Consider the following 59,358-nt stretch of genomic DNA (forward strand, 5'->3'; position numbering starts at 1 on the left):
AAGTTTAAAAAACTCAGTATTGTCGTTAATAATCTACCTTTATATCTCAAGTACTGCTGGGTATTCTTGTTATTCTAGTAGCATCAGTAGCTAAATATAACTGCTTGATGTTTAACTGAAGCACAACCTGAAAAAACTAGAATATGAATCACATTATTAACAAAAAACTCACTTTAAAGTGTTATATAAATTCAAAAAATGACATAACGTTGCTAATCTAGGGTGACTTGTTGGTACTTTCTGTTAGTTACATGACTGTTGGGGGATTTCAGAATATGTGTTTAACAAAGTAAGAAGGGAAAAAAAAAAAAAAAAATCAACGGTTCTGAAAAACCTTTAACATCTTGTGTGAAATTCATTCCTCGTAGTAGTGTCTTGTTTCTGGTGATTCAGGATGTGCTCACCCTAACTAACTGGGATCTAAATGGAAATAAATCAGCACATTTTTCAACAATCGAACTGGTAGCTTAGCATGATGATGCTAAGCTAAGTTCTAATGAAACCTTGAAAACATAAAAAACAAAACCTTTTTGTGTTTGCTAAAAACAACAACAAGAAAGTCGAAAAATGAAGATAGTAATTTAAAGTTTTGGATTAGCATGATGATGCTAAGCTAGTGGCTATTTTAAATATTGAAAACACAAAAAAACACAACCTTTTTATGAGTTCTAAAGACAACAATGTCGAAAAATGAAGATAGTAATGAAAAGCCTTAGCTTAGCATGATGATGCTAAGCTAGCTGCTATTTTAAATATTGAAAACATAAAAAACAAAACCTTTTTTTAGTTGCTAAAAACAACAACAACAAAGTCAAAAAATGAAGATAGTAATTGAAACTGTTAGCTTAGCATGATGATGCTAAGCTAGCTGCTATTTTAAACATTGAAAACATTAAAAATAAAACCTTTTTGTGTTTGCTAAAAACATCAACTATAAAGTCGAAAATGAAGATAGAATTTAAACTGTTAGCTTAGCATGATGATGACAAGCTAGCTGCTATTTTAAACATTGAAAACATTAAAAACAAAACCTTTTAGTATTAGCTAAAAACAACAACACAATGTCGAACAATGAAGATAGTAATTTACAGCCTTAGCTTAGCATGATGATGTTAAGCTAGCTGCAATTTTAAATATTGAAAACATAAAAAACAAAACATTTTTGTATTTGCTAAAAACAACAACAAGAAAGTATAAAAATAAAGACAGTAATTCAAACCAGTAGTTTAGCATGATGATGCTAAGATAATTTCCATTTGAAATCATAAAAAAAACGAATTTCTTCTTTAATTGTATTTGCTTAAAAAACAACAACAAAAGTATAAAAGTTAAGAAAGTAATTCTAACTGGTAGCTTAGCATGATGATGCTAAGTGAGCTGCTATTCTAAAGCTTGAAAACATTATTATTATTGTTATTACAAATGATGTAATGTTGCAATAACATCAACAACAAAAGTCTAAAATGAAGATAGTCAATCGATTTGTAGTAAATACATTTACAGTATTTTTCTACACAATTGATTTATAAGCAGGGTTTTCCGTCCTGTTCAAGTAAATCCAAGCCATGACTTGAAGAATCAGGAGATCAAAGCATCACAAATCAATTTTTTTATCTCTCAAGATTACACAATCCTGATCCTTTCGTAAGTCACTGACTGTACTTTTAGAACTGTGTTCGTCTCGACACCAGAGCTGCAGCGTCTGCATTATTACGTTCCCAGACGGAGCCTCAGATTAAAACGCAAAATCCCGAATTGCATGACAAAAAAAACAAAAAACTAGTGCTTGAAAAATACTGAATCAACAGAAGCCCTGGAGCTAATTTACAAGCTTATTGTTCGACCAAAACAAAAGTCTAGACGTGTTAAGGATCACATGTTATATGACTTTAAAGGAAATGTTGTTTCCACCGAGTAATAATCGATACGTCATGTCTTTATTAAAAGTCTTTTTGTTTTTGTGCGACAGTTTTTTTTTTTACCTCTTATTACAAATTTTCCTCTCAACTACCCCCCAAACTAATTGTATATTTATATGTATAAATATTATTTAAAAAAATGACAATGATTTATGATGAAAATGGAAAGAAATCCACCGATTTCACTAAATAAATGTATATACAGTGCCTTGCGAAAGTATTCGGCCCCTTGAACCTTTCAACATTTCGCCACATTTCAGGCTTCAAACATAAAGATATAAAATTTTAATTTTTTGTCATGAATCAACAACAAGTGGGACACAATCGTGAAGTGGAACGAAATTTATTGGATAATTTAAACTTTTTTAACAAATAAAAAACTGAAAAGTGGGGCGTGCAATATTATTCGGCCCCCTTGCGCTAATACTTTGTAGCGCCACCTTTTGCTGCAATTACAGCTGCAAGTCGCTTGGGGTATGTCTCTATCAGTTTTGCACATCGAGAGACTGGAATTCTTGCCCATTCTTCCTTGCAAAACAGCTCGAGCTCAGTGAGGTTGGATGGAGAGCGTTTGTGAACAGCAGTCTTCAGCTCTTTCCACAGATTCTCGATTGGATTCAGGTCTGGACTTTGACTTGGCCATTCTAACACCTGGATACGTCTATTTGTGAACCATTCCATTGTAGATTTGGCTTTATGTTTGTGATCATTGTCCTGTTGGAAGATAAATCTCCGTCCCAGTCTCAGGTCTTTTGCAGACTCCAACAGGTTTTCTTCCAGAATGGTCCTGTATTTGGCTCCATCCATCTTCTCATCAATTTTAGCCATCTTCCCTGTCCCTGCTGAAGAAAAGCAGGCCCAAACCATGATGCTGCCACCACCATGTTTGACAGTGGGGATGGTGTGTTCAGGGTGATGAGCTGTGTTGCTTTTACGCCAAACATATCGTTTTGCATTGTGGCCAAAAAGTTTGATTTTGGTTTCATCTGACCAGAGCACCTTCTTCCACATGTTTGGTGTGTCTCCCAGGTGGCTTGTGGCAAACTTTAAACAAGACTTTTTATGGATATCTTTGAGAAATGGCTTTCTTCTTGCCACTCTTCCATAAAGGCCAGATTTGTGCAGTGCACGACTGATTGTTGTCCTATGGACAGACTCTCCCACCTCAGCTGTAGTTATCTGCAGTTCATCCAGAGTGATCATGGGCCTCTTGGCTGCATCTCTGATCAGTCTTCTCCTTGTTTGAGATGAAAGTTTGGAGGGACGGCAGGTCTTGGTAGATTTGCAGTGGTCTGATACTCCTTCCATTTCAATAGAATTGCTTGCACAGTGCTCCTTGAGATGTTTAAAGCTTGGGAAATCTTTTTGTATCCAAATCCGGCTTTAAACTTCTCCACAACAGTATCTCGGACCTGCCTGGTGTGTTCCTTTGACTTCATCTGCGCTTTAAACAGAACCCTGAGACTATCAAAGAGCAGGTGCATTTATACGGAGACTTGATTACACACAGGTTCATTCTATTTATCATCATCAGTCATTTAGGACAACATTGGATCATTCAAAGATCCTCACTGAACTTCTGGAGTGAGTTTGCTGCACTGAAAGTAAAGGGGCCGAATAATATTACACGCCCCACTTTTCAGTTTTTTATCTATCTATCTATCTATCTATCTATCTATCTATCTATCTATCTATCTATCTATCTATCTATCTATCTATCTATCTATCTATCTATCTATCTATCTATCTATCTATCTATCTATCTATCTATCTATCTATCTATCTATCTATCTATCTATCTATCTATCTCTATCTCTCTCTCTCTCTCTCTCTCTCTCTCTCTCTCTCTCTCTCTCTCTCTCTCTCTCTCTCTCTCTCTCTCTCTCTCTCTCTCTCTCTCTCTCTCTCTCTCTCTCTCTCTCTCTCTCTCTATCTATGTCCTGTCTGTCTGTCTGTCTATAATATATATATATATATATATATATATCATCACTGACGACGCGTCTTAGGAGCAGATACTGATGTAAATATCTCGAGAAAACACTCATTTAACCACAAAAAAACACAATAATAACACAATGAAACACAACTTAATGACTTTTTTATATTTTTGAAAAGTGTTGTCAAGTGTCGATGATAGTGTTTCAACGACTGGTTACAATCAGCCTTAAAAAGTAGTAGAAGAAGAAGCTGTTGAGTCATTTCCTGTGAGTAAGTGTGTAGCAGCAGAGTTTGATTTGAGACAGAACTACACTGTCAAAATTTGCTTACTGCGCAATAAAGTGCGCAGTAAGCAATAAAGCAGTGCACTTACAGAAGTGAGCCATTTGAGACACAGCCATACTCAATGGGTGACGTGCCCGGTAAGTAGGCCTGGTGAGTACACCAGTTGAGTGTGCACTACATTTTCGCACACTGCTCATCGGGACACACTCAAAATATTAAGCGTAAGTGCAGAAGTGTGCGATTTGGGACACACACCTAGATTTAGACGGATTTGTGAACAAAATTTTAGAGAAATGGTTATTTTGTGTACGTAGAAAATGTTTTAAATCTTTGAGTTCATCTCACAAAAAAAAGTGAGAGCTTCTTACGAAGAAATTATTTAACCAGGTTTAAAAGATGAAATCAAACCCACGGGCTGACCTCATGGTCCCTGAAGGCACCGTGGTACTTCAGGGCCACACATTACATAAGGAGGGTGAAAAAACAACAACTAAACCATTTTATTAACATATTCTTTTATCAGCTGAGATTGAAATCTTTACTGAGAAATGACAATCATGCTCACCACAAGAAGATCTTTGGAGTATTCTAAAATTAAACAACACGTGTCTCCTTGAGGTTTTTTTTATTCAAAAGTATTTGTAGCATTTTTAGAGACACAAAGAACAATCAATCTGTTAGGAAAGACCTTTCTTAGCACCAATGTCACTGCAATACTCCTTATAAAACATTAGTATACACAATGATGATAAACTACACAACGTTACTCTACATCAAAGTATACACAATGATGAAAAAACTACACAACGTTACTCTATACATTGTAATAAACCATACACAAAATGAACGTATACACAACAAAATTGAACTATACGCAGCTACATTAAAGTATTTGAAATGATGATAACTACACAGCGTTACAAGAAACATGATATTAAACAATACACAAAATTAAAGTATACACAACAACATTGAACTATACACAGCTACATCCAAGTATACACAATGATGATAACTACACAGCGTTACACGAAACATGACATTAAACCATACACAAAATTAAAGTATACACAACAACATTGAACTATACACAGCTACATCCAAGTATACACAATGATGATAACTACACAACGTTACACGAAACATGACATTAAACCAAACACAAAATTAAAGTATACACAACAACATTGAACTATACACAGCTACATCCAAGTATACACAATGATGATAAACTACACAATGTTACTCTACATCAAAGTATACACAATGATGAAAAAACTACACAACGTTACTCTATAAATTGTAATAAACCATACACAAAATGAACGTATACACAACAAAATTGAACTATACACAGCTACATCCAAGTATACACAATGATGATAAACTACACAACGTTACTCTACAGCAAAGTATACACAATGATGAAAAAACTACACAACGTTACTCTATACATTGTAATAAACCATACACAAAATGAACGTATACACAACAAAATTGAACTACACGCAGCTACATTAAAGTATTCGAAATGATGATAACTACACACCGTTACAAGAAACATGATATTAAACCATACACAAAATTAAAGTATACACAACAACATCAAAGCATACACAACACCGCTGCTATATACACGCAACATTACACTTTACATGACACTACACCATCAAAAATTAAAGTATACACAAAAACATTGAACAATACACAGCAACATTAAAGTATACACAATGATAATAATATATACACAGAACATTACACTATACATGCCATTAAACCATACACAACAATATTGAAGGATACACAACATTGTTAAACAGTACACAACTGCATCAAAGCATACACAAAAACACTACTATATACACAGAACATTACACTATACATGCCATTAAACCATACTCAACAATATTGAAGGATACACAACATTGTTAAACAGTACACAACTGCATCAAAGCATGCACAAAAACACTACTATATACACAGAACATTACACTATACATGCCATTAAACCATAGTTAACAATATTGAAGGATACACAACATTGTTAAACACTACACAACTGCATCAAAGCATACACAAAAACACTACTATATACACAGAACATTACACTATACATGCCATTAAACCATACACAACAATATTGAAGGATACACAACATTGTTAAACAGTACACAACTGCATCAAAGCATACACAAAAACACTACTATATACACAGAACATTACACTATACATGCCATTAAACCATGCTCAACAATATTGAAGGATACACAACATTGTTAAACAGTACACAACTGCATCAAAGCATGCACAAAAACACTACTATATACACAGAACATTACACTATACATGCCATTAAACCATACACAACAATAGTGAAGGATACACAACATTGTTAAACAGTACACAACTGCATCAAAGCATACACAAAAACACTACTATATACACAGAACATTACACTATACATGCCATTAAACCATACTCAACAATATTGAAGGATACACAACATTGTTAAACAGTACACAACTGCATCAAAGCATGCACAAAAACACTACTATATACACAGAACATTACACTATACATGCCATTAAACCATAGTTAACAATATTGAAGGATACACAACATTGTTAAACACTACACAACTGCATCAAAGCATACACAAAAACACTACTATATACACAGAACATTACACTATACATGCCATTAAACCATACACAACAATATTGAAGGATACACAACATTGTTAAACAGTACACAACTGCATCAAAGCATACACAAAAACACTACTATATACACAGAACATTACACTATACATGCCATTAAACCATGCTCAACAATATTGAAGGATACACAACATTGTTAAACAGTACACAACTGCATCAAAGCATGCACAAAAACACTACTATATACACAGAACATTACACTATACATGCCATTAAACCATACACAACAATAGTGAAGGATACACAACATTGTTAAACAGTACACAACTGCATCAAAGCATACACAAAAACACTACTATATACACAGAACATTACACTATACATGCCATTAAACCATACACAACAATATTGAACGATACACAACATTGTTAAACAGTACACAACTGCATCAAAGCATGCACACAAACACTACTATATACACAGAACATTACACTATACATGCCATTAAACCATAGTTAACAATATTGAAGGATACACAACATTGTTAAACAGTACACAACTGCATCAACGCATACACAAAAACACTACTATATACACAGAACATTATACTATGTATGACATTAAACCATACACAACAATATTGAAGGATACACAACATTGTTAAACAGTACACAACTGCATCAAAGCATGCACAAAAACACTACTATATACACAGAACATTATACTATGTATGACATTAAACCATACACAACAATATTGAAGGATACACAACATTGTTAAACAGTACACAACTGCATCAAAGCATGCACAAAAACACTACTATATACACAGAACATTACACTATACATGCCATTAAACCATACACAACAATATTGAAGGATACACAACATTGTTAAACAGTACACAACTACAACAATGTAAAGTCAACCACATAGAGGTGATGACAACTTTATACAACTTTATTTATTCCTGGTCACTGTTACAGTATCTTTAATAATCCAATAAAAACAGTCTCAATAGTCGTCTCTGTTGATCGACACACTCGCAGAGGTGGGCGTGTGCGTCCGAAAATAAAGACATGGCGTAACGTCCGCGAGAGATTAGACAGAAGACATTGAACCTTCGCCGCCGTCTGTCACCATCTCCAGTGTTTGCAGTGAGCCGAGGTCATGACCTCTTGTGGTGAAACTCTGGTCAACCCGACGACCCCTCGTGAGTCGAGGGTCGAGTCCACGATAATCTGTCGGCTTCGAAATAGGGCGACTTTTCTCGACGATACCGAACTTTTTTGACCCGAACCTACAGACGTGACCGTTGGTCTATCGACGGACGATCTGGTTTATAGTCACCGTGGGTGAGGAGGAGGCGCAATAAACTCTGTTGTTTTTTTTTTTGCCAAGGTCGTTGCTGTTCTTACAAACACTGTAATCTACGGTGACACGAGTCCACCTGCTTTATCGCCCGCTGAGACAATCTGACCCACATTCGCTCTCAAGAGAATGTTTAGATCATAAAAAAATGTGTTTTTCAAACATCTACCTCAACTTCCTGTTCTTCAGGTGTCTTCTGGAGTGAGTAGAGTTGAATTTCTGCAGCATTGACTTGCTCTTGAGTCCAGTTTTTGCAAGGTTTCTGCCTTAAATTGCAGCCATGGTTGTAAAAAACTGTACTGTATGAATTCACTCTACATGCCTCCGTCTCTCTGCTCTCCCTTCGAAGCCTGAGTCTGGTTCTGCTCGAGGTTTCTGCCGATTCAAAGATCCGCAAACTTTCGTTCATCGTGATTGGATGGGACACGTTTTTTCTTCTCCGATGAAGTGCAGTTTATCAAAGTATAAACAATAATGATAAACCATACACTACTACATCAAAGGGTACACAACAACGCTACTATATACACGCAACTTTACAATGTACACAATGAAGTTAAACCGTACACAATGGCATTAAAGTATACATTACTACATCAGTGTAAACAAAATGACAATAAACAGTACACAACGTTAAACCGTACACAACTACATCAAAGTGTACACAACAATGTTACTATACACACGCAACTTTACAACGTACACAACAAAGTTAAAACGTACACAATGGTATTAAAGTATACATTACTATATCAGTGTAAACACAATGACAATAAACGGTACACAACAACGTTAAACCGTTCACAACTACATCAAAGTGCACATAGTGACGATGAACAACACACGACACTATTTAAGTATATACTGTACAACTACATCAAAGTATACACCACAATGTAAAAGCGTACACAACTAAATCAATGGATATACAATAAAGATAAACTGTGCACAACGACGTTAAACTATACACAACTACAGCAAAGTACACACAACCACATCAAACTATACACATCTACAGTATATTAAAGTATACACAACGACGATAAACCACACCCAACAACGTTAACATTAAATAAACACAACAGCATTAAAGTATTCATTACCACATCGGTGTAAACACAATGACAATAAACGGTTTAAAAGTATACACACTGAGGTTAAACCATACATTTAAACATTAAAGTATACACAACAACGTTATACTATACACAACTACATCAAAGTAAAGACAACTACATAAAAAGTATAGCATATTAAGATAAACTATAAACAATTACATCAAAGTATACACACTGAGGTTAAACCATACATTAAAAAATTAAAGTATACACAACTACATCATAGTCGACTCAACTAAATGAAAATATAAACAACAACACTACACTTTAAACAACTGGATCAAAGTAAAGACAACAAGTTTGTGAGTCTGTAAAACGACACACACTCTCAGAGAACAACACTAAGAAAAAGTGTGTTGTCAAATATCAGCAGCTTTCCTTGAATGCATGTCTGCAGACACTGGTTTGGTTCAGTGGAAAATTCCACAGCGAGCGATGATTACACACACACACGCACACACACACAAACACACACACACACACACATTGATTACACACATTTAATTGCTGAGTCTTGTTCCACGAAGTAAACTTTGTCCTCCAGGATCAGACGCTTCTGTCTGAAGGTACGAGTCTCAAACTGTCGATGGAGCTTTGACTCCTGATAAGATAGAGGCTCGGAGATCAATCGATCAATAGTGACATCACGTTATACACAAATACACAAATACACAAATATATAAAACCACGTCTTCATCTTCTTCTTCGACTCAAACCTGCATCTTTGACTCACGGTTCCTCGCGGCAACAGAAGGAACGTTTACAGTTTAAAGAACTGTGAAGGTTCTAGATTAAAAAGGACTAATAAAGTTGTTGGTTCAATCCCTCGCCAGGACTGTCTTGCCTGACACACACCTCCATGACACACAAACACACACAAACACACAACTGTGAAGAAACGACTTTTTCTGGAGAGTCTATGAAATATAATCGACATAATTGATTCTACGACTGCTTTAAATCTCAATGAATGAGTGCTTGTCTCACATGTGAACACACTTTAATACACAACATATACATAATTGTTGTGTATATTTTGTGTATTATGTATTATGTATTATTTTCAACAACAATGAAGTATCAACAACTATGTTAAAGTATACACAACAACTTTAAGTTATACAAAACATTAATATACACAACATTTCTAAAGTATAAACAACTACATTACAGTATCTACAAATATCATGAAGTATTTTCAACTACAATGAAATATACACAACATTTCTAAAGTATAAACAACTACATTACAGTATCTACAAATATAATAAAGTATTTTCAACTACAATGAAATATACACAACTATGTTAAAGCATACGCAACAACGTTAAGTAATACACAACATTAAACTGTACACAACATCATTAAAGTATACACAACAACATTAAAGTTTAGACAAGGATCGTACATTTAACTATACACAACTACGTTATGGTATACACAACAACACCAATGTATACACAACTACATAAACTATACACAACTATGTTAAAGTCTACACAACTACATTAGTTAACACATTTAAATTAAAGTATACACAACCACGTTAAGTTATACACACTATTACACTTTGCACAACAACACTAACATATACACAACAACCTTTACGTATACACAATGACATTAAGTATACACCACATTGTTATTGTTTACACAACTATAGCAATGTATACAGAACTACATGGAATATACATAAGTAGATTAAAGTCTACATAACTACATTAAAGTATCTACTACTACAGTAGGTACAAACAACATTATTGAAGTAGACACAACTGCATCATTGTTTACAGAACTACAATTAGGTTTACACAACTCCATTAAAGTATACACAAATATGTTAAAGTATACACCAAACATTAAATATTACATAATATTACACTTTTCACAACAACACTTATTTATACACAACTACATTTACCAACCACTAGATGGCAGCAGTCATTACGTCCTCCGCAGCTAAAAGAACGATGCAATCCAACAAGATCCTGGAGGCGACTGAGGACAAGAGGATACAGTAGACTCCAGATGTTTGGACATATTTTGGTTTGAAAACAAATAAAAGCAGTTACGACTTCATCAAGAGTCATGTGGTCTGTAAATACTACAACACCAGAGTCAAGTACTGGACAATACTACACATATATCCTTGTTACTACACATCACAATATATCATATCGTTGACCCTGTATACGTATCATATCACTAGATTCTTGCAGATACACAAGGTTATATAAAACATAGTTTACTTTCACTTTCATCTTTCTTTGTCTCCAACAAAAGTAGTTCCCGTTCCATGAGGTACTTTTTACATACAGAGATAAAATCATTTACATCATTTCTCTTCTGTTGATTATTAATGTCTGAAAGGTGTTTTATTTTGAAAAATAATGGGATTTTCTCTAACGTTAGATTAGTCTTTCACTCTTGACGTCTGAAGACGGTCAAGTTTAAACAAAATACCTGTAAACTAGTAAAAATGTGTGAATATATATATATATATATATATATATATATTATAAAATTAATAATTGGACCCACAGGATCTTTGCGGGTATTTGTTTTACATTTTTGTAATGCCTTTATATCAATTTATTTAATTTAATTAATATATAAAATAAAATATTAAAACAATTCTTTTATGGAATAAAAATACTTTTTTTTGTGCATTTGATGTATTTATTTTATATTACAAAATATACAAAACCTTTCCGGATCATAGATATTATTGAATTCAATGCATTTCATAATATTTTCAATTAATTATTTATATCCCTTTTATTTCTTGTACTTTATTGATCTCATTTGATTTGATTTTCCATTATTGTATTTTGTAATATCATCACAAATGTATGATAATATAACATGTAGACGTTTTTATTTGTTCAGGCTTTTCCTTGATTTTCTGGAACTCCTGTGTTGTTCTCAGTTTTATCTTGACCTTTAAAATATATACTTTATTGAATATTGTTTTGATTGTTTAAGCGCTTTGTGACCCTGGTCTGGAAAAGCGCTATATAAATACAAATGACTTACTTACTATGTTTTCTTATTTACATTTATTTAATCCAACTATATACAATCAAATAAGGACTTAAACATAACATTTATTTAGGTTTTCCATCATTATTTCATTATTTATTTGTCTATTCAACCTTTTCTCATTTTAATGTTTTTTTTTTCATTTTTTGATATGGATTTTGACATTAAACTGGTTTAAAAAAGAACAAAAAAACTATGAAAAACATGACAAGACATGGTTGGAATCTTCACCTAAAGTCTAAAAGGGTTCGTAACGGATCCATCAGCAGCTCTTTCTTTGTCAGAATCGGACTTAAACAAACAGCCTCGTCCAGATTCCAGGTCACACACACACACACACACACACACACACACACACACACACACACACACACACACACACACACACACACACACACACACACACACACACACACACACACACACACACGCCCATAAACCTTCTGCTCCCAGTTACCTGATCCACTGACTCATTACATCATTCCCTCCAGACACAAAACATTCTCTCCTCAAACTTCTTTCTTTTCCTAAGGAAGGAAGAAGGAAAAAAAAAAAAATCAACTCTGGACGAAGCAAGAGAGGTTTTCTTGTCGTGCAACAACCTCTGGAGAAGCGACGAGTCGGTTATCACTGTCCAGCTGTTACCCAATAGAGGAGCGGCCCGGGTCGGGTCGGGGGGGGGGGGAAGAAAAGTGGGCCGGACCGCCCCCCCCACCTCCAGCCAGAGCTTTATAAAATTCCCTCAAACATCCGCCTTCTGCTACACGTTGTAAACAAGGGTTTTCTGTCAGTGCAACAGTTGTTTTTTTCAGGTTCTAAACCAAACATAAAAGAACTTCTTTTTTTGTGGACTTTGGGTCGTGAGAGCCAGGAACACAGGAACCATCTCCAGGTGAAACCACTCAGGTGAGTCTCTGGTTTTTTTGGTTGCTTCTCAAGTTAAAGTGGGATCTTTTTTTCTTTTTTTTTACAACTAAATTGTGTCACTCAAAAGTGTAGAAATTGAAAGAGGAACTCGTGGATCCTTATCACAACCACTTTCTACTACAAAACAAGATTTAAAAAACTGAAAAGTTTCTTAGCGTTCACGTTCTTTTGGTGCCGAAAATCCTCTTTTGTTGACATGGAGGGCAGATGATGCGTCCAGATGCTAACAGTGTATTATTTTCAAAAAAAGCCCCTCCTCCACTGTACGACTTGTCGTGTTCCGACCATAGACACCCACTTTTTTTTTTTTTTTTTTGGACAATCTGAAAATGTAGGTCTGTGAGAGCTTAGCCGCCCAGTCCCTGCTGCTGCTGCTGCTGCTGCTCCGCTGATTTTTTTTTTTTTTTTTTTTTCGGAACCAGGGATTTGACAGATTAAGCGAGTTCCTAAAGATTAAGGAAGCAATCATTGTTCCTGCAGATGGATGCTTCTGGATTTAAAGATAAATAAATAAATAAAAAACAAGAGTATAAAGATGCAGCAGCCAGTTCTGGCTTCACAGGAACTTCCTCTGGGATGAAAAACAAGTCTCGGTTCTGCAGGATAAACGGAGAGAAGAGAATAAACGAAGAGAATATAAAAACACAGCTGAGAGAAAGATCTAGTCATCGTCACTTCATGTCCTCCAACTGTTTCCTGTTGATGGTTGCGTAACACTCTCACTTCTGCCAGAGACTCCTGCACTCCGACGTTCCTCCCTCGCAAATGGGAAACACACACACACACACACACACACACGCACACGCACACACACACACACACACACAGAGAAAAAAAAGAAGCATATAATTCAAAAGAGAACATGCGTGTAGCAACTGGTTTTCAAACACACAATGCACGCCTGTTGCCAACAAAACCTGGACCGGTCTGGAGAAGAGCCAGTCAGATGTCACACACACAACCCCCCCCCCCCCCCCCCAACACACACACACACACACACACACACACATACACAAAATCTGTGTGAGAAACAAACACACAGCAGTTTTTGATCTTAACGACAACAAATATCAATAGATTCTCTCACAGGATGTTGTTAAGAAACACAACAATAGACTCAACATTGTGTAACAATATTCTAACTCGGCAGTTTTTGTGTTGTTTTTTGTGTCTAGTCGAGTGTTTTCTACGCACTTCGGCCTCATTTAAACGCATGTCTTTTATTCCTGATAGAGGCTCGAGGAGTCGATCAATAGTGAGAGCAGATAAAGTTATATACACAATTGAAGTACGTTAAAGTATACACAACAACGTTAAGTAAAGAACAACATTAAATTGTACACAACATCACTACATCACACAGTGCATAACAACACCAAAGTCTACACCACTATATTAAACTGTACACAACTACGTTATGGTTTACAAAACTACACCAATGTATACACAATTACATTAAAGTGTACACAACCACATAAAAGTATACACAATTAAATTGAAGTATACACAATTTCATTCTAAATCCGCATTTTTTGTGTTGTTTTTCTGTGTCTAGGCGAGTCAGAGCAGATAAAGTTATATACACAATTGAAGTATACCCAAATACGTTAAAGTATACACAACGACGTTAAAGTATACACAACGACGTTAAGTAATAAACAGCATTAAACTGAACACAACATCACAACATCACACTGCATTACAACACTAAACTCTACACCACTATATTAAACTATACACAACTACTTTATGTTTTACAAAACTACACCAATGTATACACAATTACCATAAAGTGTACGCAACTACATGAAAGTATACACAACTAAATTTAAGAATACACAATTTCATTTTAAATCCGCGTTTTTTGTGTTGTTTCTTTGTGTCTAGCCGAGTGGATAGATAAAGTTATATACACAATGAAGTATACAGAACTACGTTAAAGTATACACAACAACGTTAAGTAAAGAACAACATTAAATTGTACACAACATCACTAAATCAAACTGTGCATAACAACACTAAAGTCTACACCACTATATCAAACTATACAAAACTGAGTTATGGTATACAAAACTACACCAATGTGTACACAATTACATCAAAGTGTACACAACTACATGAAAGTATACACAACTAAATTTAAGTATACACAATTTCATTCTAAATCTTGTTTTCTTGTGTCTAGTCGAGGGAGAGCAGATCAAGTTATATACACAATGAAGTATCAGTTAAAGAGAACGTATTGTCACCTTAGCTTACTGTATGTTAGCATTGCAGCTAAAATATCTTGCACTTTGGGTAAAACTTATTTATGAGCTAGTTTCCTCATCTTCCAGTTATAAACATGAAATTATTAGTATTTGTTTTGCAATATGTTTGTTCTTTATTGATTGATCAGTAAAGTTTGACCATAGATATCCTCGCGACTATCTTAGCACACATGCTACGTTAGCATCTACACTGTACTAAGCATGTCTTATTGTCAATTAACTGGAATTTGAAGAATTTACTCTTCAATTTTAGTTTGTATGTTAGTATGTATTATAATTGCACAATTAAACTTTGCTAATGCAGTTTTGTAGTTTTAAAACTTTCCTGTGACACATAAACATAACTAAAGTGGGTTAAAGTATATATTTCAGTGAGTATTGTTTTGATTGTTTAAGCGCTTTGTGACCCTGGTCTGGAAAACATTATATAAATACAAATTACTTACTTACTTACAAATACATAATTCTTCTTTTCTCTCTTACAAATATTTGTTTGTTAGCATCCCTTACTTTTAATCAGATGTTAACCTGATTACCACTATGTTCAATATTCTTAATAATATTTTTGTTATTATTGTAAAGAACCCAGTCGTCAACCGTACAAAAACAAACAAAGCTAATCAAATGCTCACGCGGTTAGCACTAAAAAAAAGCTTGCTAGGTGTGTGTTGGCATTATTATCGAAAACATTCTATATTCCTAAATAATTTAAAATATAACACGTCAACAAAAGCACTAATGGCTACATAGCGTTAGCAACTTCATCGCTCTGTTCCGCTGAGTCATGTTTTTCCTGCTTTATTACTTTCGTTATCCTGCCGAAGATTTATTCCCTGATTATTTGTCTCTTCGCATTAATCTGCTCAGATAAGGAACAACGATATCTGGTTAAACATTGTCTCGACACAGTTACGCCTGGAGAGTCAACAGCAGGTCGACCCAGTTCTTCGTTCGGCTCCTGGGACCAGATCTGGTGGTTCAGCACTTCTGGACTTCAGATTAGAACAGGGGTCCGACAGGGGTCTGGGTAAATCACCACCTGCTAGTCGGTCCAGGCCCGACGGATCAGTGTTAAACTTACTGTCTCAGGTATTTTACTCATGTTCTTAGAAAGCAAGTTTAAATATGGTTAATTCAGTTAATTGTATATAATAATAATTATATAATACTACTTAAGCTCTCATCTCTTTGTCACCCAGATTAAATTGTTACTGTAAAAAAAAGTTAATTGAATTACAAACAAACTGTCATTTTAATGTGTACTATTTATTTTTGTGTATATTTATTTTAAATGAAAGTTATAAAAGAATTAAGAAAAATACTTTTGCTGTATAGAATAACTTCTACATAATGAGTTTAATATTCTCAAAATCAATTGAAGTAAAAAATAAAAATCATGCTTTAGTAAATAAATATTGATTTACTGCTTAATTAAATCAAACAAACAATATTTATTAGAATCCAATAAAGATTATTTTTATTTATTTTTCTCCCACAGTCATTGGTTTTAAACAGTAAAAAATAGCAAATTCATATACAAACAAACTGTTGTTTTCATAAATACTATTTAATTCAGTTTGTATTTGATAGAACAATTGTGTTTTCTCTGGGTCAAGGTGACCCGAATGCGGAAAAACAAAGCGTTTACATGTGTTCTTCTGGACGCCACATTTGTTTTCAGGCCTTTGGGTCACCTTGACCCAGAGCTAACGCAAGGATTAAACACATTTTATAACAATAAATGTAAATATTTAACATAGTTTTTCAAGGGACAAAAAACAACAAAAAAACACAACAAAAATGATTATAAAACTGGGATCAAAACAATACACAACAGTAACTGTCAGAATTAGTTCTACATAATCAGTTTTATAGAAAATAAATACAAAAAAAAATGGTTCTTGAATGATTTATATTGAAAAATACACACTTTTACGTATTTTTTGTATGTGATACTACTCAAGATAATATCTGTGTGTGTACTACAGTAGGTAGTTAAAAACTATTTAAAAAATCAAAATGAACTACAATCAAGGTTCTGATCCGAGCGAACTCTCGTAACCTCGGCTACATGTCTCTCGGCCTTCATCAAGATCCAGAACAGTCTGTGGTTCTGGACTATCATGGTCTCTGTGTCACGTCAGTGGAATCTCAGCGAGACCCGATCCCTCGTACAAAGGTCCCGCAGTGTCAAGACGACCCACCATTCCACGGAAAAATGAACTTCTTGTTCCTTTCTTTCTTTCTTTTTTTTTTCTTCCTCGCCTTTTGTGCTATTGTGGGACGAGGCTGGATGCTGGCTCTGTTCTGTTGTGTGGTCCGACGGGTCGGTCGCTGTGTTCCGGACACACAATCGCTCAAACGTTCGGACAGAACCGCTTTTGTTGAACGAGAAAAAATCCGCTGCCGGGTTTTAGTTTATATCACAGCGAACAATCACAAGATCGTCAATAGAAGCTTGACTTCGACATCGATGATGGCGCGACTATTAAAAGATCGGCAGGAATCATTTTTGACATTTCTCTCAACTTCCTGTCGGGGCGGCGGGGTCACTCGGGTGACCCCCGCATGTTAAGACAAAGAGCCGTTTGAAAACCAGAGCGATCCGGTCCAAAACACTCGCCCGTCCTGATGACCGGAACCATCTCCCGCCTGGCGTCTCTCTCGCCAGCGCACTCACGCCTTTTCATTCCACTTCCTGTTTGGACGCCATCGCCGACTCGATGTTTGGCATTTTTAAAGTCGAAGACTTGAAGTTTAAAGGGAGTCTGGTCAACTTTGACTCAATTAAAGTCTTGGTTCTGATAAAACTGCACTATAATGCAATTTAAAACAATTATTAGCGATACTAAACTCAAGGCTACACTGTAAACACATTCATCAGTGCAGTCACAGGACCGACTCTAAAGTACATTTAATGCATTTGTTACACAAATGTTTGTTTCGTCTTAGTGTGTTATTTTTAGATGGGTTTTCTGAACGAGCTGTGGAAGCGAGTGATCTTGGGAATATGAGACGCCAAGAAAAAAAAAGTTTTCTTAACTTAACTAAAGATTATATTAAAAACTTCTCAAGTACTGGTGTTTTTTTTTACTTTTTTGTGCAGTATTTATGACAATCTATGGAGGCTCTCAGTGGACAAAAATGAAGGATCTCCATTGGTTATTTTGCTAATGAGAAATGGACTTCTCCAGATCTTTTTTTTTTTAAAACTTCTCCAGATCTTTTTTTTATCTTCTCCAGATCTTTTTTTTTTTAAAACTTCTCCAGATCTTTTTTTTATCTTCTCCAGATCTTTTTTTTTGTTTTACTTCTCAAGAATTTTTGGAACTTTTCCAGATCTTTTATTTTTTTAACTTCTTCATATATTTGAAAAACGACTTCACATCTTTTTGAACTACTCAATTAGTTAAGTTAAGGTAAGGTAAGGTAAAACTTTATTGATCCCTCAGGAGGTCTCCTTCGTGAAATTGTTTAAATGCTTAAAGGTTTAAAGGTTCTAGATCTTTCTTTAACTTTTTCACCCCTTTTTTAACTTCTCAAGAACCATTTTCTTCTCCTTCCATGTCAACCTAGGGTCACCGTGACAACAAGCTTTTTAATAAAACATTTTTAACAGCATTTAACTTAAGACAGAAATCTTTCTGCAGAGAATTCCAATGTATGGAAATTAAAATAACAACTGTGGCTGAAACTAAACAGATGATACGCATGAAATTGAGTATTTAGTTTCACGTTCAATCATGTGAACGAACTTTGCTGTGTCATTGTACAGAATAACTGTAGACCAGGGTTGACTTTCCTTCAGGGGCCACGATATGCAGCAAGGGGCCGTCAAAAAGAAAGAAAAGAGTTTAAAAATGTGCTTTAAGTGTCGGAGTAAAGACTTTGGTTTAAAAAAAGGGGGAAAAATAGGCAAATATCTTTAGAAGGCTTTTTAAAACTGAACTTTATTTTAATGTACAGAGTTACCTGCCATACAACAAAACAGCAAACTCCCACAATGCATTTCAACATGATGCTGACGGCTGATTGGTCGCTACAACGCTGTATTTTCAATTCTACGTCTGTGTTGCTACGTCAAGAGTGGCCGACGGCTGTCATTGGTTGGCTGGGCGGCAAAGCATTACAGAAGCTTTTTCAGGTCACTTTTACTTGGAGGGTCGTTATATATATATATATATATATATATATATATATATATATATATATATATATATATATATATATATATATATATATATATATATATATATATATATATATATATTTAACTCTTTCAGATATTTGAATAACTACTTCACATCTTTTTTTTTTAACTTCTCAACAACCTTTATTTTTTGTTTTACCTTTTCTAGATTTTTTTTTAACTTCTCCACTTCTTTTTTAAGTAAGTATACATTTAATTCAACTTAAAACCCTTTTTAAATGGTTTAAATGTTAATATAATATTAAAGCTAAAAGAAAACAATTGAATTTTATTTCATTTATTTCCATTTTAAGTGAAAAGAACCAAACAAAAAAGTGTGATCGCTGAAGAATTCAATGAGATCTGAATAATACATAGTTAGTACACATAAATGTACTCATTATTTATTTTCAGGGTGATCTCACACACTTCCAGCGTAGAGTGACTCACTGGTGTGTGAAAGTTTACCAGAGAAGTGGCAGGTATCAGATGCAGAGATAAGATCTCCACCTCTGCTGAGATGTTGCGTCACAGGTCGTGACTCTTGCTCTGAATCATGTCGAAAATAAGAAAAAAAAAACTTGTTTACGAAGAATGAGAAAAGATCAGTTTCTGTCGAGAGACTAAAAAAGTCTCGTGACCCGACGACTCCTCGTCTCCCTCGACCTGTTCTTCCACTCAGACGTGTCATGAACATTTTTGTGTGTTTACCCGTGTGGGAGGCTGCAGGTGTGGTCTGCATGTCACTGCAGGTCACGAGCTGTGTCTGCACCACCACCAGTGTGTGAGTGTGTGAGTGTGTGTGTGTGTGTGTGTGTGTGTGTGGACGTGCTCACGCTCAGGTTCACAGCAGATAGGAAAAACACACCCACATCCAAAGAACAGCTAATAACTCTTTTTAAGAAAATATTCAATCAACAAAACACACCCATTTTTTTCCCGTCATCCGTCTAAAGGTTGGAAAACAAAAAGTGTGAATGTTAGAAAAAGTTGTCAAACAGGTTTAAAAGTTAAATACGATCATTTTAAAACAAGATAATTGAGTTGATTTTCTTTTTCCAACACAAATGTGAATTATTTTCCAGGTTGTGTTTGTCACTTACTTTAAGATGTTTTATTTGTATTTTTTTATTTTTTGTATTTTTTTAAAACAATTTAAATTAATCGTTATATATATTCAATAGGCTGATTTTTTTAATTGATTAATTAATTGAATATTCAATTTATTGAATTCGTTATTATTGAATAATTAAAGGTAACAAAATTGTTCTATTGACATGTTTGTAATTAATTCTTTTTAAAATTAAAATAAAAACTTTTTAAATGGATGATTTTTTTTACATATATAGTTTGATATTCAAATTCCAATCATTAAAAAAATAATTAATCAAAATAAATTGAATTAATATTTATTTGTAGCCTTTTTTATTTGATACAGAAATGATTGTAAAAATTGTACGTGGGATCAAGGAGACTAAATACGTCGTTACTACAAAGAGGCTGTTTTTCCTTCATCTGAGGGATGTGATGATCGACAATATTCCTTTTTTCTTCTCAGACGCAGCTGCTCACAGAAATGGACGACATCCAAGTTGAGACCAAACACCTCCTGGTGGACCGTGAGCTGCCGGTTTGTACATTAACTCACAATATATTCTACTTCATGCGTGCTCAGCCCTCTAGCAGAGTATCACTGTGGCCAGAGGGTCTCACAGGGACTCTTAGAACCATGTTTTTTTTACAAAATAACTTCCACTGACAGAGAAACAGATGTAAACATGACTCCTACGCGACGAAAATACATCACATTTATTTATATTCAGATGATTTAATGTTATAAGGCATTACTTGTTTGAATCTTAAATCACTTTTTTGTTTAACGCTTCCTATTTACACACTTTGTCAGTAAAAGCAAACACTGTTATACACACATTAGTCATATACAATATTCTCACTCACATATATGCAAAAATAGAGTGTAAAAATAATCAGAAAAATGTGTGTCGCTGCTTTTAAGTTAAATTAAATAAAAATAAATTAAGAAAATGTGCAAGATAATTGAAATGTGAATATCTTCTATTTCTGATATAAAATATTTAATATACTTTTATATTTAGAAGTTTTTGTTCTAATAAACTAATTTAATAATAAACTATTAATCATTTATGAGCTGTTTTTAACTTGAAATAAATACTTCCTTCATCCCTTTAAAAGCCAAACACTGGACTCGATGAACCAAGAGTGTGTTCCTCTGCTGAAATAAAGCACTGTGTCGTAGTTTATCTGCTGCTGAGAATCAAAAGCTTCGTCCTTCCATGACTTCTGTCCTGAATATGCTGCACATCAGAACATGCACGAGGGGAAAATCTGTTTCAACAACAGCAGCGAATTAAATGAGTCACAATAATCCAGGGAGAGGATGTAACTGTCGGTAAATTAGGTTGAAGTGTACGTGCGCGCACGCATGTGTGTGTGTGTGTGTGTGTGTGTGTGTGATTGCATTAGTGGATAATGTGTGTCTTTTTCTTTCTTTCAGGGCTTGAGAGAAGCCGTGCAGCAGCTCGCTACCATGGTGAGTGGACACGCAACCTGATATTTTTTATTTGAAAACGAAACAAAAAAACTATTGATGCTTGAGCAGCTTTTGTCAAACTCAAGTAAAACTGCAATCAGTTTAGTGAATGAGAAACAACACAGAGAAAATTAGGATAAATTGAGCTTCAAAAAGAATGACTATATCAAAATCATACTTCCTGTTTTGTAAACATGCTTTTTTTTTTTACTTTTTTGCCCCAGTTTTAGATTTTTTTAGTTTTCACACCTTTTGGTTAAAGGGTTTTCAAATCAAAATAATACAAGTTCAACTGAAAACATGTTGAAAAAAAGGTTTATTTTGGGTTTAATATTAACTGTAACTTCACAGGAAAAATGTCCCCAAAAATGTACCAAAAATATGTGTTTCCCATATTTACACCTAATTTTAAGTGGTTTAAAATACTAGGATGGAAAAGAAGAAATCAGTTGAAATACATATATATATATATATATATATATATATATATATATATATAAAAAACAATAGTCCAACAAGTGTATATGATTTTAAAGTACAAAATTATATTAACATTTCTGATTGCTAAATTCTAGGATTGTACTTTTAAGATGAATTCCAAAAAATAAAATTCTGACTCAAAGTTTACGATTGTTTAATAACTCAAAAAAAAAATAAACTCCTGAAAAAAAGAAGTAAATGACAAGAAGAAGAAAAGAAAGATGAAAAAAATATTTGGACAGTAATGTATTCATTTTACCAGTTACTGTAGCTGAACTACAGCTTCATTTATTTTCAACATTTTGGACCATGAATCAACATCTTAGTAAAATGCTTACGTCGACACCCCAGTTCATATATGTATTTACTGAAAATATGAGTGTGTATTGGTATGATACGATAAGCTGTAGTTACAAGGATATATTAGTAGTATTGTCCAGTACTTGACTCTGGTGTTGTAGTATTTACAGACCACATGACTCTTGACGAAGTCGTAACTGATTTCATTTGTTTTCAAACCAAAATATGTCCAAACATCAGCTTTAAAAGCTGCTGGACTCACTGTATCCTCTCGTCCTCAGTCATCTCTGGAATCGCGAAGGATTTAATTACTCCTCATGTAATGGCCGCTGCCATCTAGCTTTATACAACTATAAACCATGAAAGAACAGTGATTAAAATAGAATATGATGTGAAAGCAAAATTAAATAAATTAAAAATAAAATAAATGGGGAAAACAAATAGAAAAAATACAGTATGGTAAAGATATTGAGACATATCTGTGTATTGATTTATTTAAAAAAATAAAGCAGTTCTTTTGAATAAAAGGACAACTTCAACCTGCAGTGACTTTGTTTACTTCAGTGATTGGTCAGGATTTATGAATGAACACGACACTCTTACGGGATTATCTCACCAGCGCAGTCCAGGGTGTCCACCCGGGTGGTGAGGTGGGCGGAGCCAGGGGTGTACGTGCACATTACGACCACTAAATAGGTCAAGAGCTTGTTTGGATCCGCGACTGATCTCGGGCGGTCCAAACTGGTTTGAGGAGAACCTCGTCCATCTTGTGCATTCCATAACTAATAAACAGATACTTCAACACATAACGATAATAAATATTACTGCACGTGTGGATGTTTGTACGTACGTAATATAAACAAAATATTTTGAATAGTTGTCGTCCAGTCAACACCTCCCACCGTCTGACCAATTGAGTGATCCAATTTAAGGATCTCTTCCTCTTGAATTAGCTTGTTTTGACCAGCTCGCAAGGCACCATGGGAGGTTGGGAGGCTTAGGCCGACCGGTCAGCAGCGTGGGTATAAAGCCCCGCGGGTCCAGCTTTGCTGGTATTTGTATCTATAGCTCGACCAGACGCCGCAGCTTTTATTTTTGGGAAAGTTTGATATTGTTGCAAACATGGTTCTGGAGGACTCTGAAATGGAGATTATTGTGCCTGAAATTGAATCAAATGTGAGTACGAAACATAGATTTGAGTTTTAGCTGGTTCCTTAAAACTCCTGTTTATCTTTAAAAAACATTTTATTTTTAATTTTCTTTACTTTTGACCATTAGCTAATTATTAAATCATTCTGTGATTGAGTTATTCGATAAAAACCCGTCGAGCCATCATGACGTGTCAGTCATTAACCATCAAGTTTGATATTAATCATGAGCAGGAAAAAAAACAAGCTGTGGTTCCTCAGGGGTCAATGCTTGGACCACTGTTGTTTTGACTATACTACCTAGTATTTTTCCACTATGTCCATCAGCTTCTTGGCCAAATTCTATCAATCTAAGTGAATGGGCGTTTGATTTATCATTCTATTTGTTGGAATATTTTATTAACTCATTCAGTTTCCATTAATAATTATTATTAATATTTTAAAAACTATTTTCAAACGTCTAACTGTCCGGGTTGTATCAGTATTTGTTTACTACTGTAAAACCTGTGTAGATCTATTCATGATGACTTTTGTGTGGTTCCTTTCTCTATAATAATAACTTAATAGAACCAAGCAATTTAAAGTACAAGTAAAGATAAATGTTTTTATTAAAAATAAGGTTTAGCAACATTTTTTAATTTTTTTATTGCGATTTTTGCATTAACTTGATGATGTATCACGATAAATCTGATTGTATACGCAACATCCAAAATAATTTAAAAGTTTTCTTAAGTGCACTTTTATTTCAATGTTCTGTTTGTGCCGACACTTTCAAGTTATTTAACATATTTAGCAAAATGTGAATTAAAAAAAAGAATAAATCAAAGCCTATTGCAACAGCAAAGGGTATTAACCAGAATCAGATTTTTTAAATTTAAATTATCAGTGAAGGGTTCCACCAATTAGGAATGTGCTTTGATAGAGTTTTGCAACATTAAACATGAAATAAAATCCTAACCATTAAAAATATACATATGTCTATTTAATCCGTAAAAATTAAAATAAAATAAAACTTCATAAACGTATTATTTTATTATTAATTTACTTTAAAATCTATTTAAAATACAATTTTAATATAATTATTTTCATTAAAGATAATTTATTTAGCATATACACTGCGATTAATCGTGATTTATCATTGAAATCATGCAATTAATTGCGATTAAGATTGTAATAAAGAAAGAAAAAAAACAACAATGGATGAAAGTTGAAAAAAAACAAAGAGTTTAACCTATAAAAGTATGCATGAAAGACGAACAAGTATAAAAAGAAATTAATATAAGTAGCAATGGAGATAAAACATAAGTAATTAACTTGAAATATACGTATATTTTTGAAGGTATTGTTCTATATGTTGGTTTCTAAACACGCTCAGTAAGTCCTGCTCGTGTCTGCAGGAGCACGACGTGGAGACTCCGTACGGACGAATCCACTGCACGATGAAGGGCGTTCCCAAGGGCGAGCGTCCGGTCATCCTGACCTTCCATGACATCGGACTGAACCGTAAGTCTGTCCTCAGAGCCTCGAAGACTTGAACCAGATCTGATTCCTCTGTGGTCCTCAGACAAGACCTGCTGGAACACGCTCTTCAGCCACGAGGACATGTCGGAGATCATGCATCACTTCGCCGTGTGTCACGTCGACGCCCCCGGGCAGCACGAGGGCGCCAACTCCTTCTCCACCGGGTGAGTGAACACACTTGCACTGACGGTCAGTCTGTGACTCTTGACCTTTGACCTGAGCGGGTAGATCAGTGCGGATGTTCTCCTACGACGACCTTTCGTCTAATCTCTGCTGTAAACACCGAAGTACTCCGTTTAAAACTGTACTATTCGACAAGACTCTCTCAAATAAACAGATTGTACTTGAGATTTTTTATGACAAAACTCCATTAGTCAAATAAAAACAACACTTATTATTATAATACTTATGATTGTCTTTGTTTATAATATTTAAATGTCTACTGTGTTTCTTTATATAAGTAAGTAAGTAAGTAAGTAATATTTATTTATATAGCGCTTTTCGAGACCAGGGTCACAAAGCGCTTAGACAATCAAAACAATACTCAAAAAAGTACATACTTTAAAGATCAAGATAATACTGAGAACAACACAGGAGTTCGAGAAAATGTGTGTTTCGGTATTTAAAGTGGGAAGAATAAAGGTAAATATATAAATCAATTAATCGCAGTAAAAAGCTCGCGAAATGCTAATGAATCCCCCCCCAAAAAAAATTTGAAATATTTTTTTCTGTCTTTCTGGGAGTGAGTTCTCTTTTTTATTATTGATGAGCTGATTGAATAGAAGCTTTTATTTTGAAAGTCTGAATGAGATAATTCTTGTTATGATGTCACTTATTCTCAATTCATCCAATTCTTCCCTCCATAATTTTTTTTTATATATATAGTTGCACTTTGTCATCCCTTGAACTTTGTTCCTTTATTTGCACGTTGTCATCTATTGCACTTTGTTCTTTATATTTGCACTTTGTCATCCCTTGAACTTTGTTCATTTATTTGCACTTGACCTTGTTTTTATGAAACTATCATCATCTCCAGAGGGATAAATAAAGTCAATCTAACCCTTTTGTTCTCTCTGGGTCAAGGTGACTCGAAGGCTTGAAAACAAATGTGTTTGTGGTATCCCTTGTGTTGTTTCTGGGTCAAGGTGAACGACCTCCCTGGCTTCCATAAATACATATGAAGTAGTGGAGGTTGTTTACCTTGTCCTAAAGACAACACAGGGGTACCACAAACACATTTTTTTCCCAGGCCATCGGGTCACCTTGACCCCGAGATAAAATAACGATCTAAAGTACTATATAATAATAATCTAAAGTAAGTGTGCGTACGATCTAATCCGGTGCCTCCGGGGTCCTCACAGGTACGAGTACCCGTCCATGGACCAGGTGTCCGAGACCCTCCCTCTGATCCTGAAGCACTTTGGGTACGTGGAGCGCCGACCTCACCGCCCGACTCTTGCCTCCTCCCTCCAGGAAGCCTTTCTATCCGGTTGTTCTAACAGTTTCCTCGTCTTAGGCTGAAGAGCGTCATCGGGATGGGCTTCGGCGCCGGAGCCTACATCCTCAGCAGATTCGCCGTGAGTCAACTTTTAATCAATCTGGGATTATTGGCACCTGCGGGTCTTGCTTTTTCACTTTCTGATGATTTTGGCAACGTGGCTTATTCCTTGATCCCGCTGAGCCAGGAAAGCTGCAGGAATTCCTGAGGATCAGATCAAGACTAACATTGAGCTCAGCTGGAAGTCTCACTTGTTGCTCTGAACCTGGAGCAAATATACGCTTTTATTTTCCACCTGATTTCACTTTCTCAAGGGGCCACAGTTTGTCTGGAGTGAAGGGCCTGAAAAAAGACTTGACAAAGAAAAGAAGAGTTTCAATCTGGAGAAAAATTTAATGAAAAAAGCAGGAAAAATCGCTATAAGGCTGTTATTACAATACTTGTGTAATTGTGACATAGATTTCAATTCAATTAAAAAATATATAATAATAATACATTTGTAACAAATAAATAATATAATTAATATAAATATAATATAAAAACAATTTAATTGTTTTGCACGTAAATACACTTTTGTTACATTTTTTTTATTTAAAATTTTTATTTGACTTAACTTTCTTTTATTATTTTTGCTAGTTTTAATATTAACTAAAAATAATTTATTTTTACAAAAGGAAAAAAAATGATGAGAATGATCATCCCCTAAACAACAACAACAACTAAAAAAATAGTTTAGCTATTAACTCTTGTGTTGCCTCTGGGTCAAGGTGACCCGAAGGCCTGAAAAAAAAGTGTTTGTAGTATCCCTTGTGTTGTCCCTGGGTCAATCTTTATATCCTTTTCTTCGCACTATTTCCTTCGATTCTATGTTCTCTATATTTGCACTTTGTCATGCCTTGCACGTTGTTCTTTTATGTGCACTTTGTTCGTGTTCTTGTCTTTATGAAACTATCGTCTGTTGTGAACTGGAAACCAAATTTCCAGAGGATCTCCAGAGGGATTAATAAAGTCTGTCCAACCCTTCTCTCTGGGTCAAGATGACCCGAAGGCCTTAAAAAACAAATGTGTTTGTGGTATCCCTTGTGTTGTCTCTGGGTCAAGTGGACTACCTCCCTGGCTTTCATGAATAAATATGCTGAGGTGGAGGTCGTTCCCCACAACACAAGGGATACTAAAAACACATTTGTTTTCAGGCCTTTGGGTCACTATGACTATGTTAAGTCATATTGAGAGTTGAATGAGTGATGAATTAGAATCAGGATCAATTCTCCATGATTTCATAGCAAGACCTTATGAAGGCCACAGTAAAAACAGACTCATTTTTCCTTCCATTATTTTTAATTTCTTGAGCTTATTGTAAATGTTGTGTTTTCAGCTGGACTATCCCAATATGGTGGAAGGTCTGATGCTGATCAACATCAACCCGTGCGCTGAAGGATGGATGAACTGGGCGGCACACAAGGTACCTTCCGAGGCAAACTATATATTTAAAACAAAAGGCTAGAAAATGAAAATGTACATTTAAACAATTCAACATTCGGACTGGTGACTTTAAGAAAATAAAATACTTTAGTTTAGGTTGAATTTCATAAGGTGAGTTGGAAGTGCAATCAATCCATTTACAAACTCTGAAACAAATTGACACATTCTTGAACAAAATTGACAAATTCTTATAACAAATTGACAAACTCTTGACAAACCAATTTAACTATTGTAAATGTTTACAAACCTCGAAACAAATTATAATTGAAACGAAAGTACAAACTCTTGAAACACATTCACAAAAATCTTAAAGCAAATGTAACAAATTTACAAACCATGAATCAAAATGATAATTTTCTCAATCAAATGTACTAAATATTGAACCCTTTAAACTTAAAATTTATTTTAAAAAACTATTGAAACTAATTTACAAACTTTAAAAAAAATGTTACTATGGAAACAAATTTACAAACCTTTAAACAAAATGATAATTTCCTGAATCAAAATAAACTAGATTTTGAAACACATTAACAAACTCTTTAAACAAAATAACAACCCTTTGACACAAATTTTGAAAAAAAAAATCTTACTTTTGAAAACAAATGTACAAAGTCTTGAAACAAATTTAAACATATTAAAAACAAATTTGCAAACTTTTGAACATAAAATCACAAACTCTTGAAACAAATTTAAAAAGAAATTCAAATAAATGTATAAACTTTTGATTTTTTTTTCACAAACTCTAAAAAACAAAATCCCAAACTCTTTTTTTTACAAGTTTACAAACTCTTTGTACATTTATTTCAGGTTATTGTCATTTTTCTCAGCGGTTTTATATGTTTTTGACTTCACAGCCTTTATAATTTCAAGATATGTTGTTTTAAACTATTAATTCAAAAATATTTTCAGCAAAGTTGAGAAAACCTTGATCATAGAAACGTATGATTGTTTAGTTTTAGTCAAAAAGTCAAACATTTCTGGCGTCTCTCAGATCAGCGGCTGGACTCACGCCGAGCCCGACATTATCATCTCCCACCTCTTCGGAAAGGTAACGACAAAACTCTCCGGGCCAAAAGTTTCCACGTTTTTTTTCCGGGTCACGCTGACCTCTTGGACCATTTCCTCACAGGAGGAGATCCACAACAACCAGGACCTGATCGGGACTTACCGGCACCACATCGTCAACGACATGAACCCGTACAACCTGCATCTGTTCGTCAAGGCCTACGAAAGGTAAACAGAGATCAGTCGTGAACAGAGAACCTCATGATAAAAAAAACTTGTTGAAAAACTATAAAAAGAGATTTAAATTGTGAAAAAGTTGAATAAAAAAACACAATGAAAGGAAGTTAATTAATGGTGTGACATGTGTGCAGCCGGAGGGACCTGGAGATCGAGAGACCGGCCCCTGGATGCAACAACCGAACCCTGAAGTGAGTTATTTTCTTTTAAAATAAACCGTTTTTAATTCAACTTTAATCAAACATCTGGTCTCGTCCAGGTGTCCTTCTCTGCTGGTGGTGGGCGACAGTTCTCCTGCCGTGGAGGCCGTGGTGAGTTCTTGCTATTGATCGGAATAATTCGACTTCCTGCTCACGTGTCCCGGATGTTTTTTCTTGAAGACGTGATCCCGACCTTAGGAGCCCTCGGACACAATGATTAAAAAAATGTCCCGGTGGTTTAAGTTTTAATCTCTCGGAGTCAAAGATTGACTGTATTTGTCGAGTCAAGGGTTGGTTTCTGGACTGTTGAGTCAACATGATACTTGACAGTTTAACTGATGAAACAACTGGACGAGTTAATTTTTTATAAATGATAAACAACAATGTGTTCTATGATGATAGTGTTGTTTTAAATCTATCATATTCTTATAAATATACTGTAAATACCTGTTTTGAATAAGCATCCAAATATGTTGCAACAGCCGGGATCAAAGAAAATATAAAAGCAATAAAAACGAATATAATAAAAAATGTAAATATAATGAAATTAAGAAAATATTATCAAATTAAATAGATAAGTAAGTAAGTAATTTGTAATAAAATTAAGAAAATATTATGAAATGTTGAAAATCTAATACAATTAAAAAAATATAATAAAATTAAGAAAATATTATAAAATTAAGAAAATTAATGAAATTAAGAAAATATAATGAAATTAAGAAAATATTATAAAATTGTGAAAATATAATAAAATTAAGAAAATATAATGAAATTAAGTAAATATAATGAAATTAAGTAAATATAATATAATTGGGAAAATAAAATACAGTTGAGAAAAGAAAATAAAATTAAGAAAATATAATAGAATTAGGAAAATATAATTTATATTTAGAAAAGTAAAAATATATAATTAAAAAAAAGAAAATATAATAAAATAATAAATAAAAGGTAATAATTTTATTTTAAAAAAATAAAAAAATAAATGACAAACTCTGTGTTGAACTAATCAAAAACTCTGAAACAAAATGACTATTTCCTGAAACCAATTTACAAATTCTGGAAACATATTCAGAAAAACTTTAAAAAAAAAAAAGGACTAGTTCCTGAAAGAAATTGACAAAATGATCTTCTTTTTTTTTTAACAACCCTTATAACAAATTGACAAACTCTGAAAAAAATATGAGAAAGAGTCTAAAATCATAATAACAGTTTCTTATAAGTGAAACTAAATTACAATTTCTTGATCCATGGAAACACTAATACAAAATATTAACCTTAAAAAAAGAAGAAAAGTAAGACATTTGAAATGTGTTTCCAGAAATAGATTATATACATTTGTTTCAAGAGATTTTAATGACCAAGTTTCTTTATTTTGTTTCTGGCGTGTAGATGTGTTCTTGCCGCCGCACCGTCAGCACTTATTGTTCATTAATCTCCCGACTTTAATCATAATCCTGATAAAGCCACTGTTTGTTGCTGCAGGTCGAGTGCAACACCAAGCTGGACCCGACAAAGGCCACCCTGCTAAAGGTGAGAGTCCGGTCCAGATTGATGGAAAACCATCAGCAGATAAGATGTCAGGAGCTCAGTGTTTACCCGGTGACTTATTAACCGGCGCCGATGCGAGACGTGCCGCTCGCCTCGGTTTGTGCAACTGACCTACTTTTGTTGGCCCTTCGGCAACGTTTATGTAAAACTAACACGACGGTCGTGATCCAGTCCGAGGGAAAGTGTCGATGACATCGAGGGTTAATGGTCGGTGTCGAGAACGTGCCATTTGCTGATGTCGTTTGTTGTTTTTCCACGCAGATGGCCGACTGCGGCGGCATGCCCCAGGTGGACCAGGTGTGTACAAATACACGAGTGTGTTTACGTGCTACTGTGTGGACGAGGAAAAGCCTTAAGAGCATTAATCCTTCAGCCTGAGCTTTACCTGCTCACACCAGCTGCCACGACTCACAAAAACACCGTCCAGACATGTGCGTTCCATCAACTTTTCTTCTTCTTCTTCTTCTTCCACAGCCTGCCAAACTCACCGAGGCGTTCAAGTACTTCATCCAGGGCATGGGATACAGTGAGTAGGATTTATTCCCCCTCAGAAGTCACTCTGGTAACAGTTTCATAAATCGATTCTGTGTCGAATCTTAAGGTTTTCTTAATCTTGGTAACAATCTACAATCTCATAAATAAAGAACAATTCTACCTCATGCACGCTCTGCCCTCTAGAGGCTGCTGCTATGAGAATGTACAGGGACGAGCACACTTTCATAGAACCAGGGTCATAACGGAAATGGTAACTGGTTTGTTTTATATGCAAAAAACCCCTTAAAAACCTATTACATTATAAAGTAATGTGTGACTATTTTGATGTAAGCTTTAAACATATGAGCTCAACAAAAGGTTTATGTCAATTTTAGTGATTGTCGAGAAATGTCAAAATGACTACATTGATTAAAACCTTGTTGAGGGATGATAAGAAGGAACATCAACAGAAGTTTATTGTAAAAAAAATATCTAAAAAACATTAATTCTAAAAAGAATATTGTTTTAATAAACATTTAAAAACATCTCTTTGTGGAAGGAAATGCAATTAATGGAGAACAAATTCAAGGAAAAAGTGAAAAACATTACGTTAAGATGTTTTATATATATATATGGAAAAAGGAAAAATAAACACAAAAAATCTTTATGTTTTGTTTTTAGTTTTCTCAGACTTTGTGTTATAATTGTTCGCAGTCTTGACACCTGCAGTGCTACTGAAGACTGAACATTTTTTTCTCTGGCTCCCCCCTGTGTTCAGACAGTGTAATTGCAACAGTTTTCGTTTAAATGTGGTTTTCACGTCCAACTGTGTACTTCTGTGGCGTCAAACTCAATCGCACTAGGGGCCAAAATATCAATGTTTTTTTGTTTTTTTTTCAACAGGAATTATTAGATTTATTTTGTGCAACCTCCGTTTTACATGAAGTCTCTGTATAAATGTTGACAAGAACAATCTATTTTTTTTCTTATCTTATCTTAAACACTGGCATATTTATTGATCAACATATCAACAAGAACATTAACCTACTTTGATTGATTTAGTCAACCATCCGACAGACCACAATAAAATGACTTGGCAAACTAAATATGGCCTCAAATACTCTCCAGGGAGAGTAATTTAATGAATGACTTCATTAATTTATATTGTTAAGAAACATAACATCAAGCTAAATATGCTAAAAATTATTTGATTAAATATTATTTAACTTTATTATATTAACATTTAATTCAATTATTTTATTGGATCTTACATACCTTTTGATTTATTCTTCTGATTTAAAACATATATATATATATATATAATTTTAATTAAATATTTTCGGGGGCAAAAAAACGGAAATGTGAGAAACAGAGGAGAGTATTAATGAAAAATTGAAATAAATACTACACTTTGCCCTGGTTTGATCCAAACAATCGCAATAGAATTATATTGTTCTGGTGCTCAAAATGAAAATATCAATGAGAATCAGAAAATAATGAAACAAAACTAGTGTTAAGGAAAAGTTTTCACCATTTCTCAGACCCAGAATTTTGTATTTATTTACCAGAAATTGATTTCTCGACGTTTATTTCTCTGCACCTTCATCATCTTTTCTGTAACTCGTTCCCCCCCTTCAGTGCCGGCGGCCAGCATGACCCGCCTGGTTCGCTCCCGCACGGCCTCGGGCTCCAGCGTCACCTCCTTCGAGGGCAACCGGTCTCGTTCCCACACCAGCGAGGGCAACCGCTCGCGCTCGCACACCAACGAGGGCCGCAACCGCTCGGCCGACCCCCAGCGAGGTCGCTCTCACACGGCCGGGTCCATGGACGGCACGGCGGACCAGCCCAAGTCGGCCCAGGTGTCCTGCTAGAGGGTCTGGATCCTGGTGTGTGTGTGTGCTGCCCCTTCAACTGCAAAACACACTGTCCCGTGTCATCATCATCATCATCATCATCATCATCATCGTCTGAGGACTTACAGCAGAGAAAACGTCGAGGTCAGCTGGGTTTTGCAGCTGAACGCAGCACTGCATCATGGGATATGGAGGCGGAGAATGTTCAAAGAGAGCACCAGCTGTCTCTCTTCATCTTTTTATCTTTTCCTCTCATCCTGTATCTTTTCATTTTACTACATTGACATCTCAGATATTCCTGACTGTAAATTACTTTTCCCGTTTGTTCTCCCTTAGCAAAAAAGAAGTATTTCGTAGTGTACTACAAGTATACTTATTTTCCACTAAAGTTGAAGCAGAACACTTTGAAACTTTCCTTAGCGTAAATAAGTATATTCTAGTGTACTATGATTGTCTTTATTTGATACTAAAATTCAAGTAATATACATAAAATTTACATTTGGCATCCTTTAGCAAAAAGAAGTATATTCCAGTGTACTATGAGTATCCTTGTATTACACTAAGATTAAAAAAGTAAACCTGGAGTTAACTTTTAAAACTCCCTTACCATAAAGAAGTATACCCAAGTTTTACTTATAATTTTATACTAAAATTGAAGTAACGTTTACTTTTGAACGCTTAGCAAAAGCAAGAATACTCAAGTGTACTATGAGTATTCTTGTTTTATTCTACAATTGACGTAGTATACTTGAAATGTACCTTTGAACTTTCCTTAGCGTAAATAAGTATATTCTAGCGTACTAAACTGTAAGTGTACTTATTTTATAACAAAAATGCAAAGTATATTCGACTGTACTTTGAGTGTACTTTAAGTACACTTCTGTAAACTAAACTTTTTGACTGAGTATACAACTAGTACACTGTAGGTTAAGAGATGAGAATACTTGAACATATACTTCGATAAACTTAAAATGATCCATTTTTGGTCAGAAGAAGTATTAAATGAGTATACTTTTGGTACACTACAAGTACATATACCTTAGTATACTGACTACACTCGTACTTAAGTCTACTTGTGTAAATAATCTTCAAGTACTTTTTGCTAAGGGCTCACTGTAATGTTGTTAGATTCTGAGAGTTGAAAAAAATGGCGACTGGCCTCACAAACAATGTTAAGGGACGCAAATCGTGTAAATACATACATTTTTGTCCAAATTCTAACAAACTGGAATGTTTTCAATCACTTTTTTTTCAAGTGTCATGAATCACACAAATGTTTTTTTTTTTTCAAAATGCTTTATTGACACAAACGATCACCTTCTTTTATACGATTTCTATGCAATCCAGCACGACAGAACAAAACAAGTGTCGTTCCAAACGTACTTTGACGCTCAAATGTGTCGCCGGAGGAGGAATTTCATCGTAAGAAAGGTTCGCGTTTTTGAAAAGTTAGCCGTAGAACTTTCCCCCCCAAACATCTCCTCCTAATTTGTACTATATCACTGCGGTCGCACCGTAGAGCAGACACAAGGTGGCGCAGCAATCTGAGGCTGTAGAAAATCATTAAAAGTGACATAACAGTTTGTATTTATTAAAAAAAAAGATGAATAAAAAAAAACTTGTAACTCACACTTCCCATCAACGTGTCAATGTTGTTATTTTTCAGCACCTTTTTATCACCGACACAAAGAAGAACAACTATTATCTGGTTTGTGTTGTGTAAATAAAGTTAATTTTACACATTTGTCATTCAAATTTTTAAACAAACTTTAGAAATAGAGGAAAATGTAATTTCGCAATTATTATTATGGTTAGCATTTTGATGCTAACTTTGGCACAACAGTAGGTTGGTTTTAAGAGAAGTTTGGTTCGGAAAATAAATCTGTATTTACTGCCAAAAAAGAGAAAAATACTTAAAAGGTGGAAGCAGGAATGTTTTTCAAAGATAAAAACAGGCAGTTGCTAAGGGTTAGCATTGCTAGCACTGATGGCTAATCAATCCCGGACACCAAAAACTTAAGTGACTGTTAACAATACTGAAAATATTTAAAAACACAACGGGGAACATTAAAGATAGAATATACATCTTTCATCACATGGAATTTTCGGGAGCCAAGGTCTCAAGCATAAGATTTTTTCCCTTCTGTGCTAAAATCACTAGCTTAGCTAGTCGCTAACGGTTCAGTCTGTCTGACGTGAAATGATCCAACTGTGTAACACTGTATCTCTGTACACTTTTTGGATTATAGATCATTAAATAAACAAATTTCTTATATTCAGTTATAGTTTGTATGAAAGGAAATAATTTAATGTTTAACATTCAGGTCTGTAATGGAATACATTGCGTATTACGGTAAAGATGAATTCATTAGCTCACCTGGATCGAAATAAAACTCAGCGTATATAAAAAAGGACTCATGCCTGACGTGAGTGATTATTATATAAATAAAATATCTTTATTTTTACCACATTGGGGAATATATTTGTCTTCCATAATCTAAAGAAAAGGCCTTAAAATTACTTTGTTCCAGATTATTTTAACTGCAAAGTGGAGATTAGCTATTATAACTAAGAAAGTGACATTATAAGGACAATTGGAAAATGTCAACAAAATGAAAAAAAACCTTTCGTTATTTTTTAAACGTTATTTCATGCACATAACATTATTTCTTGGTCACGCTGTTTTATTTTTGCTCTCTTTTCTATCATCCCCACCTTTTAATCTTATCCTTGAAAAAAATACAGACTTTAAACTCTTCTTGGATGCTAAAAAAAAAAACTTTATACCATCGTTCATGTCTAAAGATGCAATCTTAACTAGAAATGTAAGTGCCTTGCTCAAGGATTTCAATGTGAACTTGTGACTGAAACAATCCCGGACATATTGAGTAAAATGTAAAAAATAAAATCCAGATGAGTTTTGACGTAAACACGAAGAATGACAACATAAATATTTTACTGTACAATAAACACTTTTAAATAACATCATGCTTGTGTTGATTTCAAAGTCCTCTTTGCTCTTTGGCTCCCTCTATCGGTTTCACTGGCAAATCCAGAGGCGATTCGACTTCAAAATGTTTGCGTATAAATATTAATAAAGGTAAAAACATCTGCGATACCGTCTTAACACGAGCTGGAAAATGTTTTCATATTGCAAAACTTTAAATACCTGGCTCTTCTCCGGGCGCACCTTTTTCCTGGTAGAGTTTCACTCCAAAAATAAAGAGGTTGTCTGTTGATGTCAAACTCATAAACTCAGTTTCACGGACCCCAAAAAGACTTGTCTTCCATCTTGTTAAAAGTCCTCAGTTCATGACCTCGTGGTAACTGTAGTAGCTCTCCAGCTCGGCGAAGATGTCGTTGGGGTTCCTGCAGCTCAGGTTGCAGAAGCAGGCTTGGATCCACAACATTTTCCAGGTGAACCCCTTCCCGTTGGGACACTGGAATTCCACGTCCACGGTCTTGGACTTGTACGGGATGCAGCAGCGCTCGTCGGTGCACACGCCGCAGTACTTGGGTCGGTACGGCTTCTTGCTGGTGCAGCCGGAGATGGTGAGGTTGGACGGGTTCTCCTCCCTGTAGATGTTGAGGCATTTCTTCCCGGGCTAAAATGAGAGGTACAGTTAAGCTAGCTGCTAGCGTCCCAGGGAACAGTTGGGCGTGTCAGAACAGGATGTTTTTATGGCAAACCGATCTGGACGAAACCCTGAATCCTATATTTTAGTGTCAGTAGACAATCTGGGGAATCAACGATCCATTGGCTCATCGAGTCCGTCTATATTGAAAGCAGGACAATTTGTCTTCGTGCAATGGGACCAGTCTCTGAGGGAGTAAACGCTGTCTCGACCTAAGGATAAAAACTTATTCAAGCTCGCATTTGGTGGAAGATAATGAAGGGCTTGCGAAATTCCAACGAAGATATAGTAGCGAACTAACAGCTCTGTGCTTCAAGGATTAGGAAAAACATGTAAACTCTGTTCTACTTTCTTACTTGTGTACAAGTAAAATGTGTTACTTTGATCTATTCCCTGTTTGGTTAAATGAAAGTCAGTTTCCTAACCTGACAGAGGTCCAATGTCTCCCCAAAACTCAAAGTCCATGACCTCTAACCACTAGATGCAAAGGCGTCACCAATTTCCCAGATCCTGTACACGCTACTAACATGCTTCTGCCTGAATCAGGTTGCAATGAAAAGTCCATGACGAGTCCAGGAAGGCCATTGGGATGTTGTCCCCGGATCGTGTCCTGGCAGGGTAGTACTGACCTTGATGTGTTTGGTGATGTCCACCTCACATGGTCTCAGGTTGCACAGGCGCGACTCCTTCACCAGCTCACACTGCTCGTTGGCGTTGGAGACCCTCAGGGACAGACCACGGCCGCAGGTCTTGGAGCATGGACCCCATGAGGTAGTCTGGGTGATGCAGTTCTTGTGCCAGCTCCTGGTCTCGGCCGGGGGCACTACAGAAAGACCATCAAATGGACGTTACTGAAGATTCAATTACCATCCGTATCCATGGTTTCTTACCCTCCACCGCGTGTCTCGGCGCCGTCTTGCGGCCTCTTTTGGGTTCATCGCAGATCCACTGCTCGCAGCACTCTCCCTTGACTTTGACCCGCCTGGGCGACTGGCACCACACCCTGGGAGGCTGGGACTCTGTGCATTGCGACACGCAGCCGATGGCGCCGTTCACACACACACACTGGTACTTGCAGCTGGGCTTGAAGCTCTGCCCGTTGCGGTAGAGAACGCCGTCGTGTTCGCAGCCGCTGCCCACCATGTCTGGAGACACCATCTAGCATGTGAACCCCTCGTACCTTCGACGCACTCGTTTCAATTAACAGACGTCACTTACATGCACACAATCCTTTTTCGTACCTCGGCACGTCCGAGCTGTAGTCACAGTACAGACCTTTGTGGTAGTCGCACATGTCTGCCTCGTTGCACGACTCGCCAAACTGCCGGGCGCAGGTCCTGCAGCAGTCGCACCCGTCCAGGAGGAGGCTCACCCCGGGCGGGCAGGTGGGGGGGACCATGGGACAATCGCAGGGCCACTTGCAGTACTGCGTCCGGTTGTAGTGGTCCACGCCTGGAGAGGTGACGACTGCACTGGGCGGCATGACGGTGGAATTCCCAGAGTGGGCCTGATGAAGAAGAGAAGGGAGTCAAGTCTAACTTCGGATCAACCTCTAGACCACGGATGGGCAACGTTATTTACTGGTACTGTTGTGAGGGGCCGTCAAGAAAAAATTAAAATGAAAAAAAATGGTAAAAAATAAATAATTTACCCCAGAAATAGCAATTAAATATCTACAAATCTTCATTCCATCAAACCATTAAAAAGATATAAAATAACAATTTTCAACATATGATCTTAATATTCACACAATTGTTTTCCAAGGGCATAAAATAGTCAAGAAAAGGGCAAAGAGAAAATGGTTATATTTTAGAGTTTAAAGAGACAGAGATGATTAATGTTAACAATGAGAGTAAAGTTGGATTTTCTTCTTAAGTGAAGACAAACTAAATTAACGTAATATTGTCATTGGATTCCCAAAAACAGTGGGGAAGATATTTTTCATATTAAGATTTATTTATTTTTACATTCATTTTCTACTCCTTTTTCCATTTTGGTGGTCATAATGAATAAATATAAAAAAATGAATGTGAAATATTGTATATATATTTGTGTGTCCAGTCAAACTGACCTTCAGAGTCAGAGTTTATTACTGTGTCGCGAGAGAAACAACAAAATAAAACATATTATTACAAAATATATATATTTATTTTAAATCTTAAAGTGATAGTTCACCCAAAATTCAAATGTTCTGAGTAATCTGTTCTTTTTGGGGGTTATAGACAAAACTGTTTGTTCATTTTAATGTAGCGACTGGAGCTCAGTTGTCTTCATATTGGTCCAATAAGACAGACTTAAAATCTTGTTTAAATGAGGAGACACTTGGAGCTGACTGGGAGCGTCTTTTTGGATAAATATTAGTCTTTTAGACTTTAGTCTTTCTTTTATTATCATTGCACACAAAACACAGCATTGAAACTGGCAACGAAATTTCGTTGACTGGCAACCGTTAAAAACACAGCAGAGTGAATGTATATATAAAAAGTATAAATATTAACAAGTTAAAAATAGTGCAATATAGTATAAACATAATAAATACATAACGACATGCTTAGACTATATTTACATAGTCGACAGGAGAGTGAGTAGAACATTAGTAAGGTTGGAATTTTGAGCCTCAAAGATTGAGAAGACAATAGAAAAATCAGAGTCAGTTTCCCTTTTTGATACATGAACATATGATTTGATAGTTGGACTCATGTAATATTAAGTTTGACTCGTCTTAACTTACTAACATCTACTTCTTGCTAACCCTGGACCTCCTTCCATGTACTTCAGACACAAACACGTATAATGACGACTGTCCCAGAACTGATCTCACGAGCACCTCCTGGTGTTGATGTTCTGGTCTTTCCAGGAAACTGAGCTAAAAGCAGTAAATCAATGGACGCTCTTTAGTCGAGTTTGACCTCTTTAGTTTCTAACAGCCATAAAATGTTGGAAAAAAATGTCAGGATTAAATCAAATAACTTGTTTAATTAATACATGAGGCAGATACATATATTGTTTATTCCCTTTTGATTAATCTGATTAAAATGTTTTGTTTTTTTTTGACAGAATTATATATTCAATTCAAATATTTCACATTTTACTCTCTGGGACCATTGAGAGTCCCTCAAACTCCAACTTGTTACACTGAATTAAACTTTAACTATTCAGGTTTCTAAAGTCTAAATGGAGACAAGAGGTTCTCACAAAAATGTTCAGATACACTCGTCATTTCAGCATTTTGTTCCACTTTTATTTTGTTTTTGTTCTGTTACTTTCTATATATCTATAAGAATTAGTTGTGTTCAAAATAAAGTCTTTGATTGTTTTGTTTTAGTTTAAATTCTGCTGAATATAATTTCCGTTAAACAGTTTATTCCAGATCATTTTTTAAATCTTAAATGTGTTATATTCTACTTTTGTTTTGGTGTTATTTTGTGATTTTACTTTATTTTATAAGTTAGTTTCCTGTTTGTTCACAAGTGTTTTGATCTGTCCATGTCATTTTGTTCCCGGTTGGTTTTCAGACTTTTGAGATACTGGACTCGTTTTATTGGAGATACTGGACTATGGGAGATATTGGACTCTTGTTTTGAAAATGTTGTACTATTGCTGCTCACTTTGTGAGTGATGGTCACTAGCCTCATTCAGACAAGAAAGCATAAAAATGGTTTATTTTGATGGACTAGAAATACTAAAGGTCACTTCAACTTCATTTTACTGTTGCTAACGTTGGGAAAACAGAGATAAACAACGTTGGGTTTTTCTCTGGAGAATCTGTTGACAGTTGAGTTAATATATGAGTTGATGTTGTCTTCACATCTTCCTCTGCCAGGACACATGAGTTACATAAGCAGATAATCTCAAACTCAACTCTGTCCAATAAGCTGCTTTTGCTGCTGCGGCCGTCGTCATATCTCGCAAATCTTTGTCAAGTTGTTTCGGTCGAAGCCTGATAGTGAAGAGAAGCAAATTCTCTGCGAAAGTTGACAAAAACGACAACACTCTGTTGGTGTGACGAGAGGATTTCTTTCTTTTTTCTTTGTGTATATTTATATTTCCTGTGTTTCATAATCACATAATAATATTTTTTTGATTTTAAGTCATTTTAAAATTGAGAAAAAAATCAACATTTAAAATACAATGAAAACTAACCTGGAAATCCTAAAAAAAACTGCAGTTTTTGGATCAGCACTACAGCCAAAGATGGACCTGGGTAATAGCATAAATCCGGTAGTATTGCTTCTTAATCTGTAAACTACATACGAGTTTAAAACAAACAAATCATAGAATTCATAGATTTTACCAAACAAAAAATCAACATGTTTTACATTCAAATATAGTTTAAGCAACAAACCTTTACCAGAATCAGACACAACTTTATGTTAGTGTCACTTCTGGGATTGTTTGTTGCGCAAACAGGGTAGATAACATATAAATAAAAATAATAAATAAATACATAAATATACAAAATAGTGCAGGAACTTTCAGTGATCCTTCGATGCTCATGACAAAATATAAGTCTTTAATGGCTACATTTTGTTTAGTACCATTTCTGACCACAAGAGGGAAGTAAAATACAAGAAGAAAGATAGGAGATGGTCAGTGAACGCACCACTGTCAGCAAGAAAAGTTAAGGGGTTTATAGATAAGGTCTTATCTCAGTCATTATAGGAGAAATTAAGGTACATCTGAAAAGGAAAGTATGAAAAAAATAGAATTTTTATGAATGCATATTCAGTCATTTAATCGCCATTTATTGTTTAATTTACTTTTTTATTATATAATAATTTATTTATTTCATGAATTCTATTTGATAAAATTAAAAAAAAAAACCTCCGTTTTGTTGTTTTCACAATAATTGCAAAAAACTCTTTCTGATTCTAATAATTCAGTTGTTTGTCCTTTTTTTTTTTACCTTTCTCTCGTGCAGATTACACAAATAAAGTTGCTGTTAATTTTATAAACAACCGATGTTTTTCATTTTTGACGAATTTAACGCAAACTCCGTTTGCTTAATCGTTAAAAAGCTTTTATGTTATCAAATGATGTAAATTTGCTGCACATCACCAAAGATAATGCATTTGATTCATCCGACAGTTTCCACTTATACCTCCATATAAACGGAGAGAAAATAAATCAAAAATAATAGTTAACTTTTGGATCACATTAGTTTTCCTGAACATCTTTTCCTTAGATTATCTCAAATGTTGCTGTTCATGTCCGTTGACGTGTGTGTGTTGTGACATTGAACGCAGCATTCAAACCTCTATTAAGACCAAGAACAAGTGAATGAATGAAGAAAAAGAAAATAAGAGTTGAAGTTCTTCATCCCACCTGCTGAATCCCGGCTGCTGTAAGAATCCAGCACAGAATCCACCTCATCACTGAAGATCCGCACATGCATTGAACCCAGGAATCAGCGTCGCTTCCTCTGCGGCCCCGGAGCCTCCTCGACCCGCATCTCCCACCAGAACTGCGTGCTCTGGGTCCGACTGGACTCGAGGCTCACATGCTTCTGGACAGGTTCGGTCCATCCGCTCCACGCTCACCCGCTCCTCCTCCTCGCTGCTGGTTCAGGGCGTGTCTGCGGGACCCGAACTGTTCCCGACTCCTCTTGAGGAGCAGATGTGAGCAGAACCGGTGGAGAAATGAGAATCTGGGTTTGGAGACACGTGTCACCAGCAGCTCCTCGAACCACAGCACACACACTATGGTTTTAAATGATCCTATTAAACTTGATTTAAATGATAAAAACAATAAACACTATATAAGAGAAACAGATCCCAGTGAATCACGAGGAAAAGTATGTAACTTTATAACAGGCAGAAACCTCGAGCAGAACCAGACTCACTGTGAACATTCTTCTACTTTTACCAGCCTGACCTAAACATTGTAAACATGTTGTATGTAATGTGCATATATTATGTGTGTCATGAGATAAATTATATGTCATACAGTCTTTTATCAATGTCATGTAAGTATTTTATGTGTAATGTGCTTAAAATATGTGTGTCATGAGATCATTTAATATTTCATACATCTTTTATTAAAGTCATGCAAATATTGTATATGTAATGTGCAAATATTATGTGTGTTGTTAGATAATTATATATGTCATACGGTCTTTTAATAATGTCATGTAAGTATTTTATGTGTAATTTGCATATATTATGTGTGTCATGAGATAATTATATATGTTACATGGTCTTTTATTATTGTCATGTAAATATTTTATATGTAATGTGCATATATTATATGTTTCATTATATAATTATATATGTCATATGTTCTTTTAATAATGTCATGTAAATATTTTATGTGGAATGTGCATATATTATGTGTGTCATTAGATAATTATATATGTCATACGATCTTTTATCAATGTCATGTGGATATTTTATGTGTAATGTACATATATTATGTGTGTCATTAGATAATTATATATGTCATACGGTCTTTTATCAATGTCATGTAAGTATTTTATGTGTAATGTGCGTATATTATGTGTGTCATTAGATAATTATATATGTCATACGGTCTTTTATCAATGTCATGCAAATATTTTATATGTAATGTGCAAATATTATGTATGTCTTTAGATAATTATATATGTCATACAGTCTTTTATTAATGTCATGTAAGTATTTTATGTGTAATTTGCATATATTATGTGTGTCATGAGATAATTATATATGTCATATGGTCTTTTATCAATGTCATGTAAGTATTTTATGTGTAATGTGCATATATTATGTGTGTCATGAGATAATTTAATATTTCATACATCTTTTATTAAAGTCATGCAAATATTTTATATGTAATGTGCAAATATTATGTGTGTCTTTAGATAATTATATATGTCATACAGTCTTTTAATAATGTCATGTAAGTATTTTATGTGTAATTTGCATATATTATGTGTGTCATGAGATAATTATATATGTCATATGGTCTTTTATCAATGTCATGTAAGTATTTTATGTGTAATGTGCATATATTATGTGTGTCATGAGATAATTATATATGTCATACAGTCTTTTATTAATGTCATGTAAGTATTTTGTGTGTAATGTGCTTAAAATATGTGTGTCATGAGATCATTTTATATTTCATACATCTTTTATTAAAGTCATGCAAATATTTTATATGTAATGAGCAAATATTATGTGTGTCGTTAGATAATTATATATGTCATAAGGTTTTTATTAATGTCATGTAAGTATTTTATGTGTAATGTACATATATTATGTGTGTCATTAAATCATTATATATGTCATACGGTTTTTATTAATGTCATATAAGTATTTTATGTGTAATGTGCATATATTTTATGTTTCATTAGATAAGGTAAGGTAAGGTAAAACTTTATTGATAGTTATATATGTCATTTGTTCTTTTATTAATGTCATGTAAATATTTTATGTATAATGTGCATATATTGTGTGTGTCATTAGATCATTATGTATGTCATATGGTCTTTTAATAATCTCATGTAAATATTTTATGTATAATGTGCATACATTGTGTGTGTCATGAGATAATTTTACATTTTAACACGTTTCTCACTTTTATTAAGGCCACTCAAAAATTAAAAGTTTATATTATTGGTGTCATGTGACCATCAGATATGTCATATTTTATTCTATTGCTGTCATGTTAACATTTTACTTGTAATGTGCATTTTATGAGCATCTTAAGGTCTTTATATATGTCATACATTGTTTTTATTAATGTCATCTCAAGTCTAATGTGCATATATTTTGTGTGTCATGTGATAATTATATTTGTCATATGGTCTTTTATCAATGTATTGCAAAAATGTAATGTGCAAATAATGGCTGTCATTTGGCCATCAGATATGTCATATATTATTTTTATTGATGTCATGTTAAGATTTTACAAATAATGTGCATATTATTAGCATCTTAAAATCTTTATCTACTGTATGTCATACATTGTTTGAATTAATTTCATCTAAAGTGTAATGTGCATATATTATGTTTGTCATAAGATCATTATATTATATGTCATATGTTCATTTATTAATTAAATGTTAATGTTTACGTTTATTTATGTTTAAATTTAATGTGTAATCCACATATATTGTCATGTGATCATTAAAGTCAAATGTTCTTTTAATAATGTCATGTCAACTTTTAATGTGTGTCATTTGATCATGAGATAATTATAAATGTCTTAATTTATTAGTGTCATATCAATGTTAATTGTCAACTATTAAAGTGTAATTTGCATACCACATGTGTCATATGATCATTATGGTAGTCATATTTTAATTAATTGATGTTATGTATACTTTTAAGTGTGTTGTGAGAATTGTGTGTGTCATGTGATAGTCATATATGTCATATGTTCATTTATTAATGTCATGTTAATGTTGATTCAATCTATGTTTATATTTTATACATGTCATGTGCTTTTTATGTGTGTGTGATATTATCATGAGATACTAATATATATCATATTGTAGTTTATTAGTGTCATGACAATGTTGACAATGATTTATGTTAATATTTTACGTGTAATGTGCATATATTATGTGTGTCATGAGATAATTATATATGTCATATGGTCTTTTATTAATGTCATGTAAATATTTTATATGTAATGTGCATATATTATGTGTGTCATGAGATAATTATATATGTCATATGGTATTTTATTAATGTCATGTAAATATTTTATATGTAATGTGCATATATTATGTGTGTCATGAGATAATTATATATGTCATATGGTCTTTTATTAATGTCATGTAAATATTTTATTTGTAATGTGCATATATTATGTGTGTCATGAGATAATTATATATGTCATATGGTCTTTTATTAATGTCATGTAAATATTTTATTTGTAATGTGCATATATTATGTGTGTCATGAGATAATTATATATGTCATATGGTCTTTTATTAATGTCATGTAAATATTTTATGTGTAATGTGCATATATTATGTGTGTCATGAGATAATTATATATGTCATATGGTCTTTTATTAATGTCATGTAAATATTTTATTTGTAATGTGCATATATTATGTGTGTCATGAGATAATTATATATGTCATATGGTCTTTTATTAATTTCATGTAAATATTTTATGTGTAATGTGCATATATTATGTGTGTCATGAGATAATTTTATGTCATATGGTCTTTTATTAATGTCATGTAAGTATTTTATGTGTAATGTGCATATATTGTGTGTGTCATGAGATCATTTTATGTCATATGATCTTTTATTAATGTCATGTAAGTATTTTATGTGTAATGTGCATATATTATGCGTGTCATGAGATAATTATATATGTCAAATGGTCTTTTATTAATGCCATGTAAGTATTTTATGTGTAATGTGCATATATTATGTGTTTCATTAGATAATTATATATGTCATACGGTCTTTTATCAATGTCATGTAAGTATTTATGTGTAATGTGCATATATTATGTGTGTCATTAGATAATTATATATGTCATACGGTCTTTTATTATTGTCATGTTAATATATTATGTGTAATGTGCATATATTATGTGTGTCACTAGATAATTATATATGTCATATGGTCTTTTATTATTGTCATGTTAATATATTATGTGTAATGTGCATATATTATGTGTGTCATGAGATAATTATATATGTCTTGCGGTCTTTTATTAATGTCATGTAAATATTTTATGTGTAATGTGCATATATTATGTGTGTCATGAGATAATTATATATGTCTTGCGGTCTTTTATTAATGTCATGTAAATATTTTATGTGTAATGTGCATATATTATGTGTGTCATATGATCATGGGATCATAATATTAATAATAATATTATATTAATGTCATGTAAAATATTTTTGAGAATGATGTGATGATTATATAATAATTATAAATGTCATATGATCATTTATTAATTCCATGTTAACTTTTTAAATGTAAATTACATAATTTGTTTTGTCATGAGATAATGATTTGTGTTAATATTTAACATGTAATGTGCATATTATGAGTGTCATGTGATCATGATGAAAAGACCCAAACTGACCACATGATCTCTTCAGGGCTCCATGTTTGTTTGATCTGCTAAAACACACACAATAACCCAGAGTTCTGCTGCTCTCAGCGTGAGGTTCCAGATCATTCCTCGGGTTCTGTTGAACTTCACCTCGACTGTGAGAAAAATGTGAGTCTGCAGGCGAGGGATGAGAAATGAGCAGCGAGTCACAGAGAAAGGTGCCCCAGGTCTGAACCCCTATTATTTACCACTGGCTCACTAATCCCTGTCAGAGACTGTCAGAGCTCAGCACTGATCTCAGCAGCTCTTCTCTGCTCAAGTCACCGTGTTGCCCTCGTTACTCTCTGTGGTGAAAACAACTTGATCTGCTTGAAATCAAACACCTTGAATCCTGAAGAGACTCTTTTAACTCTGACTCTGCTGACTCTGACTCTTCTGACTCTTCTAACTCTGACTCTTATAACTCTGACTCTGCTGACTCTAACTCTTCTGACTCTTCTAACTCTGACTCTTCTAACTCTGACTCTGCTGACTCTAACTCTTCTGACTCTTCTAACTCTGACTCTTCTAACTCTGACTCTTCTAACTCTGACTCTGCTGACTCTAACTCTTCTGACTCTTCTAACTCTGACTCTTCTAACTCTGACTCTTCTAACTCTGACTCTGCTGACTCTAACTCTTCTGACTCTTATAACTCTGACTCTTTTAACTCTGACTCTGCTGACTCTAACTCCTCTTACTTTTTTTACTCTGACTCTTCTAACTCTTCCAATTCTGACTTTTATAACTCTTACTCTGCTGACTCTAACTCTTCTAACTCTTCTAACTCTTCTTAATCGGACTCTTATAACTCTTCTTACTCTGACTCTTCTGACTCTTCTTAATCTGACTCTGACTCTTCTAACTCTAACTCTTCTGACTCTTCTAAATCTGACTCTAATAACTCTTATAATTCTTCTTACTCTGACTCTTCTGACTCTAACTCTTCTGACTCTTCTTAATCTGACTCTGACTCTTCTAACTCTAACTCTTCTAACTCTGACTCTTCTGGCTCTGACTCTTCTAACACTTGCTCTAATATAATTTCTTTCAAATAATATTTTTAATTTGTGTGATTTTTGTCTGAAAGATTCCATTTATAACTTAAATTATTCCTTTACAATCAATAATTTTAGTTTTTCGAGATCTATCATTTTCAAACTGAGCTATTTATTTATCTTAATGTTTTATTTGTCTTAATCCTTATTTATTTCACTTAAACATTTTTTTTATTTTGGTCAAATCTATTTGAATTTCTTTTCCCTTGTTTTGCGTGACAGTTATAGTCATGAAAATGTGTTCAGCTGTTTTGGTTTTGTTCCAGACAATGAGTCATTACCAACATCTACTTTAACCGCAGCCAGGTTTGGGTCTGAAACGACTAATAAAAAAACCTCTAACGTTTTCTCAATCGAAGCTCAATAACTGGCTCTAGTTCTCAGCACCATGTGCAGAGGAAATATTTTGGAGACGCTCCCTATTTTGCACATTCCAGTGCAAACTTGGCAGGACTTGAGAATCGTCACCTGACCTAGATCTACCGCAGTTGTAGCAGAAAATAGCAGGCAGATGTTGAATGACTGATGGAAGCTGAAATCAAACAAGCTTCCTTTACCGGGTCTGTGGGAGGCCACAAGTCAAAAGTTATCTCGGGACACGAGAACGGATCAACTGGAGAAACAGAAGAAAAAAAAGGATAAATTGTTTCCAGAACTTCCTAGAGCAACAAGTGATTTAACAAAGAGCACATTGGTCTGCACAGAGCTAGACGAGCCGAAGTGTCTCGGAGTTCAAGTCAGTGACACATGAACGAATGTACACGTCAGTCTGCGGGTCAAGTCCGGGGCAGAGGCAACGATGTAAAGCTTCAGTTGGCGTGTCGTCTTCATTCTCCGCTGGTCGCGGCCGAGAGCGAGGGTCTTAATCTCACTTAAAAGTGTTGCTCAGTCAATGGGATAAACTCAAGCTTTCATGCTAGATTAAGAACTTGCGGCGTCGAGTCAAGCTTGTGCTGTGGTTGGCTGCTTTTACACAAAAGAGATCTTTTTTTTCTTAAAAAGTCCTCTTGTACTTGGTTCTTTTATGACCTGTGTGGGCTCTTGTTGTTGCACCAACTTCCTGTAAGACACAAAGAAGCTTTTTTTTTTCGATGGATGGTCACGTTGTAATGACAAAGGCATTACAACGTGACCATCCATCGAAAAAAAAATCTTCATAACAAGAAGCTAAAATGAGTTTTTCTGAATAGTTTGTGAAATATATGTGTTGATAAAGGCCTCATGAAACAGCTACGGTATCATGATACAGTGTCTTCGTTTTGAAAGGCCACTAGATGTCACTCTCAGTTTGAAAACAATGACAGGTTTCATTGAATTATTAGAGCCAACTATTCTAAAACAGAGAGTGACATCTAGTGGTATTTCAAAAATGACACTGTATCATGATACCTTTTAGATTAAAATTATTATACACTATACGTATACGCCATATTTAAATTAATGCTAAGAGATAATCAAAATATAAAGTATAAATTACTTGCTTCATCTAAGAGCTTAAACCTTTGAATACACATTCATAATCAACATTTCACTCCAGACTGATCACACTGTTTCAAGACAAACTTGAAACAGAATTAGAGATACAACACCGGTTATTTAAAACATCTGTTTATCTGCCAATCACACCTTAAATCGTAGATCAAAGAACGAAGCAAGACACATCCGGGAAAGGGGGGCTAAAAGACAGAAACCCCCACCCGAGAATATTTGAATGATTAGATTACAAGAAAACAAATAAGGATGTCTCTCTACGGGGGATCGGGACACAGGTAACTTGAAAGAACCATTTGGCCGGAAAGGGACGAACTCCGGTCCCGGAAATTTGCCTTAAATATAGCGATGTTTCTACAGATCGGGACCTTTATCTGCCCGAGGCTTTTGACCTGTACAGTCACCGGGAGAAAGTGTGTCCGATCGATCGTAAAGCTTGTATTTTGTTTGACTTGAAGAGGCGAATAAACAACCCTTGACACACTCTGATTGTACATCTTTCTCCACGAAGCGAAGCACAAGAAACGGAACGTGAAGTGACGTCGTGTTGAGCGACGGAACGGACTACGTGTTTTGATCGTCAGCTGTTTCATGAAGCCTCACTAACACATCACTTCCAATATTTTTCCTAATGTTCTCGCTTCCATCTGTTTTAGTATTAGAACCTGTTGATTCCTTTTTCTTGGCTTTTTCCCCTGATATCATGTAACAAGTCGGGGTCACAACCATGTCTGCCGGGGTTTGGAACCTATGTTCTGATTGTGTTGTTTTAAAGTATGGGTCACACCTTGGTGCCCTCAGGGGTCGGCGTGCCTGTCCTGTTGATGCATTGTTTTATATACACCAACTTATTATGTATGATGTCATGTTTTCTATCTGATGAAATCATTCATGGTTATTATAAAAGTAAGTGCCCTTGGGGTAGCTTGAAGTATCAAAATGGTTGGTTGTATGTCAGCCAAAAAAAACAGGGTGACGGATGGAAAATGTTTCGGAAATCTGGATGCAGGTAACTCAACCTCAGAATTGACATTTACAAACAGGAGGTCACTGCTTGTAATTGCACCCAGCCCTGCTGTACCGCATCCATCATGAAGGAGTAAAACCAGGAGGTCCTCGAGCTTTCTGCCATGTGTTCCGAGGAAATCTTCATATGGTATATGTCTTTGGTCTGCGCGAGACATTCTGATTAATCTCATGTATGCTGGAAGTATTAAAAAGTATATGTCGCAATATGTGCGGAAGCAAAATGCATTGAATCCTTTGGTCGTTTTATGCACAGTAGCAGTCGATTAAGAGTCTGAGCTCGCCATCCCAGTCTGCCTAGCTAGCTTTCTGAGCTACATGTATGATGTGTCTCAAATCACACACTTCTCTAAGTGCAATGCTTTACAGTACACTGCAAGACAGTGCACTTACTTTCAAATTTCGACTGTGTAGTACTGTCTCAAATCAAACTCTGCTGCTACACACTTACAGGAAATGACTCGACATCTTCTTCTTCTACTACTTTTTAACACTGACTGTAACCAGTTGTGTTAAACACTATCATCAACACTTTTCACCAATTGAAACAAGTTATATTGTTTAATTGTGTTATTACTGTCCTTGTGTTGTTTTGTGGTTTAAATAAGTGTTTTCTCGAGACATTTACGTCGGTATCTGCTCCGAAGACGCGTCTCTGATGACGTAGCTTCCGTCACTAAGATGGCGGCCGTTAAGGGTGGAAAGTGTTCGATCCACACTCAATTCTGGCCATTTGAGTGCATATTTCGCACTACATTTTCGCACACTGCTCATTGAGACTTACTTGTATACTCAAAATATTAAGTGCAGAAGTTCGCGATTCAGGACACACCCATAGAGTGAATGCCTAGAGGGAAGAAAGATAAGGGATAAGGGGAATGCAACCAAGCAGTGTCCAAGCATGGGTCGAGAATGGCCATTTTTGGTACTTTTTAAAACCTGTGAGAAGAAATGTTTAGAGATTCAACACCTTATTTGCAGTGTAAGAGATAAAGGTACTATAACGTGCAGATGATGTATTGTTATTCTGGCTGAAAGTTAAGATATTTGCTGACTAGAATAAGTAAGTAATAAATAAATAAACTGGTGTAAAATGTATTTCGATAACATCATGTAACATTTCATTTTTATAACAGGAAACTAGGGATTCATTTTAGTTGTCGTCTGTTATTGCTAAGCTCGAGCTTGGCATTGGCTAAGTCGCAGGTATCTTTGAGTGGTTTTCGATTTGTGTTTAATACGATAAAAATGACATTACCTGAATAGCACTGATAAAACGCAGACCTGCACTAAGAAGTTAATCTTATCTCATAAAAGAAAAAGACAAAATAATAGTTTAGACCAGCAGTTTCTAGACTTCACCATGCCAAAGCCCCTAAACACCACTAGACTATGGTAGGACCTCCTATACAAAACATTAACGTTTAGAGTGTATTTCCTACATTTGATTTACTTTACAATTTGTAAAGTAAATAAGTAAGTTAAGTATTTGTTGAGCATTTCTTGGCTATGTCCCAAATCGCATACTATCCCAGTGCACAAATTTTCGGAACCCTATCACGGACACTTGACAGCCCTTTTCTCCAATTGAAACAAGTTATGAAGTTGTGTTTTATTTTGGTATTACTGTTGCTGTGTTGTTTTTCATTACGCACTACATTTTCGCACACTGCTCATCGTGACGCACTTGTGCACTCAAAATATGTAAGTGTAAGTGCAGAAGTGCATGATTTGGGACACAGTCTAGTAATCGTGACCATTTTTCTGCATGTCCGTAAACCATTGTTGATCTACGCTGGCTCATATTTATGGAATCTTAGATGTTCTTGAGATCTTACGATTTTTTTAGGAAGCAGAATCTTCAATGGCAGGACTGAAGGTCGGCTCTGTTGGTCTTTCTTCTGTCCTGTCCACTTTGTCCTTACTAGCTAGCTACGAGCCAGGTCAGCACAGAGTATGACATCATCACAGGTGGTGCGTTTAGGTACAATCTGAAACTTGAGAATACAACGATTAAGGCGGTTTGCATGTTGTATGTTCAGGGGAAATGTAAAATCAATTACATTAAATTCCATTTTACTTTTCCATTCAATTTTTGTAAGACACACTAGCGCCCCCTGGCGGCTCCTGACATTAAAACCCTCTTGTCTTAACCACAAGAAGTATTACCAAGTTATTATATATCTAGCGATCTACCGTAGAAACATTTAAATCGGATGTCTAAGAATTCTTCAAATTAGTCACCATAGTTATAACGTTGTATGCTGTGTTTAATGAAGTCAGTTTGTTTTTACTCCTCATAGTCCAAGGCAGATGCCTACATAGCAGCAGTGACGGATTCTTCAAACCTTTCCAGGATCCTGATGGCACTTTAGAACACTTGATTTTCAACTTCCTCAAGATTTTGATTTAAAAACAATCAGAATTTTCCAAATTATTTTGCTGATAAAGAAATCATCACAACACCTCCTTACTCAGGTCAGACCTAAAACAACAAAAAAAACCTCATTAAAATCTTCTGGACTCTGAGTGGAGTCCTTGAAGTCAGACCATATTTCGGTAATCTAGGAGCTTCAAAGTCAAGTAATCCGTCTAAGTACGGAAGAACTTTCTTACAGCACCTCGAGGTGACACATGAAACAGAAGATAAAACATCCTGCGAAAGTTCCTGCCGAGTTCATTCAAATATCTCCCTAATGATGGTGAAGTTTAAATAGCGTGTGCGGGGAACAAGAGGCTGAGTTTGCGGGGCCGTTCGTCCGGCCAATCCAGTGATTATATCTTTATTTAGCTGTGGTCAGAGACTCACGGTCGGAGGGAAACATCTGCTCGACTCACGGCTTCACGTACGAACCGAGAACTCGGTCGTGAACTAGATGTGGAAGGTTTTTTTTATGATCACTTTCAATGTCACGTACGGAGAAACACAAACGCTATTTTAATGACCGGTGTCAGAAAAAAGGTTTCCACTCCTGTCTCTGCTGTTTCCCTGGAAGCCTGTTTCCACCCGAAGCAAGTCGAGGCTGATTGCGTGTCCTTTTTTTCGCTTTCGTATCTGTGACACACACTTTCTCGCTCTTACATCTGTGCTTGGAAAGAACATGTGACTTCAAGACACGAACAACTTTTTCAAAAATCACACCTCGACAAATCCGACGACTGAGATATGATCGAGGAACACTAATGTCAACCTTCAAGAGCAGAAAATAATACAAGCTAGTCAAGGCCTGCAGAGCAAATATGACCCACTAGAACTTCAAATACTTTAATTTAATACTTAAACTATTTATTATTATTCGTGCAGGTTTTTCCTTGATTTTCTGGAACTCCTGTGTTGTTCTCAGTGTTCTCTTGACCTTTAAAGTATATATTTTATTGAATATTGTTTTGATTGTTTAAGCGCTTTGTGACCCTGGTCTTGAAAAGCCATATATAAATACAAATTAAATGAATAACAACCATTTGTTTTTGGTCGAAATTGTTCAAAGAGTGTGTCCTGACATTAAGCACATATCTTTGCGAGTCAATTACAGTGGAAGTGGTGATGAATTGAACAGATGATAACGATAAGGTTGAGTAGATGCTGTAGTAGAACTGTCAAGATAAAAAACAGGGAGTTTTCAAACACAACGAAACAGGAACGAAAAACAGGATGATGAGTAAACAAGCTTTTCAAGGTCAAAAAGTGTGTTTATTTGTTCATACTCATACACCGTCTGGGACTAAAACAGCACTTAATAATTGAGTGCACAAATGTTTTTTTATTTGCTTAACAATAACATTACATTTCTGGAATTTTAAAGTGCCAGTTTCAAGGGGGGTAGATATAAATCCACTTAAATAAACGTTCATCATCTGTGAACATGAAGGCGGTTTGACTCTGACACCACTTTGAACATGTCGGAGCATGTGTGCACATGTGCACGGACCACCTGATGCATCTTTCATGATCCAGAAACTATTTTCCATCAGACTCTCCTCGGCGGCGCTCACGCTGCGCCGCTTTGTTCACCTGCCGACTCTTGGCAGGCGACGAGGCGACTTGTAGACACAGCGGAGGGATTTAGGATGATCCCGAACCGCTCTCTCCACACATGACTCGCAAACAAAAAAAGACCAGGTTTTTGATTCTGTGTGTGGGATTAGAATAAGAAGGCAGGGTAGGTTTCAACTCAGTGTGGTTCTTTGGCTGAAGAGCAGAACAAACAAGAGATCTCAGCCTGAAGTAGACGCTCTCATGAAGGCTGTGGACAAAACAAACAAGAGTTTTTTTTGGGATGTAAATGTCTAACTTGCGGGCATTTCTTCGAATGCACCTCCCATTGTCGGAATGCTTGGTGTTTATCCTGGCGGACCTGCTATCTTTAAAACTCTCTGGACGTATGAGGAGTTTCCTTTCGGTTGCCAAGCTTTGGTTACAGCTGGAGCCGCTGGTGGGAACGCAGAGTTTTTAAGATTTTATCCTGAGGTTAAAAGACTTTATTATTTTCCAAAGGCATTCCTAAAAGCGGCATCATTCCGTGGGAAAAACACCAGAACATTCCCGCTCGAACTAATTTTACCGTTCACAATGAAAAAAAAAATGAAATGACCTCAAATTGCAAGTATAAAGCGCGACAGTGCCACCGAGGAATTGTTTTCCAAAGTCCTGTTCCAGCTTCTTTCGGTTTTCCTCGGCGGCCGTGACCATAAGGCTGGAACAACAACAGGAAGTGCTCACTCCTGGCACTACCTTTTATAAATACTGTTTGTGTTCTATTCCATGCTGGAATTCATTCTCAAAAATGATGATGTAACTGAGTTTCAGAAAATAACAACGAGGTCCAGACACTTCACTTCTCTGTGCTGGTTCTGTCTTTCGTCAATTCTACCATCGGTTCAAGTTGAGACTAAATCGGCAAATTATTATTAATATATTTGTATTTCTACAGCAGCAATAAAAACATGCAGTCATGGAACTGTTAGGAATCTTTTATTTAACCCATGCTTGTGTCATAAGAATAGCAAAGATATACATGGAAGGCCCAAAAGCACTTTTGTACCTATAATGTAATAGCTATTAATGTAAGAAAAACATGACGAATGTGTAGATTTAAGCTCTTAAATTCTAAACCTATGACACATTTTCTTTTTATTTGTCCAAAAACTACTTTTAGTTGTACCAGACATTAACATCAACTTACATTTAACAAAACATTGACTGTGATCGTATTTTGTGACTTTATATAGTGGAACATGCATTAAAAAATATATATATATATATCAAAGATATATATAATATCTTTGGGAAAAAAACATGGCACAAGGGGGGCCGGGGAAACGCATGAAAATTAAAATATGACCAATTTCAATTCAATTTAAAGCATATGTACACGATAAAAAATATATTTTATTTATTAACAGAATTTGAGCTTCTTTGTTAGTTGTCAAGGAGTTTCAAAGGGGGGCAAAAACACCCCCAAAAATGTGAATGCATCAATTTATATAAAGACAAATGTCTCGAAAATCAGCATAAAAACTACTGAGCACTCATGGAATATTTTTGCGGGACAAGAGGGACCAGAAAAACCCCATCAAAAATCGTAATGGATTTGATTTTAAAGGCATTAGTATTTACCAGATAATAGATAAGTCATATGTTTTAGAATTTCAGTTCAATTTTTAATTGTATAGGGAAGACCTGAACATCCAAATATGTAAGTAAAATATAAATCATATTTTAAAACATATTTAATCATGTTGGATTTTGACTAGTATTATTAATTTATTAATCATACAATTCATATGGCAGCAGAGGATACGTTCTCCAAATTAAATCCTGCGAGATCCTGGTGTTGACTGAGGACGAGAGGATACAGTGGACATCTAATAATATGGTGCAGCACAAAAATCAAAATCCGTTTTTGTTTTAACATTATTGTCTATAAACTTTCTCTGATTCTGTTTGTCAAGCAGCCACTTCCAGAAAAGTATCATGAAAAAATTACACATGTATATATATATATTAATATATATATGTATAAACACAATCTCCAAGTCAAACTGTGGCTTTTACGAGACCAATCGTAGACGTCTGCTGGTCTTAGTGGAGTCTTTTCATCACCGGCCCAATGACAGACAGGTTTATAGAAGTCTAATCCCTGCAGCATTTGAAGAATGACTCACATTTTTGCAAGTATTTACTCTTCATGCTGAGAGTACGGGACAAAAAGTTCCATTAAATCTTCTGCCTTTCAAGCCGCCGGTTCTGCTGAGCGTCAGACGAAAATCTATCATCGCCTGGAATCGTCTTATCTGCTTCATCTGCAGGGAAAATTTCGGGAGGAATCTTGGAGGCTGAACGGACTTTTGACGAAATCAAGAGCGGTCGTTAAGTAGATTTAAAAAGTTAATGCATTCTCCGAACCACGTTGGCCGGTTCTCGCAATCACGTCTCCAAAACCTTGCAGGGCCATTTGAAAGGAAAATGTTACACTTATTAGTTTCCTTGGTAGCAGTTTTAGGTAGACTGGAAACTTGTGAGCGTGCAATAACTGCAGTTGTTTCCCCTTCGGCTACATCACTGAACCCGGTGATGAACCTGGTGAAGGTTCCATTGTATCATGGGGGAAAAAACCTGCCCAAGTTGTGGAATGAGTCAGTTAAAGAGCCAACCAATCATTTATAGTGAAGTGTGTTATGTGGGTTGAATCATATTTCAAGGTTCATGTAAACAAACGGTACCATCTTGAGGACAGAAAGTATAGCCGGACTGTTTTAACCTCGCTGGAAACTCAAGCAGATTTATCCAAAAAGAATGACCGGGGGAATTCCGAAGTAAAAGAAACAGGCAGGAACGCCAGGAATGGGAGAAATGACAGGAATCATGTTGCACCTAATCATGATGTATCCGATGTTGGAATGACAATCCTGCATCCTTTTTTATTTATTTTTTTAGAGATGTACTTTTAAATTAAGTTTTCAATCAACAGAAAGTTATTCTCATGTGTATCTATGGTTAGATTCATATTGAATCCATTTGACTGAAGGTTCTAAAGCGAGGGAACTGGACTGTTTTTGGGAAGACATTTGTTCCAACTCTAATCCAAGAGGCTTTTTCTATTCCCTCTGTGCTTTGGAACCTTCTAGATAACAGATAATCATCTACAAGAACATACACTGTATATCTCGAGCAACAATAAAATTATAATTGTCTTTACTAACTATGTCGTAAATCACATCGCTCTGCTCAAAACTATTTAGTAAAAGCCAACCATAAATCTTCTATCCACTTAATACACAGGATCATGGTTGTTTTTAGACTCCAAAAAAAAGTTTTATTGTGAAATCAGATAAATAAGAGAGTTTCTGAAGATGAAATCTCCACTCGAGCCGAGGGAACCTTCGAGTCGAGCAATTTAGATAAGAAGGAAAAATAATTTGCACGTAGCGCAGAAACCTTTTCAGTTTTCCAAAGACGGACAAGATAATGGAGGATAATGGAGGATATCCAAGGAGATTTTCCTTTGCAAGATTTTGGGCTTTTGTTTCCTGGAAAAATACCATCTGTCTAGGAAAAAATATTTTCTGAAAGCCAGAGCTTCAGAAGGATGACCAGCCTAATGGTCGGTCAACACTTCTACTATATCCTGTTGAAGGTAAGACATATAGATCAACAAACAGACATTTAGCCCTTTTATGTATGTTGAATGTATGTATTTAAACAGCTTTGTTTTCAAAATGTTACACTTGCGTTGTCATTCCATTTGTTGTTAAATCAGTGTTCCATGTCAAATTTACGTTGCTTTGAGAAGGTAGTGTTGCTTCATCTCAACTGTAGATTTTCAGTTTAACGTAAAAATCTGTCTTTCAGACGCAAAGTGCCACAATCCGGCTAAACTATAGTTATATCGTGTTGTCGGTAAATGACAATTTTACTGTAAAAAAATCATCTGGATTTAATAGACATTTCAAAAAATCACTTGATTAAATGGTGATGTTTCAGATTTAATTAAAATCAAAAAAACATTGCCTTGATTTAAAATCCACATGCTCAGCTGTACTTCAGGTCAGGTCAA

The 59,358-nt window shown here is 35.1% G+C and overlaps 2 protein-coding genes across 3 annotated transcripts; one reads left to right on the forward strand and one right to left on the reverse strand.

Annotated features, from left to right (window-relative positions):
* The first annotated feature begins 13,082 nt into the window (after positions 1-13,082).
* On the forward strand, positions 13,083-34,189 carry ndrg1a (N-myc downstream regulated 1a). Of its 2 annotated transcripts, XM_087786369.1 has the most exons (16): positions 13,083-13,241; positions 21,280-21,351; positions 22,258-22,293; positions 25,619-25,724; positions 25,786-25,906; positions 27,104-27,166; positions 27,259-27,319; positions 28,616-28,702; positions 29,714-29,770; positions 29,852-29,955; positions 30,099-30,155; positions 30,224-30,275; positions 31,647-31,694; positions 31,974-32,009; positions 32,187-32,238; positions 33,825-34,189. In XM_087786369.1, the coding sequence occupies exons 2-16, from the start codon at positions 21,298-21,300 to the stop codon at positions 34,055-34,057; spliced, it is 1,167 nt and encodes a 388-aa protein (XP_087642495.1). In that variant the 5' UTR covers positions 13,083-13,241; positions 21,280-21,297; the 3' UTR covers positions 34,058-34,189. The 2 variants fall into 2 exon arrangements, with proteins under 2 accessions (XP_087642495.1, XP_087642496.1); XM_087786370.1 differs by lacking the exons at positions 13,083-13,241; positions 21,280-21,351; positions 22,258-22,293 and adding an exon at positions 24,173-24,249 and having other exon boundaries at positions 33,825-34,188.
* A 1,126-nt stretch (positions 34,190-35,315) lies between these two features.
* ccn4a (cellular communication network factor 4a) lies at positions 35,316-43,108 on the reverse strand. Its single transcript, XM_087786371.1, has 5 exons — positions 43,000-43,108; positions 38,893-39,181; positions 38,565-38,819; positions 38,304-38,497; positions 35,316-37,644 (listed from the first exon to the last, which is right to left on the reverse strand). The coding sequence occupies exons 1-5, from the start codon at positions 43,063-43,065 to the stop codon at positions 37,345-37,347; spliced, it is 1,104 nt and encodes a 367-aa protein (XP_087642497.1). The 5' UTR covers positions 43,066-43,108; the 3' UTR covers positions 35,316-37,344.
* Between the last annotated feature and the right edge of the window lie 16,250 nt (positions 43,109-59,358).

This window comes from Callionymus lyra, chromosome 3 (genome assembly GCF_982586985.1).
Source record: "Callionymus lyra chromosome 3, fCalLyr1.hap1.1, whole genome shotgun sequence".
In the NCBI taxonomy this organism is placed as follows: Eukaryota; Metazoa; Chordata; class Actinopteri; order Syngnathiformes; family Callionymidae; genus Callionymus; species Callionymus lyra.

Bases quoted from the DNA above. Each gene is read 5' to 3' on its own strand.
- ndrg1a (XM_087786369.1), top strand. From the start codon at position 21,298: ATGGACGACATCCAAGTTGAGACCAAACACCTCCTGGTGGACCGTGAG. The intron at 25,725-25,785 runs GTAAGTCTGTCC...TGTGGTCCTCAG, and splicing joins CCATGACATCGGACTGAACC to ACAAGACCTGCTGGAACACG. The intron at 32,239-33,824 runs GTGAGTAGGATT...CCCCCCCTTCAG, and splicing joins CATCCAGGGCATGGGATACA to TGCCGGCGGCCAGCATGACC.
- ccn4a (XM_087786371.1), bottom strand. From the start codon at position 43,065: ATGTGCGGATCTTCAGTGATGAGGTGGATTCTGTGCTGGATTCTTACA. The intron at 39,182-42,999 runs GTGGGATGAAGA...CTTCTTCATCAG, and splicing joins CAGCAGCCGGGATTCAGCAG to GCCCACTCTGGGAATTCCAC. The intron at 38,498-38,564 runs GTAAGAAACCAT...GTCTTTCTGTAG, and splicing joins GCCGAGACACGCGGTGGAGG to TGCCCCCGGCCGAGACCAGG.